Source organism: Ochotona princeps, chromosome 7 (assembly GCF_030435755.1).
Source record: "Ochotona princeps isolate mOchPri1 chromosome 7, mOchPri1.hap1, whole genome shotgun sequence".
NCBI classification, from domain to species: domain Eukaryota; kingdom Metazoa; phylum Chordata; class Mammalia; order Lagomorpha; family Ochotonidae; genus Ochotona; species Ochotona princeps.
Window position 1 is genome coordinate 14,737,110 of NC_080838.1, and position 72,089 is coordinate 14,809,198.

Here is a 72,089-nt window from a genome sequence, read left to right on the forward strand (position 1 = left end):
GGTTAAGGGAAAAAAACTGGTATTAGAATATGATTGTGTTGAACTTATATTCTGCATTAACTCAGCAGATTCCTACAGTAAAGTCTAGGGTATGCTCATGTAGAGAATTTTAGTGGCATGCTAAGAATTGTCTGGGAGGTTTTTCATTGTCACTTTGTTGATCTTATATCAAATGAATGGTAAAGAATGACAGAACAGGTTATTCCGAATGTCCAGAATAAGACAACAGTTCCCATTCTGGAATGACATAACATTTCTGAGAGGGTTATGAGACTGTCAGATAGTAGTATTTTGGTTTATTTTCAGTTTTGGATAGGAAGATTGCCATGTATGAATCTATTGACTGGATTTAGAAAAGTGGCATAATAGTAGAGTGGAGTGGAAGAAACTCTCTCTACAGTGCGAATGGTTTTAAATTTCATTTTAAGCATTTTTAGGAGCTAGATCTCAAACCCATAAGGAGAAGTTATGGCACTGAATTGCCTGGATTGCCCTATGTTATGAGTATAAATTCAGTATTGATCATAATAGGACCTTTCAGTTTTGGCAGCTGAGGGAGAGACAAAAGTCTCCATCTATGACTGGCAAGATATATTTCAGAAGATATTCCTGTAATTATTACAAAAATTGTCAGGGGCCGGCTTGTGGCATGTTAGGCTAAGCTTGCACCTGCAGTGTCAACTTCCAATCTGGGCACTGGTTCAGGTCCTGGTAGCTCCACTTCCAAACCAGTTCCCTGTTTATGGCCTGGGAAAGCTACAGGCAATGGCCCGAGTGCTTGGGCCTCTGCACTGATCTGGGAACTTGGGGAAAAACTCCTGGTGCCTGGCATCAGATCAGATTGGTTAAATTCTGGCCATTGCAGTCATTTGGGGAATGAAGCAGCTGGTACAAGATTCTCTCTCTCTTTCTCTGTCTCTGTCTCTGTCTCTGTCTCTTTCTCTCTCCCACCTCCTCTGTCTCCTTCCTGTAGCTCTGTGTTTCAATTAAAAATTAATATAAAACAATTGTTATACTTTACTCGTAGGAGTACAGCCATCATATATGCAGCTGAATGGTGAAGTGCTATAAATATGGATTCGATTGACTTGACACATCTGTATTGTTAATATTTCACTAAAATTAGGATCTCCAATTCCTTTTTGCCTTATTTTGTTAGAAATAAGTATGTATGTCTCAAGTGAATTCTTACAACTGACTCTGGTTTATCTTCCCTATAGCTTTTTACTGTTTAAACCCTAAAAGCATTACTATTGTTTGCTTCTCAAATTGAACAACACAGACACCCATCTGTTCCCACATGTTAGGCGACAAGACCCGCCAGATTGTAAGGATGGAATTGAAGAGATTTTAATAGAATTTATGGAACATTTACATTTATTAATGTGAAGAATTTTATTTTCTTGCATTAAAGAGGGAAGAAGAAAAACAAAAATAAGAACTTTGATGATCAAGTAGCTGTCTTGACCTAGAGCGCCAGAAGCAAGCATAACATTTCCATGTGAGAACCACAGCTGTGAGAGGAACATGGTTTCTGGGGCAATGTGGGAGAAAACACAACTCTAAAATTGCAAATCCTTTATTCACTGTCAAGTCTAAAAACCCACAGCTGTGTGGCCACATGGATGCTGTTGGGTATGTCGTTTTCTGAAGTCCCTGTTGCTGCTGCTGAAATATAGAATTCAGGATAGATGCGCACATATTAGGGGCTTCAGTGGTCAAGATGGTCTCAGTCATTTTAGGCTGAGAACACGTCAGTGTTCCTCTTTACCTGCATAGAATTCTGATGATTCGTTTGGTTAGTAAGTCTCAATCATTGCTTTGGAGAAATTGGACTACTGTTTAAATTCATTTTTAAAGAAGATCCCTAAAAGGTTTGTTTATGTATTTGTTTGAAAGGCAGAGTTACAGAGAGACAAGGAGGGAGGAAGAGAGACAGAGAGAGAGAGAAAGAAAGAGGAGAGAGATGTTCCATCTATTGGTTTACTCTTCAAACAACCTCATTGGCCAGGGCTAGGCCAGGGTAAAGCCAGGAGCCTGGAGCTGCGTCTGGGTCTCCCACGTTGGTGGCAGAAGCCCAAGTACTTGAGTCATCACCTGCACTCTGGGAGTTGGATCATACATACAGTAACTGGCATTTGAAGCACATGTATGTTTGAGTATATGTTTTTTCAATTATTTAATCATTTGTTGAACAATGTTTTGAGGACTGTTATGTGCTAGTATCATTTTTACAATGGAACTATTGGTAAGCAAGCATAGCTGTAGATAGAACTTCATTTTCATGAAGAGGGGCAGGGGAAACCGATGAGAGTAAAATTAAAAATATTAAAATATTAACTGGTCAACTGAATTAATATATAACTTCATGTATAAATTGATAACCAAGTACTATACATTAAATACATTTTGATCACATTATTCTAATATATATATATATACATTTTGAATTATGGAGTGTTAATAGTATTGATGTGTAGTTTGTGAAGATTGTCTCTAATTAGAATGCCTTTTTTCTGAATTAAACTTTTCAATGGCCTCCTCATTAAGTCTTCCCTGGTCAGCATGTCTGTGAAGTTGGAGGGGGGCTGGTATGTAGCCCTGGAGTCAGATCAGGATATATGTGAGTCAGTAATTCCGTTATGACTCCGAACCATCTCTGCAGCCAGGCCGCCTGCACTGCCCTGCACACGCCCGCCTTACCTGCATCTGTCAGTGGCAACCACTTCTGTAAATCTGCCCCGAGTACTCCTTGGAGTGCTAGGCAGACTGCAGACACATTTACCAGCACTGTACCTAGCCGATTGTCAGCCTCCACTATTAGAGCAGGATCTTGAAATGGCTCCTTGTAAGACCTAAGTGTAGAAATTAATAGTTGGCATAAAAGGAGTTACCACATTTACCTTAACTATCTGTAGAAAAATGTTAGCCTTGCACTTACATTTTTAACTTAAATTGCTAGAAAGTAGCCTTTGTTTTCTGCCCGGACATTTATAATTAGTAATATAAAGAAGAAACTCTGCTAAAACAATTTATCTCTATTGAATGACAGTCTAGTAGCCTTTGTTTTCTGCCTGGACATTTATAGTTAGTAAAATGAAGAAGAAATTCTGTTAAAGCAATGTATTTTTATCGAAGGACGGTCTGTGTCCAAGACCGCTTTGCTTTGGGGCAGGATTATGATTCATATGATACCAGCAGGGTATGATCTTTAAAATTTTTCTTACTACCTGTAGAATTACAATGTGAGGTTTACAACAGCCTCACATATGACTTATACCTATAATATGTACATGGGTCTTTACAAGTTAGTCAGCTGTGGATTGGGATGATCATAAAAGCTTCAGGAATGATCATTTGTGTACCCTGGGATTTCAGTGGATATGGGCTGGACTAATTTTTTTTTTTAATCCGCTGTGCAGTACTGCAAACATGACTGTTTTCAGCTGTGGCCTCGTAACTGAAATGTTCATCTCAGTAGTTTACCACTCACAGTGGTGGCCATAAAATACTTACACTCTAAATAACTGAATTAAGAAATGCTGATGGGTCCAGGTGCAGTTCAGTATTTGTAAAACAACTCATCTCATGGGAACAATGATACATTTTAGGCTGTGGGTGCAGAGTGAACAAACGTGAAGTGTGTTCTCTAAATCATTGATGACAGTATGATACGTGTTTGATGATAAACCCCTTTTGTTAAACAACAAAATTGACAGTTGTAACCGTTTCTGAGTGTGTAGGTAAGTGGTATTAAATACATTTGCATTGCTGTATCAAGTTGTTGATAAATTCTTAATGCCAAGGTTGTGTCGTATCTTGCAGATTTTTATTGCAATCAATATAAGAAAACCAAACCATTTCCTAAGTGACCGACTAATGCTTCACTGTGTCTGCTGATCTGGGGAATAAGTGAAACAGAAGAGGAAATGACGGAAGGGGACATATAGATATTATGTATAACTATCATTTTGAAAGAAGTCCCGGTACACTGCATGTTCCAGGATTTTCATACTCGTGTCAATGTTTTATTCACATTACAAAAATATGTTGTTGACGACTTATGAACAAAAATGGAGTGTCTGGACCCATTCTCAGTACCTTGTGTCCGTTCCTGGAGATTCAGAAGGATGTGCAACCTACTCTTAGGTCAGCTGGAATTTTAGACGAGTTTTATATTTACAAACAGTCAAATTAACATTAGTTGCTAGATAATAAGGCAATAGCAAAGTCAGTTAAAATTTAGCACTGTTCTTTAGTCTTCTTAAATACATTTATTATATTACATAAATGTAAATGTGAAGCAGTGGAATCTGCTTTGGACTCTTACAAATTTTATATATATTGAACTATAATGTTGACCAATTTATATTTTTTAATATTAAAATTCATTTAATATATGCTGAGTTCTAAAGAATTATTCAATTGATAAAAATTATTTAGTGTAAAATTGCATTTTCCTTCCTTAGTTACAAAGTTTTAAACCAAGGATGGAGGGTAAAATCATTTATATGTAAGCATTTGTAAATATAATTAAAATTCCTTGTATGTTCTTCATTCCTTAATCTAAATATTTGAATCTTATTTTTTTTAAGACTTATTTATTTTTATTGCAAAGTCAGAAATATACAGAGAGGAAAGACAGAGAAAAAGATCTTCCATCCGATGATTCATTCCCCAAGTGATTGCAATAGCTGGGGCTGCACCAATCTGAAATCAGGAGCCAGGAGCTCTTCCTGGTCTCCCATGTGGGTGCAGGGTCCCAAGTCTTTGAGCAGTCCTCAGCTGCTTTCCAAGGCCACAAGCAGGGAGCTGGATAGGAAGCGGGGCTGCTGGGATTAGAACTGGCACCCATATGGAATACCAGCAAGTTCAAGGCAAGGACTTTAGCAACTAGGCCATGGATCTTAATTTTTAAATATTGCGTTTAAGTATTAAATCAATGAGCAGTTATGATAAAGATATTAGCTGCATAGGTACTGTCACATAATACTAAAAGATATTGGATTGTTTTTATTCTAAAGGTTTTTGGAATTTCGAAGTTTCGGTACTTTAAATAGTAGATTAAATAAATAGGATGGCAAGAATTAAAAAGGAAATTCTCTTAAATTATTATTTCTCATGTGGAAAATTGTGCTTGTTTGTGATCATAAATTGAATAAACAGGATCACAGGGATTTATGTTTCTTTCCTTCAAAGTATCTAGTTTTGGTATGTTGTGCCTGAGTCTTCATTGGCTTCAAGAAATTTTTCGATTTCTTCTTTAATTGCTTCTCTGACCCTTTGTTCATTTAGAAGCATGTTGTTCATCTTCCAAGAGTTTACAAATTTCTTGGGGTATTTCGATTTACTGATTTCCAGTTTCACTCCATGATGGTTTGAAAAGATGCATGGTATGATTTCTATTTTTTTTTTTTTGAAGTCGGTAAGACTTGTTTTGTGCCCTACCATGTGATCAGTCCTGGAGAAGGTAGCATGTGCAGCTGAAAAAAATGTATGTTCTGTGTCCGTGGCATGGAAGGTTCTATATATATGTATCAGGTCTGTTTGTTTTTATTGTCTGAGTCCTGTTCTTTCTTTGTTGAGTTTCTGTTTTGTTGATCTATCTAGTGGTGTTTTTTTTTAAATATTCATTTATTTATTTTTTTGACAATCTTGACATAATTAGGATAAAAAGGTTCAAGCACTACAGGAAGATGGGCAAGACAATTAGTTCCATATTGTTTCCTTAATATATCTGATGTAAAAGGGGATTTTCAGGGAGAAGCCCCACCCAGTCTCCCACCCACCCACCCCAGGTATCAGATGTGGGGCATGCTCTGAGGGTCTTGCTCAAGTGGTTTTGATAGTTCCCCAGTTATGAATTGCTGCCTCTCTCACCACTCCAAGCATGATGAGGTCGTTGGAGAATCCATTCGTTGACATAGTCCATCAGAGTCTCTGTTTGCCCAGTATTTTCATTGCCAACATATAGCTGAGGTGGTTGATTGATTTGTTCTGTCCTCTGTCTTTTGATGGTTAGGGTTCTGAGTTTGGAAGCTCGATTGGGAGGATGCCCAAAGGAACTTTGTCTGAGGTGTTCCCAGACCAGATTCTTGTATGTACTAGCAAGCACAGGGCCCGCACAGTCCACCGCCCCGATCAGCTGGTGGTTGCAATTGCTGGGTTGGTTCTGTTTCCAGCTCTAACTTCCACTGGAACCAATGGGTGTTTGCAGTCCAGCCTGGTTCTGCTCATCACACACTCGACCCTCACATAAACCTGTGGGAACTGCAGCCTAGTCAGAGCGGCCCACAATAACCCCCACCAGGCGTGCCCCCTACCCTGGTTTGCCAGTATGTGTAACAGACTAGTCCAGTCTGTCCCACATCTCATTCGGCTCTCATAGATGTCAATGAGTATTAAAACCTTGTTCCATCTAACCAGCTCAACTATCCAGCCTGCACTGAGGTTGTTGGGGGTCTCTGTGTCTAGCCACCCCAGCCCCTGTCCTGGTTTTCCTGCCCTTCTGTGGAGGTGGAAACCTAAGAGGGAGGAGCCCACTATTTCCCTCCCACTCCCCGATTATGCACTCTCCAGGTGGTTCTGCGGTTTAACTTGACAGAACTAGCCCCCAGTGCCAGCTTCTGCCAGTTGATGCTGTGGCTAAGCCCAAACAACCCTCACCCACTCTAATTGTAGATTACACCAGTAGGAATAATCAACCCAGCCTGGTTTTTCCCTGATCTGGTCTGCATGAGGCACACAGGTGTGGTAGCCCTGCCTAGTCTGGTCTGCCCCAATTCCAGCTCATGCTCTCCAGTGGGAGTAGCTGTCCAGCAAGGGAACCACCCCTATTCCCCTGTCGGCTCTGCCCCTCCCTTCCTGGTTCTCACGTGTACTGGTTGGGTGCTGCGGTCTCATCTGGCACAGGCAACCTCACTTTGGCATTCTGTGTTGTGTATTGCTTTTCTTGTGACCGAACCTGGCTCGACCCACACTGTTCTGGTGTTCGGATTTGCCAGTGTATGACGTAAACTGATTCAGCCTGGTCTGCCCCCGACCCATGCCAAATGTATGCCAGTGGGACACTTTCTATGACCTCTTCTGGACTGTTTCCTATCATGCTTCTTGTGCTTACCTGCAGGGTCTGTGTCCTGCCAGAGGAGTTGCCCAGGCTCCTCCATTAGAACCCCTCCGAGTACCAGATTTCATGCATGCCAGTGGGTCCATGAGCCAGCCCTACTCAGTTCACTTCCTGTCCTAGCAGGAACAGTGGCTTTTTGTGACTGGCCTTCAGCCCATTCTGGTTCTTGCTGTTGGATGTTTCAGCCCAGCCACGGCTCGTCCACACCCACGTATAGCTCATATATGGCTCAGTTGGAGTTGAGACCTCACCTAGTCCATCCCACCATCTACCCTGGTCCTCCAGAACACCAGAAGGTGTTGCAGTCTGGTCCAGCCTGGTGTGTCTTGTCCCAGTCCACACTTGTGTCAAGGCAGACTACAACTGTATCCTGACCAGAACGCAGCCCCATTCCAGCTCGTGCTCCCCTTGTTGGGAACCTCCACCCAGCTAGGGTGTCCCCTTAGCTCCCCAACCGGGCCTGTTCCCAGCCAGTGTTCAGCATACCAGTGGTTGCTCTGACTCAGCTTGGCACAGCCCGTCACCTGTTGCAACCCCTGCCTTAGACACTTTGGCTCAGCATCTGTGACTCACGCAGACCAGTTGGTGCAAGAACCTAGCTGGGCATGTCCTGTGCGCCATCCTGGTTTCCAGTCTTACTTGTGGGCTAAGGTTTGTTCAGTACTGCCTGGTGCACCTGTTCCATCGCCTTTTCATACATTGACGAGCCGTTGGTGCTACATTGCCCAGCCTGTCCGACCCCAGTTCCTGACCACCTGTTCACCAGTTGGAGCTATGACTCGCCAGGGGAGCTTCCCAAGTTTCTCCCCTGATCCCCTCCCAGACCCAGTTCTCATACATGCCACTGGGCTTTAGGCCAGTGCCCGGGCTGTCCGGGCCTCCCCTTGTCCTTGCATGAGCTGGTGAATGTTCAGTCCGGCCCACCCCACACCCCATTCAGGATGCACTCTCGAGCACCGCTGCCCCGACTAGTCCAGACTGCCGTCGTTTCTCCAATCTGTGATCGATGGCAGGCTCCCGGTCACACCTAGCTTAGTCCACCACCACTCCATCTCTTGAAGTAACCTGTGGGGCTAGAATTTCCATAGGGTTTGGCCCACACCCCCCCCACACACAGAATCTTTCCCCGGATATGGTTATCTAGTGTGTTTGTTAATGTCATGGCCCTGCTTAATGTGACCGGTCTCCGCTGGGTCAGTTCTGTTTCCAGCCCTGTCATCCACTTGGACCAATGGGTATTGTGGTCCAGCTCGATCCTACCCACTTCCTACTAGGTCCTCACGCAAACCAGTGGGAGCTGCAGCCTAGTTGGGGCAACTCCCCATAACCCCCACCAGGCTTGCTCCCTTCCCTAGTATGTACCGCAGGCTTATTCAGTCTGTCCCACCTCCCGTTTAGCTCTGGTATTTGTCAATGGGCATTGAAACCTAGTCGACCCAACCAGCCTAATATCCAGCCCACACGTACTGGCAGGTGCCTTTCTGTTTAGCAACCCCTGCTCCGTCCTGGTTTTCATGCTCTCCAGTGGGAGTGGTTACCCACGAGGGAGGTGCCCACTTCCTCCCTACTAGGCCACTCCAACTTCTAGATTATGCACTCTCCAGGTGGTTCTGGCATTTAACTTAACAGAATTTGCCCCCGGTGCCAGTCTCTGACATCTGATGATGTGGCAAAGCCCTACCAACCCTCACCCACTCTAATTTTGCTTGCATCATTCAGAACAGTCAAGCCAATCAGGCCCTTCCCCAGTCTAGCTCACATGAGGCCCACAGGTGTTCCTCTCACCTGTCTCAGCCTTTGCCATCAATGCTGTGGTGTTGTATCCCTGCCTCCTGTAGACCAGTTGTTCTAAGATCCTGGGTTGGAATGACATGTACTCCATCCTGGTTTCTATTCTTTTTTTTTTCTTTGAGTTGAAATTTGTTTGGCCCTGCCCAGTCTTTTCCATTCCAGTTGCAGCTTGGCCCACTCCACATCCTGTTTTAGGATGTTCCTTCGGATGATGCTGCCTTGACCTGCCCAGAATGCCATTGGTTCTTTTACCCATAAATGATGGCAGGTGCAATGGTCACTCCTGGCTTAGCCCCTCGCCACCCCAGCTTGTGAGCTAACCTGCAGAGCTTGTATTTCCACAGGGTTAGGCTCACACTTCCCCCATAGAGTTTACCCCCGGACCAAATTCTCTCGCATGCTGGTAAGTGTCTTGACCCTGCCGAATGTGACCAGTCTACTGTTCCACCACCCAGTCAAGTTATGGTGCCCAGCTAGACAGGCCCCCATCCATAGCTTTGGTGTGGACCAGTGTATGGCAGTCAGTGAACTCTATGCTAATAGCCATTCTCAGGATTCCTAATTTGGCTGGTGATTCAGTCTGGCTCAAAAAGATCTTATGGACGCTCCCCTTCAAACCTTCAGGTCTCAGTCCCACTCTTGCCCTAGTTTCATGACCCTGTTACTGGGAATCACCAGGAATTCATGTCTCATCTACACTAAAGCTGGCCTTATTCATGGGTGTCCATAAGCAACCATTTCATATCATAAAAACCCCAGAGCTTGCCACTGGGCGGCCCGCAGGCAGAGCCTGGCACCATTTGGTAGACTGCCTGCCCAAAGGCAAGGACTCAGTCACTGCCTTTGGGCAGTGGCTTTGGCCTGAGTCCCCGGTCTTGGATCCCACCTGGCAGGGGCACCTCCCACAGGCCCACAGTGGGAGTGGCAGCCCAAGAGGGAGGTTCCCACTATTTTTCTACTAGGCCTATTCCCACTCCCGGATCATGCACTCTCTAGATGGTTCTGCAGTTTAACTCAACAGAATTAGCCTCCATGCCAGCATCTGGTAGCTAATGCTGCCTCAAAGCTCAGCTAGCCCACACCCACTCTGTGCATGCACCAGTAGGAACAGTCAATCCAGTCTGGCTTTCTCCTGATCCAGCTTTCATGTGACCTATAGGAGTTGTGGCCCTGCCTGGCCTGGTCTACCCCATTGCAACTTACGCTTACTAATGAGAGTGGTAGTCCAGCAGGGGAGCCCCATGCAGGTCTCCTACTGGGTTTGCCCCTTCACACCTCTCCCCCACCCATCCCAAGTTGTATGTGCAGGTTGGGTGCTTTGCCCCAGTCTGGGATAGCCTGCCTCACTTCAGTATTTGCCAGTGGGTGCTCTAGCCTGGCCTGTAGCCAGCCTACCACCAATCCCAGGTCACACAGGTAGGGACTACAACCTAACCAGCACAGCCAGCCCCCAATTCTGGCCTTCATGTGAACTGGGGCTTGTGTTGTGGCTCAACATGGCCTGACCTATACATCATTGTGGTGCTCAGATTTGTCAACTGGTGATTTGAGCTGGCCCAGACTGGTTCACCCCTGACCTGTGGCAAATGTATGCTCATGGGTACCATTACCTGGCTTGGTCTGGGGTGCTCCCTATCATGGTTCTTACACTTACTGCAGGGATTGTGTCCCAACAGAAGAGTTCCCCAAGCTCCTCTATCAGAACTTCTCCCAATGCCAGGTCTCATATCCATCCATAGATCCATGGGTCAGCTCTACTCAGTCCACCTGCTGTTCTAGTAGGAATAGTGGCCTTTCCTGACCAGCCTTCATCCGTTGCAGTTTTTGCTATTGGGTGTTACAACCCAGCCAAGCCTGGTCCACATCCAGACACCAATCACATATGGCTCTACAGGGGCAGAGACTTAGCCTAGCCTGTCTTACATCTTCCCTAATTTTCACAATCACCAGCAATTGTTGGAGTCTAGTTCAGTCTTACGCACTCAAGATCCAGTCCCACACTTGTGCCAAGAGATATCACAGCCATGTCTAGACTAGATATCAGCCCCTACTCTAGCCCTCGCACTCACCAGTGAGAGCCACAATCCAGCTAGGGTATCCCCTTTGTTCCCCAACCAGACCTGTTCTCAGCCATAGGTCTTGAGCGTGCCAGTGGTTGTTCTGGCCCAGCTTTGCATAGCCCCTCCCCTGTCTTGGCCTTTACCTTTGCATTCTGCAGCTTGGCCTGATGTGACCTGCCCCCAGTCCCAACTCTTGCTGGTGGGTGCAGGAACCTGGTCCTGCTCAGTTTACTCCCATTCTTGGCTCATGCAAACCTATAGGTGTGACAGCCTATGCTGGGGTGATCTGCGCACCAGCCTGGTTTCTGCTGTTGCCAGTGAGGTAAGGTTTGTTAGGATCTGCCAAGTCTTCCCCCTTCCAAAACTAACTTACACGTTTTCCAACAGTTGGAGCTGCCTTGCCCAGCTTGCCTCACTCTCAGGCTTGGACCATGTGCTCACCAGTGAGAGCTATGATCCACTATGGGAGTTTCCCCATGTTTCACCACTTGGCCTACTCCAAGACCGAGATTTCATACCTGCCAGTGGGTGCTATGCCCTTGCCTAGCATAGCCTGCCCCTCCATCTTGGCTTAGTAGGAGCTGGTGAATGTTGTGGTATGGCCTGCCTCCCACCCTGTTTTAGAAAGCACATGCAGGTGCTCAGGCTGGACCTGCACAGACTATTCTCGGTCCCTGTACCATTGAGTGATGGCAGGTCCCATGGTCATACATAGCTCACCCCAACTCTTGAGCTAACTCGCGGGACTTGCATTCCAACAGGGTTTGGCCCACAAATCCCCCACAGAATCTACCCCTGGACCTGATTCTTTTGCATGCTAGTTGGTGTCATGGCCCTTCCTAATGTGACCCATCTCCTGTTCCGAGATTCAGTCAGGTGCTGGGATCTAGTCCTGATAGGCCCACAGTCCTAGCTTTTGTGTGAACTGTTGTGTGGTGGTCAGCAATGTTCTTTGCTAACAGGCCCAACTCTCTATTCCCATTAGGGCTGGTGCGTGAGTCTGACCCATACAGATCTTCCAGTCTATTCCCTCCAAACCACCAGGTCTCAGTACCCTTGCTTACCTGAAAGTATCATGGCCCTGTCATTAGGTGTCCCTCAGAATTCATTCCTCATCTACATGTACAGTGGCCTTATGCATGGATGTCTCTGGACAGTAATTCCATAACCCCCAAAACTCAGAGCTCACCACTGGGAGGCTAGTAGGTGAAACCTGGCTCTGTTGTCACCACAGCCATGTGGCTGGCAGATCCAGACACCCGTGCCTCTGAGCAAACTTACCTCTTAAATCAGAATTCTACCTTACTACAGTTTATAATATTATGGAAGAGAGAATATATGAAAGCCAGGATGCATTAACATTTTTGCATGAAGACTGGAAGATGATATCTAAGTGCTATAGAAAATGGAAAAAGACATGATAAGGGAATTCGACAGGGGAAGGTACTTTACATCTTTCAGTTGAAAGATCAGCACAGCCTTGTGTGAGGGTGATAGTAACAGAAGGAGTTGAGGGATATAACCTTGACTTATGGAGCAATTATCTAGACAGTGATTACAGCAGTGCAAAGACCACAAGATTGGAATTTTCTTGGATGGTGTGAGGAATGGCAGAGTGTAAGGTTTGACTTGGATGAATGAATACTATATTGAGGTAGCCGCTGACATCTTCTATGTATCCTTATTGTTAATAGATGATTCTTGACCTTTGTTCTGAATGACTTGGAAAAGCTTTAACGAATTTAGATAGTTGACACAATGTAATGTCAATCTTTTTTGCAAGTATTGATAGCTTTGTTGATAATGATCTTAGAAAAACCATTTATGCTCATCTTCTCAAAGTGTTGATGGATTTAGTTTAAAAGTCCATAGTGAAGTCAATCGAAGTAAAATTCCTTTCTCTGAGTAATTTGTTTTTACTAAAGTTTTACTCTAGTTACTCTTTGAAAGCAGAATTACAGAGAAAGGGAGGGATAGAGATCTTATATCTGCTGCTCATTCCCTAAATGGCCGCAGTGGCCAGAGATGGGGTACTATGAAGCCGGGAACCAGTACTTCCATGTGAGTGCAGGGACCCAAACACATGGACCATCCTCCTCTACTTTCTCAGGCCATTATCAGGGAGTAGTATTGGAAGTGGAGTAACAGGGACAAAAATTAGTACCTAAATGAGATGCTGGCACTGCAGGTGGCAACTTAATGTGTGAAGCCACAGTGCCAGCCTTCGGAATTTTTTCCCCTTTTTTTCTTCCTGTAGCTGGAGAAAGTGGGGAAAGTAGGAGAATGGATTTCTCCCAGCAAGCCAGTCGCATCAGTACCTGGAATGGAGATTGGCCACATGACTGCATCCCAGGGTCTCTGATGTGGAGTATGAGTTCTGACGGTATTGCTTAAGTGAATTTGATGGTTCTGAGATCTCGTGCTTGCTTTGGCAGCACATATGCTAAAAAATTGGAATGATAGTTCTGAGATCCTGTTAATTTCATAGCTTCAAAGTTGAGGAAATTCTTTTAAGGACCATTGAATGATATAATCCATGTTAGAGTCTCCGTTTGCCCAGATACTCATTGTCAAAGCTTGACTGGGAAAGCTGTCCAATTTGTTCTGCCACCCTGGTACTAGACATCCTCCATGTGCATCTGGCCGTGCTGTTTGCTGTACAAGGTTCAGCAACTGAGGAGACCCAGTTCTAATAAATGCACTCCATGGTCAGACCACAGATCCTGTGATTTCCCTGTGATTGGAGTTCTGAATGCAGTAGTTCAGTTGGTGAGGGGTGGGGTGGGGAATCCCCAAAGAAACCTCCCAGAGGTGTCTCCAGACCTGACTCCTGTGTGTTTCAGCCAGTGTGGGGTCTGGTTCAGTCTGTTACCCACATCAGTGTACACTCACAGAGTTCTTTCCCCAGCCCCATTTCATACGCAAAGCAGTGGATGCTGTGGCCGAGCCTGTCCCTGCCCACCACACACTCAGCCCTCACACATGCCAGCAGAAACTTTAGTTTAGTCAAAATAACCCCCAGGCTTTCCCCCAGTTACTGCACATGTCAGTATGTGTAGCAGACTAGTCCTCTCCTGCACTGCATTCTGCTCTTATGCACATCAATAGGTGCTGCAGCTTAGCTCAGCCCAACCCACTCCACTATCCAGCCTACATTCATGCCAATGCGTGATACCACTTGTGTAGCTGGTCCTGCCCCAGTACTGGTTCTCATGCTCACTAGTGGGAGTTGCAGCCCATCAGAGGGACGCCAACAGTTTCCCTACAAGGCTCACTCCTGTTTCTCAGGAGGGTTTCCATTAGCATGGGTACTGATGAGACCTAGGTCCCCACCTGTATTGTAGCCTCACTGGCTGCCCTGAACACCAGATCCACTTGTGTCTCTAACTGTGGTGTGTGTTTCACTCAGTTACTTTATAATTTAAAAGGCTTAACAGATTCACAACTCAATTTGTTTTTCAATTCATCCTGCTCCTCCTTTTGGATTTCTTAGCTTGTAAAATTAGATACTTAGGCATATTGGGGCCATTAGGCTCTTGGCTTAGGCCTACCTCAGCCCTAGCATTGGAAACTTTTGGAAAGTAAACCCTTTGCATTTCAAATACATAACTCTTTCTATTAAAAAAAAAAGATCTTTTATAAAAAAATAAAAATGGCTCATGTCGTCTAAATTACTCAGATGAAAAATGGAGTTGCTGTGCTTTCTGTCTCTCCGTTAACTGCCTTCCAGTCACTGAAGTTTGATTTTTGCCTTCAAATAGCCCTTGCATCCACACTCTTATAACCATGTATCCATGTGTACTAGGTTTTTTCTTTTTGGCTGCAATAATGCCATAGAGTGTGTGGCTGAAATAATAGAAATGTATGTTTTTGTTTTTTCACAATTCTAGAAATGGAAGATCTGGAAGTCATCAGGGTTCCTCCTGCCTGCAGAAGTTCCTCTTGTTGGCTTGTGGTTGACCATCCTCTTGCTGTGTCTTCCTACGGTCTTTACTCAACAACTGCACATCCGTGGTGTGTGTGTCTGTGTGTCCAAAGAGGACGTGTGTTTGCATTAGGAGCCATAGCTGTCTCGCTTTAACTTAATCAGCTCTTTATAGACTGTTTCCAAGTAGAGTCTCACTCATAGGTATTGAGGTTTGGGGATACAAAATTAGAATTTGGGGGACAGGCAGAGTTCATAGCACTTCCCTATCCCCATTTCATGTTCTAACTTCTTAAATTTACCATTTTCATCTTTGCTTAGATTATTTCAAATATTTCTTTTTCCACTGTTGACTTTAGCCCTTTATCTTTTTTTATTCTGCAACTGTAATGTTTTCATGTCACATCATGTGAGTTCATGTTTAAACACCTCAAGTTATCCTTTTGTCTTTCATCCTAGTGTAGCAGGTTATCTGTGCTGTGTCTGGTCAAACTTTATATATTTATTTCTGGACAATTACCGTTCCATAAAACTCACTTTCCAACAACAATGGATTTGTTTTTGGATCCCCTACATACTCTGGACATCAGATACTCTCACTGTTTGAGTATTTCCAGTGTGGAATAGAATGTTCCATTTTTTTTTCCAAGCATCACTAACATAATCACCTTTAATCACTTATTGCAAACTTAGGAAAGTTACAATCATAGTATTCTGGGAGGAATGCAAAAAGGATAGCCAGCATTTAACAATCTTTATTAACACAGAGTCATGAAGTGAAAGTCAGCACCATATTATCAACTTTTCTGTAGTGTTTCTAGGGTTACAATCTGGTTATATATGGCAAGGTTAGTGTGGTGCTTCGACTTTAGAACTTAAGGGATCTGTGGGAATAAGTAGGTTTTTGCCTTTAAGGAATCTGCATATAAACTTCAAAGATAGTCTGATTAATATCTCTGAAAATGATTCTAGAGATTATTTCTAGTAATTCAATTTCCATTTGGTGAGATATACACCATTACCTTCAGTTGATGCTGTGATAGAATTATGAAGTGGATGTATGATTTGCTAAAGCAACACTTTTTTTAGAAAGATTTATTTATTTTTATTACAAAGTCAGATGCTCAGAGAGGAGGAGATACAGAGAGGAAGATCTTCCGTCCGATGATTCACTCCCCAAGTGAGCGCAACAGCTGGTGCTGTGCCAATTTGAAGCCAGGAACAGAAACCTCTTCCAGGTCTCCCACACGGGTGCAGGGTCCCAAGGCTTTGGGCCATCCTCGACTGCTTTCCCAGGCCACAAGCAGGGAGCTGGATGGGAGGTGGAGCTGCCGGGATTAGAACCAGCGCCCATATGGGATCTCGGTGCGTTCAAGGTGAGGACTTCAGCCACTAGGCCATGGCGCTGGGCCCTAAAGTGACACTTTTAACACACATGAAAAAATAAATTCTGAACTTTATATTTGCTTAGAATCTTTACCTGCTATACTTCTTCCAGAGAGAAACATTGGCCATAAAAGAATGAAACTAGCAGTCTTTGTTTTCCTAGTATAAATTATTACTCATTTTTGAGGGAAAGGAGATTGATGTTTCTGAGGTTGCTGTATGTACTTGGAACACTGATTTCAAAGCACTAGAAAAAAACTCCCATTATTTTTACTTTAACTTAAGCAATAACATTTCGTATACATCCTTTTGCTTCAATTATGTTTTCCAGTTGTCATATTCAGTTATCTTTCTGCAATTTAAATTTCATTTTCTGAGAGGATTACCTCACTTTCCATAGTTTTGAAATACTTGTGGAGGATTGAGGGTAAGTTCTTCTTGAAACATTTGGTAGAATTCAGCAATGAAGCCATTAAGTCCTAGGCTATTGTTGATTTAATTACTGATTCAATCTCTATGCTAGTTATAGATCTATGGAGATTTTAGAGTATCTCGTGATTCGTTTTTTTGAATTATATGTGCCGAGAAAGCTACCCATTTATTCGGAGACTTAGAAATTTTTGGCTGTAGTTGCTTGCAGTAGTTCGATTGTTCGTGTCTGAGGCATCCATTGTTATGTTTTCCTTTTTGTCGATGAGCCTATTGATGCATATTTCCTCCATGTTTTTTTTCAGTAAGTTGGCCTAGTGGGATATCTATTTTGTAGATTGTCTCAAAGATCCAGATCTTTCATTCGTTGATCTTATGTATTGCTCTTTTGGTCTGTTTGGTTTATTTTCGCCCTAATTTTGTTTATTGCCTTTTTTCCCCTGTTAATCTTGTGGTTATTTTGCTCTTGTTTTTCTAGTTCCTTCAGCCATATGGTTAGCTCACCTTCCTGTGCCTTTCTAGTTTCTTGACATAGGCACTGATTGCATTTAAATATCCTCTTCACATTACGTTAATATGTCCAATGAGTTTTGCTGTGTTGTGTTGACACTTTCATTTGTTTCAAGGAAGTTTTAATTTCCCCTTTGATTTCTTATATAACCCATTGTTAATTTAGCAGCATGTTTTCTCAGGTTTTATTTGAATATATTCTGGGGTATTTTGACTTGTGGTCTCCAGTTTCACTATATAATGGTCTGAGAAGATGAATGGTATATATTTTTTAAATTTTCTGAGCGTATTTATGACCTATAATGAGATCCATCCTGCAGAAGGTTCTATGTACTGATGAAAAAAAAAAGGGTATTCTGCATTTGTAAGATGAAAGGTTCTGTAGGTATCACTTAAATCCATTTGTTCTGTTGTGTGGGTGAGCTCTATTGTTTGCTTGCTGAGTTTCTGTCTTATCGATCTGTCCATTAAAGTTAATGGGTTGTTAAGATCCCACACTAATACTGTTTCGGAGTCGGTATCTCCCTTTAACTCCATTAATACTTGTTTCACGTAGCTAGATGCTCTGGAATCTGGTGTGTTATTATTGTGATTTCCTCTTACTTACTGGATCCCTTAATCATGGTGTGGTTTCCTTTACATTTTTATATGCTATTAGTGTTAAAGGCTATATTATCTGACATTTTTTCCATTCCATCAGATGGAATATCGTTTTTTCATTCTTTCACTTTCAGTTTCTGTGTATTTTTGCTGGTGAGATGTGTCTCTTTTACTCAGTGGATAGATGGGTCCTGCTTTTTGATCCAGTCTGCTAATCTACATCTTTTGATTGATGAATTTAAGTCACTTACATTCAGAGTTAATATCAGGGTTACATTCAGATTGGTTCTGTCATTGTAGCATCTGCTTTTTCATTGTTTGAATTAAATTTCTTTCATGGCTTTATTGAGATAGTCTTCATGTTTGCCTTTGGATTTTTTTGATATTATTCTTTTTCTCTGTAGCATATCTTGAAGCAGAATTTGTAGGACAGGTCTGATGTAAAGTCAGGTTTTGTTTACAGTGGAAGTATTTTATTTCATTTTCAAATACAATGGAAAGATTTTCTTGGAATGTTATTCTGGGCTGACAATTTTTTTTTTTTGCTTTAGGATCTGGAGTATATCTATTATCTTCTGTCCTGTAGGGTTTTTCTCTAAAGGGCCAGCTGTATGTCTGATTAGGTTTCCTCTATAAGTTAATTTACTTTTCTCCTGTGTATGTTTAAGTATGTGTTCTTTGTTTTCAACCAAAGGGTTTATTTATGATGTGTCGTGGCCTGGATAACATCTATTTGAGTCTATTTGGGGTTTTCTAACATTCCTATATTTGGTATTTTCTTTCTCCATTTTGGGAAAGTTATAAATTATCATTTCATTTAATGCATCTTTTAACTCACCTTCTCTTTGCCTTCAGGAACTCCCATAATCATTTGATGATATTACTTCTTTCTTGTATGATTTTCTTAGCTTTCCCCAGTTCCTGTTTCAGCATTTTCACATGTAGAGTCTTCCAGTTCTGAAATGTTTCTTTTGCCTCACTCATTTATTATTGAAACATTCTGTTGAATTTTTAATTTATTCTTATGGTATTCTTCATTTCTAATAATTCGGTTTGATTTTGTTTCATTGTTGCTATTTCCAGTGTAGCATTCAAATTCCTTGAACTCCTGCATATGCTTCTTGTTATTTTACAGAGTTTATAATGATTTTAAAATTCATTGAATTGTCTTTTGCTTTGCCTGCTGTTCTGCTTTCTCTATTTCTGTCTGAATGGTTAGGAAAAAATTTCATGTTTAATATTTAAACATTATTTAATGTCTATCTGGTAAAATTATTCAAAATTCAAAACAGTATTGAAAGTAGTTGGAAACTAACTAGTTGTTTCTTAATCTCATATGAAACAGTATTCTTTTAAAATGTGCACGTTTTTAGTTCATGCCATGTGAAAAACTCCTGCCTTGATGTCATTGTTTAATGGGACCAACTTGTCAAATTCCTAGCCTTAAATAAATCTCCATACTATAAGAATTTGATCTGATACAACCCAAAAGCCTGAAGGGATTTTGTTTGGAGTTAGTCCTAGTGTTAGCGTGGAAAGAAGGCTTTCCAAAGAAAGAAGCCGTAACACACCAAGGTGATCATCTGTTGGAATTACTTGACTGACCCCTCCTCAGAAACGCCAGTGATGACAAGGAAAACAGAAGAACCCACAAAAAAGGCTCTGATCTGATAAGTAAATGTAAGGCAGAGAGTCAGGATTCCCATCAGCAGACTGGACAGATCTAGTTCTAAGAGTTACCTGATGGGATGATTTCTACAGGAAAAATGAATGTTTGATGTTCGTTTCTGAACTCTATCTTGCAAACATTTGTAAAAAAATTGTCTCCATCCTTTGGTGCTGCCTCATTTGAGCCATCTCTCAGGTCCCAAGGCCTCTGCCCTCCCCCGCCTCCCGCCCCTGCTTTGCCTCAAGGTTTCCCTAGGGACTTAACGGATGATTTTATTTTGTACTGCTTTTGCAGCATGGACCATACACTGGCTTACTATGCTAATCTGTGAAGAAAAAAAAAATTACCTAAAGCAGGTGAAATTTAAGTAACAAATGTATGTTTTCTCTGAGTTTGAGTAGTTCTTCTTAATATGAAGAAAGCAAGTCCAGTTTTCACAAATATTAGTCACATTTTTAACAAAACATTTTTTTTCTTTAAAAGGCACAAATTTATAATTTAGCAAAATAGAGTAGTGGCTAGGACTATGAGAAGATTGTTTGCCAACAGGTTTATTTGTTATTTTTAATCTAGACCTTGGTTTTTCTTTTTTGATAGTGAAAGGAATGGTACAGTACTGGGATAGGTCTGGATTGTGCTGTCAGTTTTTGAGAATTTGGTGTATCTATTCTATTTTCAATAAGATTTCTTAAGTGTTTTGAAAAAAAAATATTTGGCACTTCCTCGATGTCTTCACCAGTTAGTTCTGAGATTAAAGTAGTTTTTTTTCCTTTAAAGGGAGGCATTGGCAACCTTATTCATAGTGCCTGTGCTGCTTCTTTTGCCCTTGGCTTTTGCTACTCATATTAGATTCTTTTCCCTGGGGCTCATTTTTAGGCTTTGTCATCCATAGGCCCACAGGTGAACTTTATTGAGTCCTTTCATGGCCAGGTTCTCTATTTGTGTCACTTGCACCACTCCCTTCAGCAAATTTCAGTCCTGAATTCCTGTGCTATGCTTCTGTTCCTGGGTCACCGCTCTCTGCTACCTGTGATCCATCTATTCTGTTTGCTCCCTGTTCAGGGAAGGTTTCTTGCTATGATCTGCTAGTTTGCCTCTTGAAAACGATGCTTGACATTAACGGAAGTGGCTCCTGTTTTCTGGCAATATAGCAGACGCTTTATGTGTTATAGATGCTTTGTTTCAGAAGGCGGTGTTGCCTAAAGCTACGAGTACAGACTTTCCCCCCATGATCCATCTTTGTTTTTCCTTTATTCCATTTTAACATTTTGTTTCACAATAGTTTTAAATTTTAAAGGCAAAAATAATGAGGTAGTAATGTGAAAGGTTCCCTATGTGCCTATCAAACCATTTCCCCATATTAACATCCTGTTAACACTTGTCAAGTCGGTGAACCACATTCAGTTTCCCAAGGTTTTTATCCAAAAAATGTTATTGTTTTTCATCCCTGCCAACCCCTACTAATCAATATTCTTCTTTCATATTGAGTTTCTTTTTCTGTTTTTAAATTTTAGCTTCCACATATAAGAAAATGCATAGAATTTGTCCTTCTGTGTCTACCCTACTTCGTTTAGTGTCATGTCCTCCAGTTCTGTTCAGTTTACTGTAAATGACAGGATTTCATTCTTTTTTTGAGCTGAATAATATTCTTTATATATAAACATATACACATATATGCATACATGTGTAATTTACTATAGCATGCATATGTATTCACATACATACCACATTTTAAAATTTAATCATCTGATTATGAACACTGTGGTTGATTTTTGTATCTTGGCTATCATCAACAGTGCTGCTAGATACACATGGTGAAGCAGGTATCTGATGCAGTTAGCTCCTGTCTTTTAGGTGTATATCCAGTAGCTGGATTGCTAGATCATGAGGCAGTTACAGTTTAGTTTTTAAGGGAATCTCCATCATGTTATTTGCAGGGGCTTGTCTAGCTTATGTTCCTGGTAACAGTCTATAAGTAATTGTCTCATTCTCCCCAGTATTTTACTGTCTTTTTGATGGTAGCCTTTCTGAGAGGGGTGAGATAGAATCTCATTATGATTTTGATTTTTTTATGTACATGGTAGATAGTGATGAGAATTTTACACTTATTGCTCCCCCTTTTAAAAAACGGGTTTTCTATGTATTCTTTTTATGTCTGTAATATTTATTTTCTTCCATTTGAAAGGCAGAGTCTCACACACAGAATGTGGGCAGGGTAAAAGTGGGCAGGTAGTTATTTTACCTTTCATCTGCATATTCATTGCTCAAATAGCCCAAAGCTAAGGAAGCTGGAAGTCAGTTCAGTGTCCTACCCAGGTGGTAGGTTCCGAGTACTTAGGTCATGCTTCTGTCTAGTGCATGCTGTGAGGGATTCTGACATGTGATACTAGCATACCAAGCGGTTTGTTCACCTGCTACTTCGTAATGCCCAGCTATTGTTTTATTGGTATATTAGGGAGACTAAATTAGATTGTGCATGTGAAACTCTGAGGTTGGGAATTGGCATATGATAGGCTTGTAAATTACCAGTTTTATTTTTGATCCTTAATGTTGCTTTTTCTTCTGAAATTAGTGTAAATTTTTACTTCTAACTTTTTAATGGAATTGTGTCTAATTCTAATTGTTTATATTTACAGTACAGAAGTACATAACCATTTTAAAATCAGTGCAACCTCTTTTTAAAATATATTTATATCAGTTAGTGGATTGATTGATCCTTTTTCCCCCCACAATAGCTTCTGCTAAATATAGAGACTGATGGGAGATTTTCTGTACATGGACGGATCTTATAAATTGTCAGAATAGATTGTAGGGTGAGTGAACAGAAACTTTTGCTTAGACTGAAAACTCAGAAGTGTCACAGTAGGTAGGTGCCAACTTGAACATCGATAATCCAGGTTTTGCAGCAATTATTTAAATATTCAGTATTTAATTTTCTTAAGTTTATGATATGCTTTTTAAAATTTTTTCATTACGGTAAAAAGTTACAAGGGATAAAGGGAATATTGAGGAGAAGCCCCACCCAGTCTCCCACCCCAGGTCCCGTGTGTAGGGCATGCCCTAGGATCCTTGCTCAAGTGGTCCCAGTAGTCCACCAGTTATGAATCGCTGCCAATCTTGCCACTCCAGACACGATGAGACTGTTGAATAATCCATCATAGAGTCCATCATAGAGTCTCCCTTTGTCCAGTGTTTCGCTGCCAACGCATAGCTGTGGTGGTTGACTGTCCTGTTCTGTCTTCCGTCTTTTCTTTGTTAAGGTTCTAAGTCCGCTATTTTGGTTGAGGGGATCCCAAAGAAACTTTGAGGTGTTCCCAGACCAGAATCCTACATGTACTAACAAGTACAGGACTTTGCACAGTCCATCTCCCCGCCCAGCTGGTGGTTGCAATTGTAGGGTTGGTTCCATCTTGAGCCTCAACTTCCACTGGGACCAGTGGTCTCCACAGTTCATCCTGGTTCTGCTCATCACACACTCGGCCATCACACCAACCATTGGGAGCTGCAGCCTAGTGAGAGCGACCCCCAATAACCCCCACCAGGCCCGCCCCGCCCTGATTTGCCAGCATGTGTATTTAGCCTGGTTCAGTCTGCCCCATATCCCACTGGGCTCTCGTAAACGTCGAAGGGTATTGGAGCTTAGTTCTATCCAACTAGCTCAACTGTCCAGCCCTCACAGATATTGTTGAGTACCTCTCTGTCTAGCCATCCCAGTCCCTATCCTAGTTATTATTGTGCCCTCCCATGGGAGTATTAACCCAAGAGCGGGGAGCCCACTATTTCCCTCCCAGGTCACTCTCACTCCCAGATTATGTTCTCTCCAGGTGGCACTGTGGTTGGGCTTGACAGTATTAGCCCCTAGTGCCAGCTTCTGCAACGGCTAAGCCCGGACTGCTCTCACCCCCTCCAGTTTTGTTAACACTAGTAGGGATAGTCCACCCGTCCTGGCTCTTCCCTGATCTGGTAAATATGAGGTGCACAGGTGCCTCAGCTCTGCCTAGTCTGGTCCCAGCTCATGCTTTCCAGTGGGAGTAGCTGTCCAGCAAGGGAACCACCCCTTATTCCGCTGTCAGCTCTGCCCCTCCCTTCCTGATTCTCACATGTACTGGTTGGATGCTGCGGTCTCATCTGGCACAGGCAGCCTCACCTTGGTATTCTGTGTTGTATCCTGCTTTTGCCGCTACTGAACCCGGGTCGACCCACACTCTGCTCTGGAGTTCGGATTTGCCAGTGTATGATGCGAAGTGACTCAGCCTGGTCCATCCCCAGCCCATGCCAAATGTATGCCAGTGGTGCATTTTTTTATCTGGCCTGTTTCCTTCCGTGTTTCTTGCGCTTATTTGTACTGTTGGATGTTTCAGCCCAGCCACGGCTCATCCATACCCACATATACCACATACATGGCTCAGTTGGGGTTGAAACCCAGCCTAGTCTGTCCCACATCTACCCTGGTCCTCCAGAACACCAGAAGGTGTTGCAGTCTGACCCGGCCCGGTGTGCCAAGTCCCAGTCTACACTTGTGCCAAGGGAGGCTACAACTGTGTCCTGACCAGAAAGCAGCTCCATTCCAGCATGTGCGCCCCTTGGTGGGAACCTCCACCCAGCCAGGGTCTCCCCCCTGCTCCCCGGCCAGGCCTGATCATAGCGAGTGTTAAGCGTGCCAGTGGTTGCTCTGGCTCAGTCCAGCACAGCCCATCGCCTGTAGCAATCCCTGCCCTAGACACTGTGGCTAAGCTCCTTGGTTTCACCCAGCTTAGACTATCACCATCCCCACTCCTAAGTCACCCAGTGGGGTTGGAATTTCCAAAGGGTGTGGCCCACACACCCGCCATACAATCCACCCCGAGATATGGTTCTCCAGTGCTAGTTAATGTCATGGCCCTGCCCAGTGTGACCCCTCTGCTGATCCATCATCATGGCAAGTAATGGGGACATCCTGCTGGGCATGCCCTGAGTCTGAGATTTTTTATGGACTAGTATTCGGTGCTTAGCATTATTAAGTAATTACAGGTTCTTCAGAGGAAGATTTACTGTCCTTGGGAATCTTGAGGATTGAGTCACGGCTCCAATGCACTTTGGGTGCAGCATGGAGCTACATAAGCAGCAAATCAAAAAAGCAAAATCCCAGAGCTCCCCTGCCTGGTGGCCAGCAGGTGAAGCCTGGCACCAAATGGCGCACTGGCTGCCCGGGAGCGGCTCACCACATGCACATGGCAGCCGGTGCACGCAAAGCAGGCATGGGACCACCCGTGGAGCCTTGGGGTGCGTCCAAGTCCTCGATATGCTTTTTTAAAAAAAAGATTTATTTATTTTTATTGGAAAGGCAGGTATACAGAGAGGATGAGAGACAGAGAGGAAGATCTTCTGTCCGATGATTCACTCCCCAAGCAGCCGCAATGGCTGGAGCTGAGCCAATCTGAAGCCAGGAGGCAGGAGCTTTTTCAAGGTCTCCCACACAGGTGCAGGGTCCCAAAGCTTTGGGCCATCCTCGACTGCTTTCCCAGGCCACAAGCTGGGAGCTGGATGGGAAGCAGGGCTGCTGGGATTAGAACCGGCGCCCATATGTGATCCAGGGCATGCAAGCCGAAGACCTTAACCACTACCGTATTGTGCCGTGTCCTATGATATGCTTTTTAGCCTGAATGAAAGTGTTAAGGTGATAGTAGCTCTGCTGGTGTGTCGGCAGAGATTAGGAGTCTCCTTGGCCAGCCTTTCTATAGACAGATTTCCACTCTGCCTTCATGTTCAGCACCTGACTTCTCTACAATTAACCATCCTTCCTGACTTAGATACAGAAAAACAACAGGATTTTCCTTTCCTAGTCAGTTTTCTTTCTATTCCATTTTATTCTAATGTGTTGCCCAGTTACTTTGCTGTCTCAGGATTTTAAGTAATTTGCCTACTTGAACTCTTAATTCCTTTCAGAGATTTCTTTCTTTTTGTGGGTTTTTGTCATTTTAATGATGCTGTTGTCTTCGAACAAATAACAGGCAAGCATTTTGTTTTGTCTTTTAGTGTGAAAATCACGGAAGCCTCTTATCTCTTCTTTAATGCTATAATTTTGTAAACATCGTTCATTCAAAGAAATATTTTAAACACACAGATATACTTGTCATATAGGGCAATGAATCTCCTCTTTGAGATGATAACATCAATTGTACCTGAGTATTTGAATAAAATTAGGTGAAGAGGGGCTTTATTTTCACATGAATGGTTGGGAACTGGAATTAAAATAAAACTATTGCACATTTCCCTTAGATAATATTCAGAAGGTTAAAATAATGACCCTGTTCAGGTGAAAAGAACACAGACATGTTGAGTAGAAACAACAGGTATGAAAGCTTTATATATTTATTGATTTAATTATAGAAATAAAATATACACACACGTGCACATATATGTGCAGACACCACACACAATCTTCCATTGACTGGTTCAGTCCCCAGATTATAATGGTTGGGGCTCAGTCAGGTGCTTTATCTTGGATGCCAACATGGGTGCAGTGTCCCAACCACTTTTACTATTTTCTGGTGACTACCCAGGTGCATCAACAGGGAGTTGGATCAGAAGGGGAGTAGCTGGGACTCCACTTACCCATATGGGATATAAGCATTCCAGGCAGTGGCATAACTTGCTATGAAACAATATTGTCTCATCTCTGGAAGTTTTAGAAAGATTTATAGCAGTGAGAACAGCAGTATCTATAGCATTTGAAGTGGTTGATTAAAGGCACAGTTGATCAACTGAATTTTTGTTTTGTTTTGTTTTTGTTTTGGAGAGAGTTACAAAATTGAGTAAGCAAAGAACCTTGGATTGTTTTTGATAACTTTGAGAGTTGCTTTGTAATCATAAATATGACAGTGTTAGCTATAATGATTAATAATAGTTATTATTGATTTTATTAATTTTTATTGGAATGCAGAAGTTTTATATAGAGAAGAAGAGAGAGAAAGATCTTCCATCCACTAGTTCCTTCCCAAAAGGGTTTGCAACAGCCAAAGCTGAGCTGATCCAAAGCCAGGAGCCAGGAGCCAGGAGCTTCCTCCAGGTCTTCGATGTGGGTACAGGGTCCCAAGGCTCTGGGCCATCCTGTTCGTCCCACGTCATAGCAGGGAGCTGGATGAGAAGTGAAACAGCCAGAATACAGATTTGATGTTCATGTGGTATCCAGCATTTGCAACGGAAATATTAGCCAATGGAGCCATCATGCCAGTCCCTAAAATGTAAAATTATTAGCATATACTATTTGGTAATATTCTGTTGTATCAAAGTATAGTAACCCAGTTTGGATTTTAATTTTCACTTTCTTTTATATCGCCTTCTATGAAAGAAAACTTCATTTTGACATAATGTAGTTATCAAATGTTTCATGATTTGACTTCTTATATTTAAGAAATAACTTCCTGAATTAATGTGTTAAATACATTTTATCATAAGTTTACATTTTTGCCCCCCCCCGACTTTTTGTATATGGTATCAGTAGAAATCTAATATGATTCTCCCATCTGTCCTACCATTTGTTCCGTTTCTGCACCTATATATGTATTTTTTGTAGTGAACTTATATTCGGGTATTTTAAACTGAGTTTCTAGATGATTTTGATCTTTGGTCTTCCATGCTATTCCCATACCATTTTCCTGTTTCCAGTCTGTATTTTTATAAACTGCAACTTAATATGTCTTGTATTTTAGAGCTTAAATGTTTTATTTTCAGTATGTTGCGAAAACAGCATCCCCCGACATTGTTTTTATTTTTTTCTCAAGGAGTATCTTGGCTATTCTTGCTCATTTATTCTCCTGATAGATGCAGAAAGCTGGGAGGTGGGGTGCCTCTCGAAAGGGGAGAGGGAGAGAGAGATACCGAAGGTTTAAGGAAGGGTCTAGGGATATTAAGCATTCCCTAACCTACAGGAAAGGTGCTCCATATTGATGGTCTCTTAATTAGTCAGGAATGGGTGGGCAGTGCTGGTGCTGCCCACCTGAAGATGTGGCCAAGACCTCAGCAGGCCTGGACAGTCTCACAGATTGAATGTGATCCTATTGCAAATACCAACAGGATTCTTTTCTTATTCAGAAAAAAATGATGCTAAAATTCATATAGAGACTCCAAATAGTCAAGTCAGTCTTAGAAAACAAAAGGAAAGTTGGAGAAAACTCAGTATCAGATTTCTAGATATTCTACATGGAGATAAAAACAAAATAGCCTTGGGTGCGAAATAGATATGTAGGCCAGTTGAACAGAATCCAAAGAAATCAATTCATGCATCTACAGCCAAATAGTCTCTCACAAATGAGCTAAAAATAAAACCTGGGGAAAGCATGGTCTCATTAACAAATGATGTTGGGAACACTGGAATTTCATATACAGAAAGAAGAATGAAAACCTCTACTTTACAACTCTAATAAGATCAGTTCACAGTGGATCAAGGATATAACCTTTAGACCTGATTCCATTAGATAATTAGAGGAAAATGGCATAAAAAAAAATAGGCAAGGCTTCTTGGAAACAATACCAGAACAGTTAGTAAAAGCAAAAGTGGGCAAATGGGATTATAGCAAGGTAGGAAACTTCTGCACAGCAAAGGAAACACTCAACCAAGTGAGGAGTCAGCTGACAGAATGGGAGAAAGTATTTGAAAAATATACATATGATAAAAGAATTAATATCCTAGTTGTATAAAGAGCTCATGAAACTCAACAACATAGCAAACAACCCAGATAAAAAATGGGTAAAGAACATGGATAGGTAGTTTTCAAAGGATGCAATGAAAGTCAACAGACACATGAAAAAATGCTTAGAATTTCTGGCTAACAGGGAGATACAAACAAAAAACACCATGGTGTTTTGCCTCATCCTGGTTGCAATGGCTATCATCTAAAGCTGATACATATATATGTAATAATTGATGGTGAGAATGTAAAGAAAAAGTTACCCCAATTCACTGTTGATGGGAATTGTTTTAGTATAGCCACTGTGGATGACAAGTAAGGACATACTTTAGAAATACAAAAATAGATCTGTATGACCTAACCATGCAGTCTTGGGAGTTAACCCAAAGGAAATAAAATAAACATATGAAAGAGTTATCTGTAACTTCATGTTTATAGCAACACAATTCATAGTACCCTAAATGTGTAATTAACTCAGATGCCTATCATCTGATGATTGGATAAAAGAAATGTACATAATGGAATAATATTCAGCCATAGAAGAGAGTGAAATCCTGTCTTTTGTAATGAAATGGATGCAACTGGAAACCATTATGCTTTGCAAAAGAAGCCAGTCACCCCAAAAGTCTTAATGTTTTCTTTAATATGTGATAACTGATAGAGAAGACAAAAAATGATTATTTTTAGTCATTGTCTACTCCAGTGGAACATGGTCTTCCTATTTTATACTTGCTGAAAATTGTTGTGCACTAAAGCTGTAGAATTATGCTGTTCTAAAAGTCAAGGAAAGAGTGGGACTGACGGAGGAGGAGCCTATTGTTATTTTAGAATTATATCTACGACATACATGAAATTTGTTCCCTTTATATTAATTTAAACTAAAAATAATAATAAAAACAAGAATATCTGGATGGAAAATCAGTATTTGTGAGGATCATTTGACAGCACCAGGCTTAGATAGCAGTCAGTAGGTGGATAGGCAGTGAGTTGAATGAAGAGTTTAATGAAGAGTTGTGTCTCTCACAACAGTAAATGCTGAAAAGAGAGATGAAATAGGGGCTAGTTTTGATTTCTGAGAATGTAGTACATGGGACAAAGGTATTAAGCAGCTAAAGAGCAGGGGAAGTTTGGGTAGGATACTGAACTAGGCTCTGAATTATAGCTTCATTATCAAGAATAAATTAAAATTCTTGTTACTTGAAAGGGTATGTTTTAAGAATATTGGACAACTCAGTGGGGAGTGACCTAATTGTGGACTTCTTTATTTTATCTCTCCCTTAGTTTTCCTGTTGAGAGTTTATCCTCAAGTCTGGGTGGTGTAGTATGTGAATACTACAGGGAGATTTGTATTTTAATTGCTGCTGTTATAATCTTTGACCCTCCAGTATGAAGCCATTTCCTCCTGGCAGGCTGCTCATGATAGTTGCTGAATTGCTAAAATCAAAAATGAATGAAACAAAAACTTTTATATTGAAGCACTATTTAACAGTCCCTCTTCATACAACAGTAAATTTCTGAAATGAAGTCTTTGACTCTCTGAAACTAAGCTTTGATGATAAATTGAGCAAGTCATGCCCTTTCCTAGGTATCTGATCTTAGGTTGTTTCAGTATCCAAAGTTTCTAATTCCTTATTCTAAAAACCTGTTTTTACCCTAGTTTTGAGGCAAAAAGGGAACAGTGTGAATGTGAAGGCACCTAATAAACAGTAAGTTTTTGTAAAATGTTAGATATTGTCATCACTTTAAAATTATTAAATTGGGTGGTTTCCTAGAATAGTGTGATGAGTTTGTGTTTGGTATTGCAGAGAAGTGTGGGGTCTCCCCCACAGAATCCTCTAGTACCCCCGTTGCAGGAGGGGATGAGCGTGCTGCCTGCCACCAGCCTCCCAACAAACAGAACAGGGGTTCTGTCTAAGCAGTTCTGATTTATTGGGGAAATTCAATTTCTTATATAGGGTAAGGAATAGCCTCAGGCCAGGAATTTCAGGAATTCCAGGAGCTGTGAAACTAGGAGCCAATTACTAAGAGCATGACTGTGGAAACCACTTCCCATAGGCCAGGGATAGGTGAGTGAAATGGCCCTGGCCAGTCAGTCTTTCTTTTTTTTTTTTTTTAATTATTTATTATTTAACTTCATTAATTACATTGTATTATGTGACACAGTTACATAGATACTTGGGTTCTCCCACCCCTCCCCAAACCCTCCCACCATGGTGGATTCCTCCACCTTGTTGCATAACCACAGCTCAAGTTCAGTTGAGATTCCCCCATTGCAAGCGTATACCAAACATGGAGTCCAGCATCTTATTGTCCAGTCAAGTTCAATGGCTTCTTAGGTATACCCTCTCTGGTCTGAAGACAGAGCTAGCAGAGTATCATCCCAGTCAATTGAAAGCTCCAACATACCATCAGCAAAAATTTACATCATTATGGAATTAATTGACATAGTAATGAGTAACCAATATGTTAAAAATAAATGCGAGTTCCCAGCCACCTTCTGTGACCACCTCACCTACACTTCAATTTTAGTTTATACACAACATATAACATTCAAAACATAACATGTTATACATAACATCATATCATCTTAAATTAAGGCAAACATGTGGTATCTAACCTTTTGTGATTGGCTCATTTCCAGTCAGTCTTTCTTTAAAACAACGTGACCCCTGCCCTGGTTCACACCCGGGGCTCTGTCCTTGGCCGCCATCTTGCTCGTCACAGGTAACCCAGTGACCTTGACTATTAGTCGCCATCTTATTGACTTAATGACCTCTTTGGCTCTGAGCTCCACAGAGAATCAATGAAATGAATTCAAGTGTATTAATTAGTGTGCTCATTTAATATGTTGGGCTGATATTTTTTTCATTTTGAGGTTATAAAAGAAGAGTAAGTAATGGAATAGTTTGATTTTTTTTTTGTCTTTAAAGGAAAATGGATCTCAATTTAGATAATATACATTGTAGATAAATAGATGTTAGTGGGTTTTTTATGTAAAATATTAATTTGTTTGACTTTTTGTCATTATTTTCCATGATATAGTTTTATATATATATAAGGATTCCTCCCTTCCCTCTCTGCCTCCTGCCTCCCATCATTTTTTCCCATAGTATTTCAGTAGTACGGACCTTTAGTTAACAATTACAGGTTTAACATTCTGCTATTTAACTGCATCGTAGAATTGTAAGTAGAGGCAAAGGTAGAAAATCTAGTGTCATACTGTCAAAATATAACTGTTTCTTCATGAGTCCTCCTTCAGGAGTAGAGATGTGTAAAGCAAAGTATCTTAACTTCCCAGTATTCTAATATCCATTATACATTTCAGTATGAGAATATGTATACATTTGTTTACTTATGTATCTGTCTTGCATTTTGTATGAAGATTGTCTTATATCAGAGAGAACATATATTTGTCCTTTGGGCATTGACTTATTTCACTGAACATAAAGTCCTCCAGTTGGGACCATCTTATTGCAAATAGTAGAATTTTATTCTTTCTAATGGCTGAGGAATATTCTACGGAGTAGATGTGCTAAAGTTCCTTTATCCATTCATCTGAAATAGATATTTATGTATAAAGTTTTAAAATAATAAGCAAGTTTAATGCTCAAATTGATTACATTTTAAAGTTTGTTTGTGGAGTTGGGGACTGGGACAATTTTTATTTTTCCCTATATAAGCACAGTAGTTTTAAAAATACTGTGGAGCTGGCATTGATGATATAGCAGGCTAATCCTCTGCCCTGTAGTGCTGGCATCCAAAATGAATGCTGAATCCTGGTATGGATGCTCCACTTCCAATTCAGCACCCTATTCATGGTCTGGAAAATAGCAAAGGATGGTTCTAGTCCTTGGACTCTGCAACCATACAGGCAACCTAGAAGAAGCTCCTGACTCCTGTCTTTGGATTGGTTCAACTCTTGTCATTGCAACCATTTGGCGGTGAACAAGAGGTGTGTACCTCACTGTGTGTCTCTCCTTCTCTCTTTAAAATCTGCCTTTTAAATAAAAATAATTTAAAAAATAATTTCAATTACTCAGCTTTTGTAAACTTTTAAGGATCATAAGATACCTCACTTATTATGAGATAAAGCTAAACCAAGAGAAAAACACTCTAAAGAAACCTCTAGGAACCCAAGTTTAATCTCATTTTATCTTACCAAATTCATTTCCTGTTATGAAACATAGACGTATTTTTAGCTCATCCATTATTATTCAAGGACTATGAGAAGTTTAGTGAAATTATTTTTGAGAAATATTTTGAGCTCCTTGAAAAAAGGCCACGATTGAAGTTATTGGTATTTCCTTCATTCTTGGGTGAAATATTATAATTGTGTTTTCTGTCTGTCCCTCGGGATAGCACTTTTAGGACCCCAGATATGGGGATAATTTCTAGGTTTATTAGGCTGGCATGAAGATTGCAATCAGATGTGCTCTAATTGCTTCCATCTGAACCCCAGTAGTTTTACTCACTTTATCCAAACTGTGTTTATTTTTGCACACGTTACATTTTTGTTCTTTTCATTCATCTTCTGAAATCGTTAGAAATGTTAATTTCATTTTTAGCTCAAATAAGATACTTATTTTGTTTGATATTGTTCAATGCAGTGTTAGTAAACTGCTGTTTGATTTTAACTTTTGTTTTATATTCCTTGAAATCTAGTACCATGACATCTCTGATTTGTTTTATTATTTAAGATGATTTTATCTGTTTGGGATCTCCTGTCGATTTCCACATAAAGTTAAGGATCATATTCTCTAGGTCTGAGGAGAATGACCTTTATAGTTGATTGGGATTATGTTGAATTTTTGTTTTTTTTTTAAATAGTATAGACAGTTTGATAGCATTAATATGGAAGGTTTTTTATTCTGATTCTTAATGTCCTACCATTTTTGTTCAGAGATCTTTTACATCCTTGGTTAAATTTGTTTCAAGATGATTATATTTTTGGTACCTCTTGTAAATGCCACTCATCTTATCAGTGCTTTCATAACCAAGGAATCTTGTTTAATTCAAATAATGTTGATTTCTGTGTTTTTATTGTATGAGCTAAAACTTTTGCCATATTCTCTCGTGAGATTCAGTAATCTCATAGTGGAGTCCCTTATTTCCCCTGTATAGTTAGGATCACATTCAAGGATATGATTTGACCTGCTTCTTTTCAAATTTTGTCTCTTTAATGTTGTTATTTTTCCTAATGACTAATTAAAACTTCCATTACTATATAGGATAATAGTGGTGAAAGTGGACATCTTTGGTTCTGGATGTTATTTGAAATGTTTAGATTTCCTTCATTCAGAATGAAGTGTGTTTTATATTTTGCTTTAATTAGGTTGAAATACATTCCTTGTATATGCAGTTTGCTTGAAGTTTTTATTCTATTCACAAAAGATGTTTTATGTGAAAAAATGATTTTTCCTCATGCAAATAGAATAATCATGATTTTTCCTTTAATTTATTAAGCTGGAGACCCCTGACTCTACCCTGCTGCCACCATCTTGTGGCAAGTAGAGTCTGAGCAGTGTTTGGCCAGGCAGCTGGGGCTAAAAGGAGCCCTTGCGGCATGGCAACTGTGGTGGGTGCCTGAGTCAGGCCGGACCCCAATGCTTGGGACTTGTGCCAAGGTCACTGCTGCCTAGGATTCGGTCACCACGTGGCAGCAGTGACCTTGGCCTGAGTCCCAAGGGCTGGTTGAGTTGAACTAGGCTTTAATGCCCAGTAATATGAATAAGAGCTAAATGAGATGTGATACAGACTGAACAAGTCTGCGGTACATACTTAAAAGCATGGGAACTAGGGTAGGGGGCAGGCCTGGTGGGGTTATTGGGAGTTGCACTGACTAGGCCTTAGCTCCCACTGCTTTGCGTGGAGGCTGAGTGTGAAGTGGACAAAACCAGGCTGGACTGCAACACCTATTGGTTCGTGAGGAAGACAGAGCTGGAAACAGAACTGACCCAGCAACTGGAACTACCAGTATATGCATAAGCTGATTGGGATGATGGACTGTGCTGGTACCTGTACATGCAAACACAAGAATCAGGTCTGGGGATCATCCCAGCCGAAGTTTCCTTGGGGATCCCTCTGAACTGCTGATTTCAGAACCCCAACTAAGAAGAGACTATGTCAGCCAGTGGATTCTGAATAGATTTCATTGTGCGTGGAATGGCGAGATTGGCAGCAATTCAGAACTGCTGAACTATCAAAACTGCTTGAACAGGACCCTCAGAGCATGCCTCACATTGGGGACCTGGGATGGGTGGGAGGCTAGTTGGGGCTTCTCCTTTTATCTCTCGCCTTACCCCAGATAAAAAAAGAACAGGTGAAAAAAATAATTTATTAATGTGATATATCAATTTAATTTTTTGCATTCATTGAACAATCTCTGCATTCCTGTGAGAAACTCTCTTTGGTCTAAGTTGATTGTCTTTCTGTTGTGTTGTTGGATTTTATTAGAAGATACTTTGTTGAGGATTGTTGCATCTATATTCATCAGAGATATGGATCTCATGATTCCTATGTGTTTATGGTTTTGGAGTAAACTGATGCTGGCCTCACACAGGATTCAGAGGATTCTCTCTTGCAATTGTTTTCAGATAGTCTAAAGGCATTGGAATTAGTTCCTCTTTAAAAGTGTGTTAAAACTGAAGTTACGGTTGTTTGTAGATTACATGATTTTTATTTGTATGTATGTGTGTGCATATACACATTTGTAACTGTTTCTATGTAAACACACTAGGAGTTTCATAAAGCTGTAGTACATAAAAAGAACACAAAACATCAGTAGCCTTTGTAATACAAAATCAATTTCAAAATCAATTTCATCAATTTCAATTCATCAATTTCTGCAAAATAAATTATAAGATCAATCACATTTATAACTGTAGGAAAAAAAAGGTTTTAAGACCTTACAATAAATTTAATCAAGCAAGTAAAGGATCATTATGATGAGAATGGCAAAATATTGGAGAAAGAATTAGAAGACCACACCAAAAAATCTTCCATGGTCATGAACTGGTAGAGTTAATGTGATGAAAACGTCCACACTATCAAAATGAATTCTTATTTAGTGTGGTCCCAACCAAAGTATCTTTGACATTCCTCTTAGATTTAGGAAAAGCATTGTTAGAATTCATATGGAGACACAAGATAGCTAAAGCAATCTTAAATAGCAAAGATAAAGATGGTGGCATCGCAACACCCAGCTTCAGGATGTACTACAGGGTGGTTGTAATCAAAACAGCTTGTAATGTATGGCATAAAAGTAGATAGCAGTTCACTGGAACAGAATAGGAATCCCATTAATAATGCCACACATACATAGTCAACTGGCTGTTGACAGTGTAATTGTAATCAACAGGGATAAGACAGTCTCTTCAAAAAATGGTGCTGAGATAATTGGATCTATATCTACAGAAGTATGAAGCACTTTTCCTACCTTACACCTTATGCATAAATTAACTTAAATGGGATAAAGAATATGTATATCTACAACCAGATACCATCAGATTACTAGATGAAAGCATTGGGAAAACTCTACTAGGCATTGATGTATGCAAAGACGCCAGCAGCAGAGGCAATGAAAACAAACATGATCAAATATGATTACAGCAAACCGAGAAGCTTCTGGTCTGTAAAGCACACTGTCAAAAAAGTGAAAAGGCAACCAGCAGAATGGGAGAATATATTTGTACAGTAATAGAAGATCAACATCCTGGATCTATACAGTGCTCAAGAAATTCAATGGCAATAAAACAATCCAGCTAATCAGAGAAATGACATGAGCAGCAATTTTCACCAGATCAAATACAAATGGCCAATAGATCTGTGAAAAAATTTCTGAAGTTAACTAGCCTTCAGAAAAATGCAGAGAGAAATCACAATGATTGCTTAGCCAGTTAGAATGGCTATCATTCTCCTGTTCCTCCCTAAAAATAAATGCTGATGAGGAAGTGAGGGTTTTGGTACCCAAATCCACTGCTGGTGAGAATGGCTAATTAGGCAAGACAGTTCTGAGATTCTGCAGAGACCTGAAAACAGATCTGTCATATGACCAAGCCTTCCCACTCCTGGGAATTCATCCCAATGAAATGAAATCACCGTACAATACAGTTATTGGTACCCCCATGTTTATAGCATCTCAATTCACAAGAGCTAATATATAGAATCAACCCAGATGCACATCAATAGAAGACTGTATGAAGAAAACGTGATATTCTCTCTCTCTCTCTCTCTCTCTCTCTCTCTCTCTCTCTCTCTCACACACACACACATACACACACACACACACAGACACACAGAGATCTAGTCAGCCATTAACCCCCCCAATCCTGTGTTTTGCAGCAAGATCAGTACAACTGAAAATGATGCTGTTTAGCTAAATAAGCCAGTCTGAAAAAGATAAATATGTTTTCTCTGATATGTGGCAACTAATAGAGACCACACAAAATGTGTAGCAATGAAGCAGTTATTTGGGATAGAAATATCATTTTAAGCCTAAATTTATACTCCAGTAGAAAAATAATCTTGTGATATTACTTTTTACATGCTAAAGATTATAAATAGCAAATTAGGTTTGTGAATATAGAGTGGATTAAGATTATGATTCTATAAATGCTATTGCATAGAGGAAGAAGAGGGAGATATATGGGAGGGTAGGGAAGCCAGAATAGTGTGACTGTTTTTGTCAAAGTGTTTTTTAATTGTATGTATAGAAAACATAAAATCTTTTCTCTTCACAGTAATAAAAATTAAAAACTGTAAAAATGTTTTTTAGAATTCAGCAGTGAAGCTCTCCTAGTCCTGATCTTTTCTTTGCCGGTAAAGTATTTTTCACTAATTCACTATCTTGGTTTTTTTTTCATTATCTATGCCTTTTTGTCTCAATTTTGTAAATTATATGGATCCACAAAAATGGGAAGCCATTCCCTTTCCATAAAGTGAAGTAAAAATACAGTTAAAATGCCAGTACTACAGCCACTACAATTGTTGTTGAAATATCAAAGCCTTCCTTTTTATGGAAAAATAAGATCTGAAGGTGTTTATAGGTTTGCAAAGATGGCAATAGCCAAATAGCCAAAGTGACAGTGAGGGAAAAAAAAATACCAAGCTGGAGTTCTTACAATTCCTGGTGCTAATGCATGCTATAAAGCTTCACGAAATGATCAATAGAATTAAAAGACATTGAACAGATGGAATAAAAAAAGCGAGCCACAAATTCAATAGAGAATTAGTGTCCAGAAAGTATCAGTAATGTTAAAACTCAACAACAAAACAGCAACCAATTCAGTTCAGAAATGCGCAAAAAATTTCAGTACACAACTCTAAAAACAAGAAATACAAGTGACTGACAAGTATATGAAAAATGCCCAGTATCACTAGCCATCAGGGAATGAAACTTAAAATCACAATGAGATATCGCCTTACATCTGTCTTAACTGGTAAAATCCAGAAGTTAGGGAGTAACATGCTGGCAAGGATGTGGAGAAAGGAAAATACTTATAAACTGTTAATGGGTATGTAAATTGGTGCAGTCACTGTGGAGAATATAGGAATTTCCTTAAAGACTGTAAATGAAATTGCCATACCATCTAGCTGTCCTCTTCTGGGTGTGTACTGAAAAGACGTGAATGTACTGTATAAAAAAGTACCCCACCTTGTTTCATCACAGTCAAGCTATTGTTTAACCACCATGTGCCTCATTACAAAAAGAATATATGATAAATTCTCTCAATGGAATAGTAATGTACATACATATATACAATGGAGTAGCAATTAGGTATAGGAAGAATGAAATACTACCATTTAAATCAGAATGTATGCTTCTGGAGAATATCATGTTGCTTGAAACAAATTAAATCCAGAAAGACAAGTACCACATATTCTACTTTATGAGGAGGAAATATTTTTTTTTAAAGGAGAGAGAAATAAATGCCTACATCAGACTTGCAATTGTCAATCTTTGTTTTATATCTTTGTTAAACTGTTCAATATGGGTGTTATATTACCTACTTGTAGTAATGTGAGCACTTTCAAGTTTACGTGGATGAAATGATAATTTTTCCATCTGATTACTGATTATATCCCTTGTCTAAATTTGAACTAATGTCTTTATGCTTTTACTGTGTAACCTTTTTATTTGATAAAACATTAATCCCTTGACTGTAATGTCAATTAAAAAGTATTTTATCTCAAAAAGTAAGAAGAAAGAATAGAGGAAGAGAGGGAGGGAGGAAGAAAGAGTATACAAGATGGAGAATGCAGGGGAGTGTTGTTACTTTCTTAGATAATGAAAACTAAAATCAGATGAAATAAAAAGCATGTGTTCTGAATTTTATCTGTTTCTTCTGGATTTTCCAATTGTTGGCATATAGCTATTTGTAACGATTCCTGATGATTCTTTTTGTTTTTGTGGCATTAGTTGTATCATCTCTGATTTTATTAATGTGACTGTTTATTGTTCTTGTTAGCTAGTCCAATGGCTTTTCAATTTTGTTTTAAAAATCCAGCTCTTAATTTCACTTGATCTTTTTTTAAAGCTTCTTATTACATTATTTTGTTTTTGTTTTTGTTTTGCCTGTAATTTTTATTGTTATTTCCTCTGGGTAATTTTGAGATTTGTGTATTTCTGTTTTTCTAGGTCCTTGAAGTGTGAATTGTTAGATTTTTTATTTGATACCTTTCCAATTTCTTGAGGTAGGCACTAATTGCTATAATTTTCCACTGAGCCCTGAGCAGGCATAATTTTTGATATGTTATACAGATGTTTTCATTCAATTCTAGATATGTTTGTATTTCCCTTTTGCTTTCTTCTCTGGTCTGCTCTTCACTCAGGAACATGTTTGTCAGTATTCATGGTTTTGCATATTTTCCAAAATTTCTCAGGTTGTTAATTTCCAGCTTCAACCCATTGTGGTAAGAAAAGGTACATTGTATGAATTCATTTTTTTTCTTTTAATATTTTGAGAATTGTTTTATGTGTTATGTTATGTATCCTAGGAAAAGCTCAATGTACTAATCAAAATAATGTATTATGCAGATGTGGGATGAAATGGTCTGTAAATAATTAGATTCTTTTGATCAGTAGTGTAGTTTACTTTGCTGTTTCTTTGTTGTTTTGGTCTAGTTGCTCCATCCACGGATGAAGTAAAGTCTGACCTCCCCCATGATTATTGTGTTGGAGCCTCTCTATTCATTTAGATCTTCCTTTGATTTTCTCTAAATAGCCAGGTGCCCTAGCATTAAATTCATATACATTGAATCTTTTAAAGATTATTTTTAATATTTTCCATGTTAGTTTTTTATAGGCATAGGAATATCCACCTTGCCTTTCCTCTTCTTCCACTTTTAGCCTTCCCATCATTTCTACCTTATTATTACAGTAGTCATAGCTATTTAATATAATTATTTCTTTCTGGTTTAATTGATCCCTTATTCATTACATAATGACTGTCTCTTTTAACTATTTTTGTGTGTTAAAATCAGTTCTTCCTGCTCCTGAGTAACAAACTTGACTCCCAGTGAAACCATTAAATATTTCTACATAAATGGTTGCTGGACTTTCTACCATTGTATATACATAAAATGTCATGATACTCTTAAATAGCAGAATGATAGACTTGTGACTGTTGTTGAACGACTGGACTATTGTGATAATATAGAAGACAACAAAGGGGGGGGGGGAATCCCTGAGCCCATGAAACTATATCATGAAAAATAAAAGTAAAAAATTCTTGATTAATGTAGCAGTTCCTCCTTGTTTGTATCTCCATTTGCTTGAAATTTCTTTTTCAATCCTTTCCATTTGCAGTGTGCGAATCTTTCTTGGTGAGGCATCTTTCTTGGTAGGCAGTATATAGATTTAGTTTTTCAGCTCATTTGGATAGTTTCTGTATCTTAATGGGCATATTTAGTCCATTTATACTCAAAATGACTGTTTGTTTTGAGTCTCTTTTGTAATTTTCTTAGGTTTTCCACTTTTACACTCTTTCCTAATATTTTTCTTTGTTTCTGTGTGGCATATCCTTAGGCATAATTTGTGTATTGGATAAGTGGTGACAAATTCTTACAATTTCTGTTTGCTTTTGAAGATCTTTACCTTACCTTCATAGGTAATAACTGACGTGGGTGTTCAGTATTCTGAGTTGACAGTGTTTTTCTTTTAAGATTTGAATAATGTATCTTTATTCTGTCCTGGTCTGTAGAGTTTCTAATAAAAATTCACTTTCATTTTAACTAGAGGGTCCTTTAAAAGTAATCTGTACTTTCACTTTCACATATTTTAGAAACCTTTTATGTTTTACTTTTCACATTTTGACTATAATGTGTCATGGTGAAGAACCCATTCCTAAAATGACAGGACCAAAGTACCAACCATACATGTTAAACTCTGAATGTAAATGGCTTATGCTCAATCAAACATCATAGATTAGTAGACTGGATTAAAAAACAAAACAACATCTATTTGTTGTCTAAAAGAGACACACTTCACCAACAAAAATCAGCGGAAACTATATTGCATGGATTTTGTTGTTTTCTGTTAGTTTCATCTCTTCAAAACACTTCCTTCTGATTAAATCATTCAGTGCCTCATAGATCATACAGTAGCATCATTTTCTTCAAGAAGTTTATTGATTTTCATCTCTTCAGCTACACGTTAGGCATTTAGTAGCATGTTATTTAACTTCTTGATGTTGTTAATTTCTTTTTTCTCCCTGATGTTGATTTTGTTTTGTGGCTCTTCATTTAAGGGGATGTATAGTAGCTGTGTAATGGAGACTGTCATATCTAGTAACATGTCATTTAACTTCATGGCATTGTAAATTTCTATTTTTTTTCTGTTGTTGATTTTGTATTGTGGCATTTCATTTAAGGGGATGTACAGTAGCTGTGAAATGGAGACTAACATATCCAGATGTGAGGACACAATGTAGTATGCATCTCTATTTCCAGACAAAGATGGACTTACAATGAAACTGTTTACTATATTGTGACAATAGGATGCTGGACTCTCTGCCATTGTCCATGTCCACAATCATGGACATATGACTGTGTATGAAGAACCTCAGGAATTCCAAGCTTCTCCAGTCACACCAGATGATTATCTAAAGGCTCAGCAATATCTCTCTTTCCCAGCTTATTCATATCTTGCATAGTCATAGAATTCCCACAGTCATGTAGATTAAGGAGTCCACTCTTGCCTTGGAACGTCTATCCACAGAATGAGCCATCAAATCATAGAATCAGCTACCTGCTTGCTGAAGGTTAGCTGGTGTTCCACTTCAACAAGCTGAGTCTTATAATTTCATGGAGATTAGGTGGAGACAACATGTCATTCCTTCACACAGATAGTAGTATTCACATTTCAAATTTTTATTGTCGGATGTTTGATCTCTTTGTAATGCCTTAATACTTTTAGTTATTTTTTAAGTCTTTGCATTAAAGAAATGCTATTTGAATTCCTTGTATAGTCTAGACAGTACTAATTGTGTATTTTAAAGAGTTAATTGTTTGAAAGGCACAGTGGCAGAGAGCAAGACAGAGTTTTAAGTCTTAATTTTAAGCATTTTATGCATCCTTAGTTGATTTTTTTGTATGTTGAGAGCTGGGGTCCAATTGCATTCTTCTATCTATCCATGCCCAATTTGTGAACATAATTGAAAAGATTATCCTTTTGCTGATTAGTTTTGGTACATTTGGCAAAAATCAATTTGCAGATTTCAGTGGATTAATTTTTGGACTGTATTGATTTTTACTTAACCATTGATCTCTAAGTGGATTTTTATTCCAGTATCATGCTTTTTGAAGTATAATTGAAAACAGTAGATACTATCTACTCAGCCATAAAAAAGAATAACATCCTGTCATTTGCAAAAGAAAAATTGATGTAACTGGAAACCATTATGCTTAGTGAAATAAACCAATCTCAAAAGACAGATGTCCTACATTTTCTTTTGTGTGTATGTCAGAACATTAGTCAGTCTTTTTCTGGTTCTTTCTTTTTTGTCCTTTGCTATTTTAATAGGGCATCTTACATGATTCCATTTTCTTTCTGTTTCCATATTGATTATATATACTTTATCAGGATTTTTATGTACATTTAAAACTCATCTCACTTTCAAATGACACTATACTGTGTAATTAATAGAACATGTACTTTAAAACAAAATATCCCCAATTCTAGTCATCTCTTTAAACATCATGGGTTTTAATTTCATTTGTATGCAATAATTATTCAATAGATTGTTCATGTTAGTATTTTGAGCAAATGGTTGTTAGTTTAGAATAATGCAAGCTTTTTTCTGGTACTTCTGCTATTTAGGAGGATTTAAGTTTCTAACATGAGTAGTTTTCCTACTCAGTGAAGAATGTATTTTAACATCTCTTGCAAGATAGGCCTACTGGCCATGAATTCCTTCATTTTTTATTGGTATTAGACTTTTTTTAAAAAAGATTTATTTATTTTTATTACTAAGTCAGATATACAAAGAGAGACAGAGAGGAAGATCTTCCATCCGATGTTTCACTCCCCAAGTGAGTGCAACGGCTGGTGCTGCGCAGATCTGAAGCTGGGAACCTGGAACCTCTTCTGGGTCTCCCACGCAGGTGCTGGGTCCCAAAGCTTTGGCCCATCCTCGACTGCTTTCCCAGGCCACAAGCAGGGAGCTGGATGGGAAGTGGAGCTGCTGGGATTAGGACGGGCGCCCACATGGGATCCCGGGGCTTTCAAGGCGAGGACTTTAACCACTAGGCCATGGTGCCGGGCCCCGGTGTAAGACGTTTTTTATTTCTCTTTGTGTTGTGGAGGATAATTTTGATGGATATGTCACTCTAGGTTGGATTTTACAATTAGGTTGATTTTATTATGTCTTTCAAAATTTAAAATATATATATTTCTTCTTAAGTGTTTAGTTTCCTGCTGCCTTATATTTTTCCTGATGAAAAGTTATATGTGGTTCTTTTATTTTTTCCTAAAGAATAAGGTATTATTCTCCAGTTTTTTTCAAGTATTTATGATTTTTGCCTTGCTTCTATTTGATTATGATATGAGTAGGTATAGACTTGGGGGAGGAATTTAGCCACCTTGATATTCTTTTTTCGAAATGTGTAATTTTGTGTCATGAATTTTAGATAATTCTTGGTGTTATGTTTCCTTTATATACATGTAATTTTTAAAAATATGATTATTTAAACTTTCTGATTTGTTAATTCTAATATCTGTCACATCTGAATTTCAGTTTAATTCTGACTTTGTTTTTCTTTCTGGAGTGTTTTTTCTTGTTCTTTATTGTGACTTGTAATTTTATATTGGAAGCTTGAACATGAAATATTGGAGAATAGGTAAATAGGCTTTTACTGTGAAGTTTCAAAATTTTGGTAAAGAAATGGGATATGATTAATTTTTGCTTTAGCTGTAGATACCAGGGGCTTAAGTTTTTTTCACTTGCTTGTTTTTGGTTCATCTGTAGATTTTGGGATCCTTAAGATTCCTCTTTGTAGTAGAACTTTTGTCTCTCTGTTCTTTCACATGCAGTCCACCATGGTTATGTTCCAGGGTTGGGCCAGGGAAAATTTTCTGCAACCTTATGAGAAAATATGCCTTTTTGAGGATCTGTGTCACTGGACTATGAACTCTGCAAGTATTTCTTAGTTCTTTCCTTACTAAGACAGGAAATCTATGTGGGATCAGAATTGGAGAGCTGCCCTTCTAGGTTAGGTAAAGTTCTCTTAAGATCACTTTCAGATGCCTTTAATATGTTTTGAGCAAATATAAAAATGGTTACTCTTCTCCTCCCTTTGCCTGAAACAGATTTTTCCCCAAGTTTTTATAGTGAGGACATAGTGAGTTACTGGCAATAAAGTATGTTAAATTTAAGATATTCAATGTCCAGAAGTTCTCATTCCTCAAACTAGTGTACACTGAACTTCCAGGAATTCATTGAAATTCTCGTGTAAGTGCTTCTAATAGCTGTGGCTCCTAAAGGTTTTTTCTCCAGGTAATCTTTTCTTAGATTTGATTCTCCATGCCTACCTTTCTGGAATATGGAGTAGTGATCTGCCTTGTGATCTCAATTGTTTGAATAGTCTTAAAGCATCTTGGTTTTCAGTTAGTTTAGCCTTTTCTTGTTATAAGCATGAGAGTGATTGCTTCAAAGCCCTGTCCTTCCTGGCGGTGATACCACAAGCCCCAGCTATTTCCTTAGCCTTAGAAGTAGCTATCCATGGTCTAAGTTGTTACTGACTGAGCAAGAGAACCTCAGAACTCAATCCTCATGTCTAACCATAACTGTTCTCACTGGTCAAGTCCTCCCCCATCCCCAGCTTCTGAAAACCACACTTCTACTCGATAATTCTGTGAGTTTGGCTTCCTTAGGTTTAATTTCTCAGATCATTTGATATTTGTCATGTTGTGTTAAAATATTGCATGATAGTTCATAAATATGTGCAACTATTTTATCAATTAAAAATAAAATGAAGGGATTGGGGCGGTAGCTAATCAGGCTAATCCTCTGCCTTGTAGCACTGGCATCCTGTATAGGCACTTGTTTGTTTTCAGGCAATTCCACTTTCAATCCAGCTCCTTCTTGTAATCTGTTAAGGCAGTGGAGGATGGCCACCCTGTACCCATATAGGGGACCCAGAGAAAGCTGCTGGCTTCCATATTCATACTAGCCTAGCTCTGGATATTGTGGCCATTTGGGGAGTGAACCAGCAGATGGAAGACCTCTTTCTGTCTCTCCACTCCTTCTATTTCTCTGTAATTTTGACTTTTAAATAAACTAAAGAAATCTTGAAAAAGAATGAAATTAAGTAATTTTCTTTCAAAGCAATTTGTCATTTAATCTTTATAATCTAGTGACACATCCTTACATATTCTAAACCCACTCTGCCATTCTTCCTATCCTGCCACCCAACACCTAGCAGAATGGATGCTGAGCTCACCTCTATAATCGGTAAGCAAGGGGTGAAGAGAATTGTGAGAAGGCAGACAATATGCTACATGAAGTACTATTATACTCTTTCCTAATACATTACTTTTGTCATTTTAATGTCTTGGAGAGCATGCAGTGGATTCTAAATTTCTGTTTATTATAATCCCAATGTAGCAAAATATGGTATTTAAAAATTAATCTTCCACAAAGATATATAAAATGAGACTGGGAAATAAAAACTAAGAAGGGGGGGGGGAGAAGAAGCCAGGTCAGTAAAAATGGTCTATGCATGGTGCTTTGATACGCATAATAACATAAATAGTGCCAATATGGAAAGTATCCAATTTAATTTAAAATAAAGCTGCTTTAAAAAAGGTTAGGAAGAATAAAAAGGGAATAAATAACTGCAGCTTAATCAGTGACCAGCAAGTAAAGCTCTGGCCTTTCTGTGGGAATCCTTCAAAAGGCAGACATTGAATTCTTGTTGCTTATTTTCTTGTCATGGAAAATCAACTTTCATACTTTTATTTTGCTATTAACTTTGATATTTTAATATTGCAGTGTCCTTAGGGGACACCTGAAATCCTTAAATTTTAATGTTTAAAGATTCATTGCGGCTCACTTGGGGAGTGAATCATCAGATGGAAGATTTTCCTTTCTGTCTCTCCTCCTCTCTCTGTATATCTGACTTTGCAATAAAAAAAAAAAGATTCATTGCTGCTAAATCTGCAGATTCTATTATCCTGTATAAAACCTTCCATCCAATTTTGTTGTTTCATCACTTTTTTTCCCTACATTTCTCCAATGAAATCACAAATGGGAAGTGTTTCTCAAATCTAATCGCAGGTCTCTGCTTCATATTTGTGTCTTTCTTAGGGCAGTGAATTGACTAGATGTTCACAGCAGCTGAAGGAGTACCACTGGAGGGTGAGGGAATTCCATTCCTGGTGTTACAGATTCCTTGTTAGAATGACTGACATCTGTCCTATCCGGTGTATGAGTAGTGAGAGTCTATTCTCATCATCTAAGCCAAGGGGTGTGTGTGTATGTGTTCCTGACCTAGAGGGGAAGGCGGCCTGCCATGGGAACAGGATCTATCCTATGGAGATGAATCCTCGGTGGACACACACTTGTGGAGGGAGGGCAGCACTCAGGTTTCCTGCTTAGAGAAAGAGGTGCTCACCTCATCATCCCATAGGATTAGTGAAACACTTTGTCTTGATCTCACATTCTTGTCAACTACTCTTATGCTGCCACCAATACCACACTCTGTTAGTGAAAGTCTACCAAGTCTTCAGAATATCTCACATGAACCGAAAGAACAAAAGCAATAATGCTGTGTATTCTGATAGTACCGTTTATCATACCAATTCAATAATTTTTAGGAGATTGGTTTGTCTAAAGCTTCTAAAGTTTGGAGACAAATGAGCTCACAGGCCCACTCTCAAATCTCATTAATTTTGTAGTCACAACCCAAAAAGAAACAATCACACAGCTTCTGACACTTTTATGAGAATTTCATTAAGATCAGTTTCAGTCTAGACAGAATTGAATTTTGTTTTAAATTGGAAATTCTTTGCAGTTTATTAATGCTTTACTTTCTTGGTGCTAAATGTGTATTTCCTCAGCATGTATCAGGTCAAACATAATTAGACTTTTCTGCCCTTTTTCCTTTACAATTTTGTATTCTGATTCAGTCCTGTTGATTCTTCTCCTGAAAACTCACATGGCTCTATCTTTTTCATTCAATTTCTTAGGGTATTAAGCTTTTGTTGAAACTTTTATTACTGCTCCTGCGGGATTTTGTTGAAGGGCAGAGATTAGAAATCCTACTTGATTTCATCATGTGAAGATGCAGATACTTAGCTTCATGAAATTGACATTCATAAACTCTGAAAATACTGTTCACATTGAAGAGAGATGTAATTCTCCCTGAAATAAGCCTCAACGTATTTAAGTTGTCAATGAGGTGCTAAAAGTTGTTATAGTGTTTCTTGGCTGTGGTTATAAAAGTAATGATGTTTATTTAAGAAGAATGAATTCATTTCTCTGTGGCATTTGGATACTTCCTTTCAGATCTATTGTATGCTCATTTCCTGGCTTTCATCTCTTATTATTTAGCTTTTGTTCACTTTTACTCCCTTTTTCAGTCTTTGCCAATATGATCTGCACCAATTAACTCCATTCTTTCTTATTCACCCTTCATACCTTTCTTCTTTCAATGATTTTTCTCTCTTTATTCATTTTTATCCATCAAAATAACAAATGTAGTTTTTTGTTCCATAGGAACCAGTTTCTGCCACCTGGGATGTTACATGGACCAGTGCCACATGGTTTCAGTCACTCTGTTTCTTTCTGACAACATTAAAAGAAGGGAAGATGCCATACCTACATTGATCCACATGCATTATAATGGTTAAAAAAGTAGTACTATTGGAAAGTCATGGATTTGCAGAAATAATGGAAAAAACCATTTATGATAGAATTGCAAAGATTACTAACATATCATCGCCTTTTTTAGTTTATATTTAAAAATGATTTATTTATTTGTACTGGAGGGGTATCTGCTGGTTCATTATCCAATTGACAGCAATGACCAGTTCTGGGCCAGGATGAAGCCAAGAAACCTAGATCCCCACCAGGTTCTCGCACATGGGTGGAAGTGGAGCAAACACTTGGGCCATCATCCCATGCGCAATAGCAGGGATCTGGATGGGGAGTAGAATAGATGAGACTTGAAGCAGTGCTCATATGGGATATTAGTGTTGTGGGTGGAGGCTAAATTTGCTGTGCCACAATGGCAGCACCAATATGTAGTGTTCATCGTATTTATTGTGTTAATTAAAAAACTGTGGGAGAGAATGAACTAGGCATCAAGAGGACTCCCATATATTGGTTCAGTCCCCAGATTTCCACAGTAGTTCCTGATTGCTTTAAAACTGGAAGCTGGGAACCCAATCCAGGCCTCTCATGTGCGTGGCAGGAACCTAAACACAGGATTCATCACTGCTAGCTTCCAGTATGCGCATCAGCACGAAGCTGACATCAGAAGTGGAGCCCGGTACTCAGCCACAGGCATTCCCAAACAGTATGTGTAGTCCCAAGAGGCAGCTTAACCACTAAGCCAAGCACGTTCTCCTTTGTGGTTTTAAATGTCGTTGATTCATGTAGACTACAAATTATGTACAGGATGTATTTCAAATATTGTTTATGAATAATTGGATTAGGACCCCAAATAATTAACATTATTACCAATGTTATATAGGGTCTGAGGACAACACATAAAGTAGTCTTCAACCTGTTACTATGAATCTAAGATATGATTTTAATACTTTGAATACTTATAACTATAATTTATAAAATTGTTCCAGGGTGAGAAAAGAAACACACATTCATCTCAGGATGCCAGGAACATATTGCTGTCATCCCATGGTGACTGAAGCAGCGGGTCATATAAAATTCAGGACCATCGCCTTTTTTTAAATTGGAAAGTCAGATTTACAGAGATAAGGAGGTACAGAGAGAAAGATCTTCTGTGACTGTAATGGCCAGAGATGATCTGATCTGAAGGCAGGAGCCAGGAATCTCCCATGTGAGTGCAGGGTCCCAAGGATTTGGGCCATCCTTAACTGCTTTCCTAGGCTACAAGTAGAGAGCTGGGTGGAGAGTGGAGCAGCTGCGATATGAACCAGCACCCATATGGAATCCCAGCGCATGTAAGGCAAGGACTTTAGTCACTAGGCTACCACACATGTAACTTATATAAAAAGTATGCTGGTAAATCAGCTTACTCTCTGAGAACTACATCAGCTCTTATACTCATATATTCTGAACTTAAACCCATGACTGTCTGTCTGTATGTCCCACATCCAATTTTTGGTTGGATGTTGCCTGCATAGAATTTTGCATTGATAGGTCACAGAGCAGCAAGCCATGAAAAACTATTTTTGAAAAGCAAAGATAACCCCATTTATCTCTGAACAGCATATAATATGGAATTCGTTCTATGATAATTATGGTCCACTGAGCAGTGATGGTGAATTGTATGGCTACATGGTGAGAATCACTAGAGTTTTTCAGTCTACCTTCCTAACTTAATTCTTGGCATCTCCCCTTTCAAACTATCAATGCCCACCAGCTGAGAATTGTTTTGATCGATCCCTGGTGCGGATGAGACTGTGCGACCTCATTCAGGATTATTGCGTAGATCTTCTCTGACATTGAGGTTTATCAATGTAGGCAATAGAGTTACAGAGTTCTATATTGAGAAGCTGTAAAATACTTCAGAATCTGTCTGTAAACCTTTATGTTGCTTTTCTATTTTTAAAAATTAATAAAGCAGGACTGAGGTTCTGAAAATAAATAACAAGGAATAAATCTTCTTCCTTTTTGACCGTATCTGTAACCAGTGTGCTTTTGCATAACAACTCACCATATTATCTCTGGAAAAAAACAAAGAATGAGGAGGGATGTCTGTATTTGACTGATGGTTCAAGAGTAAACAAAGCCTAAAAGGAAGAGGTAGGTAGGTTAAAAGAAGTGAGTAGACATTTATTGAGTATCTATGATAGCCAGAAACTTCCAAATGACATCACCTTTAAATTTCTTTGCTTCAAGCTATAGTATATATCATTGTGTACAGATAAGTAAATTCACAGTGTAAATACTTTGCTTAACGTTTTGTTTAATATGGTGGTGAGATCTTGTTTGTGATTATGAGTCCCATATAGTTGCACAGGGCCATGCTCTATATGGACATTGCATTTGGATTTTGATTTGCTGCCACCATCTTGATATTTAAACATTTTGAACTAAGGTCCCACATTTTTGTATCAGGCTATGCTGACAAATTAGTCCTCTTGGTAGTGTATGCCAAAGACTGTCCATAGCTGTCCTCTAAAGAAATACCTTTGAAAACACCTGGCCCCAGCAAGGTAAACTAAGATAAAGAGAAGTGATCCCAGAGCTAGCTGAGTGAGAAGTTCATGTTCTGGCATCAAGATAGTAGTCTTGGGGCTGTACTTTTCTCTAAGGAAATATCTCTGTCTCCTGTGATAGTGTTGTGGTTTCTGAGTGCCACTGCAACTGAATTGCTCCAAATTCACCGTTTGATATTATCACAATGCTTGTGAGTCAGGAACTTGGGTATAGATGATGTGGATTCTTTCCTGAGTTTGATGAAATCAAGATGAGAATCAAGGCATGCATAAGATGCTTTATTCCTGGAAGCTCAGTATCCTCTTCCAAGCTCGTGGGATTGTGAAAAGCACTCAGTTCTTGAGATTGGAGGACCGAGTGTCCCAGTACATGGACGTTCTCTGTAGTTCCTGTTAGGTGACTGGCTCCACACGAAGAGCAGGAAAGTCCTTATCCCGCCCCCTCCCCTCTCTCTATTGCCCCAGTTGGCTGAACTGGGCATTCTATCCTCTTTGGCATGTTCTGTTGTTTAGAAGAAAGTGATAAGGGGAGAGTTTACACTAAGGAGGTTGAAGGTATTTGGCTTACCATAGGGTCTGTCAATCATACAGAAAAATCCACACTTTTAGACAGCTCTACCTAGTGAAACATCTCCCTTCATGTGGACTACCAGGACCACCAAACTGGAACCTGCATCTGCCATATTTAAGGAATGCAGTGGATAAGCTCACTTCCATCTATGCCTGACCTTGGCTTTTTCCATTGATTTTAATTATGTTGTGAGTAACTCAAAAGCCACCTTGAACTAAGTTCCAGTTATGTATTAATAATCATCAAAGCCAGACACAAATCACTTGTCTAGATTGATTAACTAGTAACTGAAATACCTTGATTTCATCCCAGATTTGTGTAACTCTGAATTTCATGCTCTATAGGGATAGATTCAGGTTGTTCAGAGTTTGAAATAGTATAGTTGGAGGGAGGGCACGTTAAGTAAAAGAATACAGAATGGGAATTGCAATATTAGATATAAATTGAATGTTTAGAATGAGAGAAAAGTTCCCAACAAATCACTGAAGCCTTAAATCTCTTCTGAGATTTTTATGCACTTCACCACTTATGTTCCTATGCATAGGCTTATTAAAAACAGACTGACTTCCTTGTACTCACATGCAGTATTCTTAAAAAAAATGATTTAGAGCATGGAATAATTGCTTAATAGTTAAATTCTCGCCTTGTAGGTACCAGGGTCCGACATGGGTACTGGTTTGTGTCCTGGCTGCTTCACTTCCCACCCAGCTCCCTGATTATGGCCTTTGAGAGTAGTAGAGAATGACCCAGAGCCTTGGGACCCTGCACCCTTATGGGAGACCTGGAGGAGACTCATGACTCCTGGCTTCGAATTGGCTCAGCTCTGTAAAATCTGATCAGTTTTTCCAATGAAATATTAAGATGTATTTATGGGAAAGGCAAATTTACAAAGAGGAGACACAGATATTCTATCTCTTGGGTTCACTCCCTAGAGGGCTATAATCTAGAGCTGAACCGATTTGAAGCCAGGAGCTTCCTCGGTGTCTCCAATATGGGTGCAGGGGTCCATAGGTTTGAGCTATCCTCTGGTGCTTTCCTAAGCCATAAGGAGGGAACTGGGTCAGAAATAGAGCAGCTGGAACATGAACCTGGAGAGTGCAAAAGATAATGCATTAAAACTGTTACCTTTCACAGTAATGTGCCTCCGATTCCCACTCTATTCTTACACCTAACAAGACCATAAACCTGCCGCTTTGTAACTGGTAGGAGTAGAGTATCAGGCGCTATCCACACCTGATAAAGCTGACATTCCAGCATGACTCTGGATAAAGTTTGAGAAGCCCCACATTCTACCACATATCGTGCAGTGTTGTGTCTCACAGGCTGTATGTACCCAGCTTGTTTTTCTTGGTCAGAGTGAGTAACAGACCTTAGCCCACAGCTGGTAACAATCTTGACAAGAAACAATAAGAGCACATCAAACCACTTTGAATTAATACTAGGCTCTAGGGTCAGACAAATTACATCCTTGGGATAGAGAAAGAATTTATAGCTGTGATTAGAGAAGCACTGCCAGTAATCTAAAGAATCACAAGGAACTGGAGTGCTGCCATAAAAAAACCAAACCAAAACAAAAAAAACAGAAAGATGAAATCTGGAAATCAACAGGTAGCGAGTTTGACGGCAACTTCCTACACAATTCCAGAAGGAATTGTTAAACAGATAACTTGTCATCTCTTAGAAATAGAATGGTAATCATTATAAATACTTGCAAATTAACCTCATTCATTTTCTTGTAATGAGTGTATAAGACTGATAAGCCCAGGAAAAACTAAAGGTTTCATAGTTTTGGATTTAGATATTTGCAAAATTCCTGTTAACCTTGTAGATTATGTGCGGACATGTGGTACAGTTAACGCTCCAAATGAATTCATGGTTGGTTAAATAATTGTCTCCTTTAAGTTGAATGGCAAATAATTTGAGAAAAGTAGTGTGTTCTTACATATGGGCTCAGTTATAAAGCTCTTAGGAATGATTTGGAATAAGGGATTGATTATAGGGACTTGTACAATTGTGGAAACTGGTTAACGTGTTAGGCTACTGGTTTTGCATTGAATCCTGGGCTTGAGAAAATCATGGCAGGGAAGCAGGGAGAAAATATGGATGTGAAATGGGTAAGGACAAGGTCTAAACTGAAATGGGAGAGGATTCTCTGGATCCTGCTTCACTGTCTAAATTTCCAGTTGAGGTGATGAAGGTGTATGGCAGAAGAGAAGCTGAAGTAACTGTGGCCTTGGTGGCTGCTGCTTGCCCGTGAGGTCAGCCAGTGTTTTCAGGACAGGTCTATAGGAGCTATGACGGTACTTGGCCCTACACCAACCTGCCTTAAAGCTCACTATTGGCCTCCAATTTCTCATAAACTTCTCTTGTGGTCAAGCTTTGCTAAAATCATGAAGGAAATTATATTGGAAATACCATTCCTGCTTAGCTGAAATGATTTGGTTCAAAACTACAACAGCCAACTAATCTCTGTTCTTGGCTCTATCTATGAATTGCATTAATAATGCAAAGCTATGAATGATTGAGATGCTGGATGGCTAGATTCAAAGGAAAATTTCAAGAAACTTATTTTAAATATCATATTAGACATTCTTGATTATGCTAGTATACTAGCATTTTAGGTGCCAATATTCCCATGTATGTTTGGACTCTGCTGTGATTTTTCATAGCGCTTGTTGTGATCTGTTGTGTAAAGCTTTTAGTTCTTCATGTTCCACCAGAATATGAGCTGCATGTGCATGGGGGCATGATCTGTTGGCTTGGTGCTGAGTCTAGAACAGCTGTAATGTAAGAACAAATAGATGCCGTCTAACAAAGTTTGAATTCAAATGAAATGAAACTTGATAAGAATAAATGTGACAACATACATTGAGGTGTAGAAACCCATTGTATAAGTAGAGAATGGAAGTTATTAAGAGTATTTCATGAGAGAAAATAAATGTGGACAGTTTGTTAGTAGACAAAAAGTAGAAATGGTAGTGAAAAATGAATGCATGTTTAACTTAGGTAGTATATACAGGAAAGTAGAATGCATAGCATACTGTGTATAGAAACGTAAAAGCAACATACTCTAAAACCTGAGAGCCACTGAACGAACAAGCAAGAAAAGGTGCTGATTTTGTCAGCTGATTTAAGAAAAGTGTTCCAGTCCAGTATACATTTTTGATAAAAAATAAGCAATAAATATGTAGTTAACATCATACTTCATGATGAAAAATGGAATGTTTTCCTCTTAAATAGGAAAGTTGGTAAATAATTTCTTTCTATAACATGTAAAACACTCAAACAGTGTAATTTTAAAGGATAAAAGATCGAATATATTCATTTCATTAAGGAACATATACACATGGCAACTAGCAGCTTAAATTATGCTCAAACTAATTTGTCCTTATGGAATTTTAACTTAAAATAACGTATGATACCATAGTAAGTGTGTAGAAATGGCTGAAACTCCAGAAACAGCCACAAATTCAGTTGTTGTGAGGTTGTGGGATAATGGTAAATGCCTCCCCCCTCCATTTATTGCTGGTAGAAATGCAAAAACAACAATAACCTTTTAGAAGATATTCTGAAGTTTTCTTATGATGTGAAACACTGTGAGCATATGATCCATCAATTGTATTTCTAGGTAATATTTATGTATTTTTATCAAAAAAAACTTTGGAATTTTTAATAGGTGCTTTATTCATAATAACCAAAATATTGGAAATAATATGTTCTTTAATAGTAGTATGGATAAACTGTGGCATATCCATATAATGGATTATTATTCAGCAACTAAAATTAGCTGTAAGTCATGACTGAATTTTGAATGCATATATCAAACAAAAAGCAGTCAGTCTTGGAATCCCAAAAAAAAAATCATTGGAAGATTGGAGGATTTCCTAGATTTAAACAAAATATGTAATAATTTAACTATTATAAATAAATGATATGATATCACTGAATCGGTATGGATCTAAATACCTTGGAAATTATTTGAATCTGTCATACTAAAGTCAAAAGAAATTGCATATAAGCCCTGCACTGCAGCTAATAAAGTTGTTTGTGACCTGGTTCAAGTTAACAGTCTTGGTATAGTTGTTAAAATATGTTAGAATTGAACAGATAGAAATGGATAGTGCATTGTGTAAGTCAGGTTTCTCAGTAGTAAGGTAGGGATCTGCAGACAAACACAGGTGTTACACTGAACCATGTGCTAATGGATTCATATGGTCTTATGTTTAGCCTAATAAAGGTACAGATGGTTACAGATAGAAATATTTTTAATTATGTGTATATACTTGATATTTTAGATTTCCTGCAGCTATAGCAGAATATCACAACCTATATAATTTATTTTTTAAAAATTTATTTTTCCTATCCTAGAGGCTTAAAACTATAAATCAAAGTGTGACTGTCTGGTGGGGCTATTTTTTTGAGCCATGACATGGCAGAGGTCATCATATTTGGAGAAAACATGTGGCATAACAAGCAAATGGGACAGAAAGGAAGCTGATGAAGCTATGGAACTTGCTTTTGTAACCACTCACTTTTAGGATAACCAAACAACTCCTGTGAAAACAGAATTAATGTATGCATGAGAGTGGTGCCTTCATGACCTAACCCATTCAGTCCCAACTTTTCAGCATTGTCAAAGGCATACTGTTTATTTCAAAGTTAACATAACTGGATTATTGATGTTCAATTTAAATCTTTATAGCTGTCCTAATATAGAACAGTGGAAAATGTTAATTCTCAAGGAACCCGTTTCCCATTTGTCCATAGTGTTATGATAGTAATTAAATTTCAACAAGAGTTTTGCAAGGAATATTTACACCAGAGCAAATGGAAGCGCGTGCACACACACACACACACATTTATTATTTGTTTTTTTAGAACATTTATTTTATTTTTATTGGAAAGCCGCAAATACAGAGAGGAGAGACAGAGAGGAAGATCTTCTGTCCGATGATTCACTCCCCAAGCGGCCGCAACGGCTGGAGCTGAGCCAGTTTAAGCCAGGAGCCTCTTCTGGGTCTCCCACACTGGGGCAGGGTCCCAAAGCTTTGGGCCGTCCTCGACTGCTTTCCCAGGCCATAAGCAGGGAGCTGGATGGGATGCGGGGCTGCCGGGGTTAGAACCAGTGCCCATATGGGATCCCGGGCATGCAAGGCGAGGGCCTTAACCACTACGCCATCGCACCGGGTCCCTGTTTGTTAGTTTTGAGAGAGAAATAGAGAGTGACTTCCATCTACTGGTTCACTCCTTGTGTTAGCTTTTGTTACTTTAAATGAAAGGCTTGAGAGATGCTTTTGGGGAAGGAAGAGTTTACTTTGTGTTTGAAGGATCACAGCTCAGGATCAAGCAGCCATATCATGTGGAGGCTGGCAATGGCAGCACCTGTGCACAGGAACCATGATATGGCGAGCCAGAATGTGGGAAAAGACACCAGAATTGTATCTGGTTAGGCAACAACTCCATTCTCAGAGAAAGCTCCTGGTGACCCAAAGACTTCCCGTCAGGCCCAACTTCCAAAGATCATAATTCAATTAAATATCTATACTTTCTTTTAACAGACTTATTTACTTTTATTGGAAAGGCAAATTTACAGAGAGGCAGAAAGAAAGATTTTCTTTCTGCTAGTTCACTCCCCAAAAAGGCTGCACTGGTTGGTGCTGTGCCCATCCAAAGCCAAGAGCCAGGAACTTCTTTTTGGTTTCCTATGCAGGTGCAAGGTCCCAAAACTTTGGGCCATTCTCTTCTGTTTTCCCATAATCAGAAAACTGTATGAAAAGTGGAGCATCTGGGACATGAACTGATACATATATGGGTTGCTGGTGGGGGTGGGGGAGGATTAGCCAGCTGAGCTCTTGTGCCACCCCCTAAATCTCCATCCTTAATCCATCAGCCCTAAACATGTGACTGCTGGGGTTGAATGTTTCCATGAAATTTGGGGACCCAGGTGTAACCCAAATGGCCATAATGGACAAGACAGGACTAGATCAAAACCATGGATTAAAAACTCAACCCAGATCTCCTACTCAAATGATAGGGGTCCAAATGCTTGAGTCTGCTCCTGCCTTCTAGGGTATGCATCAGTGGGAAGATAAAAGTGGACTCAAACCTTGAAACCAAGTACTCCAGTTTTGACTTCGGACATCCTAACCACCAGGCCAGGTGTCCATGCCTTACATATAGATGTTTTTGGTCTGTTAGCTGAGAAAGCCTAGAAGGAATTGTAATGCAGTATCAATTAGCACATTTAGTTCTCAATTCTTGGTTTCTGCCATTCCTTACTCAATAAACAAAATCCAAAATGGGGGATGAATGGTTGATTTTTTAATCTGGGACAAGAAATGTGTAAAATTAGCCAGAGCATCCTGTAATACCTGAAAGTAGGGAGTATTTTGAGTAAACAATTTTTTTTCCAATAGCCTGCAATGGGACCCTTTAAGCAATAAAGTAAATGAAGTATTGCTAGATTATAATCCAATGCATGAAATGAATATTCTTTGATCACTATTGATATAACACAAAATTCTGTAACTAAAATGGGTATGTGTGTGTGGCAATGACAAATACTTAATGCAAGAAACTTCTAAATAAGATCTGCTGATAATGCATCGTCAGTTTGACCTTAACTACCCTCCCTTTAAAGATGGGCTCCGCATTCTCGTGTTACTTCTGAGAGTGCAGCTAGGGGAAAGGCTAGTGGGAAGAGTACCACCACAGTGAAGAAGCCTGTTAAAAATACTCTGTCTCCAAGTCATCAAAGTCAGCATCAACAATCATGTTAAGAGTGTGTACTTCTGTTATACAATGAAAATGTCACCTTGTCTTCATGGTTTTCATCTTAAATCATGAGAAAAATGTTACACTGATTACAACTGAAGGACATTCTGTTTAGAATAGGATTTAATATATATATGAAGCCATTATGTAAATAATGTATAATGTGTGATATTGTAACATAATGTATAATATATATAGTGTATATATAATTATATGTATAATATATATATGAAGCCATTAGATAAAAATTAAGGATCTGTGAATAAAGTATGGGCTTTATTTAATAATGATGCTTTAATCTAGGTTCAGTAGCAGTGACCTGCACTGTATTAAGGTGCTGGAGGTAAGGAAGAATGCATGTTCAAGGTATATGGGAATTTTGTCTGGTCTGAGATGGTTCTTAAGTTTAAAGTAGCTTAGCTTTGAAAAAGAAAAGATGAAATGTACAGAGGACAAAAGCAATGAATAACTCCGATAACCAGATTGTCAATGGAATTTGTTAATTAAAAACGATAAAGACATCTAACCTGTAAGCTATCTGCATCCCACATGGATTTGATTCCCCGAACCAGCTCCTGACTCTTACTTTCTGGTAGTTCAGACAATGGGTGTCATTGTTGATTCCAGTAATTCGGCTCCTGTAACCCATGTGGAAAATCTGGATTGTGTTCCCAAGGTTTATCTTCTGCCAGTCCATCCCAGCCCTCACCTGTGGGCAGTTGGGGAGTGAACTACAGCATGAGAATTCTCTTCAATGGTCTACCTGCCTTCCAAATAAATAGATGCATTTGAAAAAAACAAAGACTGCTTATGAAGTATTTATACTGAGATAAATCCTCATGAAATGCTTGTAACTGAAGAACTTTATAATAGCTGCCTCTAAATACTCTAGATGTTGAGTATAACAGGATTGTGCTCCGGATTGTTTGAAGTGGCCAAACAAGAACAATCTGATCAAAGTTATGTGGAAGTAGGGTGTAACTCAGATGGAAAGAAATATATGATTTAGAGTTGTCTGCATGTGACAAATTTGCCTTTGGAGAGTGGTGGAAATCTTACTGATCATAAAGTGGAGGCTAAAAGAAACTTACAGTGAAGAGCAGTCAGGCGAGAATCAGCCTGAAGGTGTCTCCTGCTCAGATGCTATGATTATGAGTGTATTCACCAACTCGACTGTGATTGTGTTGGTCCAGGTGGCTCCAGGCAGACCTTAAAAACTAGTTATTTCCTTATGACATCCAGATGGCAAGTTTTGCTGTGATCATCTTGCAATTACATACTCTGGATAGAAAGGCAGAAATAATTATTGAGCACTGTAAGGAACAGATTTAAGAAAAGCTTCTGAGATGAAATTTATGCAGTGCACTCTTATGTTAAAAATACAAAAAAAGTTAAAAAAAATTAAAACATAAAACTCCATAGTGTCTTTATATTGGGAACTACCATCCTGGTTTTAAATACGATGTAGCAAAATGATGCTTGAAACGAATCCAGCAAACAAAAATAACTTTTAGAAGATAGGACCAGGTGGCTCTTATCCGCTGGAAATCCGGATCAATTTCATTCTCTTCTAGGGGAACAACAGCCAAAATTTCCACTGTTATGCTTTTGGTATTGCTGGGGGAATAGTGTTTCCTTGCTTTTGTGTTTCTATGCTTATGGATTCCTTTTTGACAGACCTCTACCCTCAACTTTGTGACTCTTACTCTAAAAGTGATGGGTGGACATGCCTTTGAAACAGTGATTAAAGAGGCTCCTTAGCCCGTAGTGGAGTGTCTGAGTTTGACCTATAGCTGCACTTCTGACTCCACTTTCTCACTAATGCACATTCTGGGATGCAGTGAGTGATGGCTGGAGCAGTTAGTTCCCAATTAGTAGACCTTCCAGTTAGGATAGCAGAATGGAGTTCTGGCTCTGGTATGACAGGCCTGGCTCACCTCTGGATGCTCTCCTCTCCTCCCATCCCTTCTCCTCCCCTCCCCTCTCATCTCCTTCCCTTTTCCCTCCCTCTCTCTTTCACCCCTCCTTCTCCTTCTGTCTCTCCCCTTCTCTCCCTCCTCACCAAAGAAGTAAAATCAGCAAAGGCAAATTGAAAAACTAAAATATTACAGAATTTCAGAAATACGGAAGTGTATGAAATTGCAGTGACTTCTTATTATATCTGTTCTCCAATATTTATGTAACATTGAAGCTCATGGTATTTTCCAGTTTTAGCCCTTCCAGTAAAAGCTGTTAACAGTTCCCACATAAATAAATATTTTAGTATATCTAATACAAAAAATGAATGTGGTTTTACATGTGCATGTGTGAATCATGTTTTTTATACAAATATATTAAATAGGCTAAGCTGAAAATCTGTCATTTCTAGGCTTTGTAGTTCATGGAAGTGGTTTGTACACAGCAGTAAATGTAAATAAATTATTTGGTAGAGTACTAACCTTTGGGTTTTTGGGGAATTATTTTTATTAGAAAGCCAGATACGTATAGAGGAGGAGAGACAGAGAGGAAGATTTCTATCTGATGATTCTCTCCTCAAGTGACCGCAATGGCCAGAGCTGCACCAATCTGAAGCAGGAGGCCCAGAGCCACTACCAGGTCTCCCATGTGCAGGTTCAGGGTCCCAAGGCTTCAGGCTGTTCTTGACTGTTTTCCCAGGCCACAATTAAGGAGGTGGATGGGAAGTAGGGCCGCCACTGTTAGAACTGGTGCCCATGTGGGATCCCGGTGCACTCAAGGAGAGGATTTTAGCTGCTAGGTTACCGAGCCAGGCCCAACCTTGGGATTTTTTTAACCTACTTTTATGCCCTGCTGGAATTCTAATTTCTTTTTTGATATTAAATATAATCAATTAATGCTCTGGAATATGATAAAATCAAGATGTGATGAAGACCTGATTTTTGTTGAGAATTCATAGGCATAACAGTCCACTCTCAAATCTGTCTCTTTTTCATCTCTACTCTTTGTAGAGGCTCCTGATTTAACTTGCCAACATCAGTTTCTAGAGCATTCACTTCCTGAGTTCAGACCTAACTATAATGTTACTGCTGAGATTGTCCTTAAAGCATTAACTTTCAGAGTATCAGTTGCTTCTAAATGTCATCCCACCAGCCTTTCTGACCTCTTCAGATAACTCTTTTCATTATCTGTGTACATGTGGGTCTTAGACTTCAGCTTCCTTTGATGTTCGGATTTGTGAAGAATTTCAGACATTCCAGGAGGGTGTTTTGTGTTCCCTTTTGCACTTTCCTGCTATTACCCACACTAGACCTCTAGTTCTTCTTTATTGACTTCCTGATTTGGGGGTCACAAGAAATGACATAGGCTGTGAGAAATAAAATTTCCAATTAGAATCAATCTCATTTTCAGTTTATTTCCTTCTGCCGTGTTTTATCATTATTCATGCTTCACTCATGCCTGGATATGTGCACATCAATTTCATTGTTATAAGCACCTTCAGAACAGGCATCCTGCTTAGCAAAGGACTAGCATGTGCTTCAAATGATGCGGGTATCTTTTAAGTGTGAGTTGAACAGCACATGTTGGGATCTTATTAAGATAGTTTATGTACCATGTGTTTCCTGATGATGCACAAGTTTTGTTGCCCACTTGGACCACCAAATCCAACTCTTGTATCATAACATCTAACTAACCCAGATGGCTTTAGGATGAGAATCTCAGATATAACATGTCAAAACCTTGGCCCTCATTAAGCCCTCCTTTTCTCATTAAAAATTAGTATCTATAGCATGCTCAGGTCAAATCTGAATGTAAGCACTGATTTCTCTTTCTCACATTCCAAACTAAATTCATTAATAGCTCTCACATTTTATTATTATTATTATTGGAAAGCCGGATATACAGAGAGGAGGAGACACAGAGAGGAAGATCTTCCATCCGATGTTTCACTCCCCAAGTGAGAGCAACGGCCGGTGCTGCCCCGATCCGAAGCCGGGAACCAGGAACCTCTTCCGGGTCTCCCACGCGGGTGCAGTGTCCCAAAGCTTTGGGCCGTCCTCGACTGCTTTCCCAGGCCACAAGCAGGGAGCTGGATGGGAAGTGGAGCTTCCGGGATTAGAACCGACGCCCATATGGGCTCCCGGGGCTTTCAAGGCGAGGACCTTAGCCACTAGGCCACGCCACTGGGTCCAATAGCTCTCACATTTTATGTAGCTCACCATAACCTTATCCAAAGCAAGCTGCCATCATTTCTTACCTGGCTGAGGGTCAGCACATGTTACAAGAACAACATCCATCTGCCTCCATCATCACTCCTCTCACATTGGTTTTCCACACAATTGCCAAAGAAAGCTCTACAGTGTATATCAGATGCAGTAATCCAATTTTCTATCTTCACTGATGGTTTCTATTTAGAAATAAATGTTAATGTAACCACTTCTTTTAAAGCCCAAATAGTTTGTCTGATTGGTAGTTGCAGACTTTGTCTCTCCTCTTTCTTATTGTGCTGTAGTGATACTGACCTTTGTGTTTCTTTGCTTTGCATTGGTGATATGTTTTTCTCTCAGTACTTCATGTGACCATCTCTGACAACTACTCAGAGGAATCTTCTCCAACTAGCCTGGCTAATGAGCAGCCTACATTTTTATCTTTTCTATAATTCATATTTGACTCACAGTGCTGTTGTTTCCACATTTCTCCCAACTATAGGGTGATTTTTTTTTGCCTCTAAAAGGGTATCTAGATTCTTTGTGTTCACTGATGATTGATACACTAGAAGCATTTCCTTGAAGGTCTGCTTTGTTTCTCTGAGCAGGTGATTCCTGTGCACAACACGATTTTTCCCCTGTTGGCTAGCTCTCTGGGCATATCACGGATGTTTCTTAATGCTGTGTTATAAGTCCCTGTAAGGAAGAGGCCACAGTTATCTTACCATAGCTTTTCTTAAAATTTGGTGCAGAATGGTAGATGAAGCTATGTCTTTTCCCTTTAATTCTGCAATTGCTCTTTCCTCCCTGATTCTTTCTCCTAATGAAATTTCTGGTTGGTTGTAAGGAAGTTAAATTCCTGTTAAAGCCATTTAAAGCTGAGATTGGGGGATTGATGAGGCCTATAATTGATAAAAGAAAGTCTGACCTAAGGTGCTTGTCTGATGAAAGAATGTAGTAGGAGGGCAGTGGGAATTGTCTCAATTAATGCAGGAGATGAAGATTTGATGCTTGTGGTATCAGTTTATTAGGCAGGAAAGCCAGTGCTATTAAATCACTAAAAAAAAAAATGATCTGTTGGAAAACTTCATCCTCTACATAAGCTGAGAGACTGGCCGAAGGCTTCTCACAAATTACAGCCCTTTTACTTACATTAATATGATTAAATACTTACCTTTATTGTAGCATTTTGGATTATATAATTTAATATTATAAATGGAACGTTGATATTGAATTACTGTTGTTGGCATTACTCCCCGTGAGCGGAATGTTTTGGGTTATTTGGAAAATCCTGTGATGAAGTTATGATCTGATTTTATAAAGACAAAGACTCAAGCAAATATTATTGGTGAAGATGATTCAGTCTGTGTGCAATATAGCATTATTAAGCCATGCACCATAGCAGATTTTGAGAGCCAACGCTGCAGAGCTGAACTAATTAAATTGATTTTTAACAATTTCACATTTTGTATGAATCCCTCTACCACTGCATTTTACCTTCTCCTGACACTGGATGCACTGATGATGACGTGAGATTGAAAAGAAGTAACAGTCACTGTGCATCTTCTCCTCCTCTGTATTTCATATGACCCTTTCTGCCCTACAACAATGCTCTGATTTTCTCAGTACATGTCTTCCAACTAGATAAATCAAGAAAAAGATGGGCTTGTCATTGAATAATAACATGTCAGTATTGGATCCAATGACATTTGCAATCTTGGAATTAAAATTCTTGGGGATAACAATATGTTTGAGCAGTCAATCATCAGTGGGAGAATTTCAGACATAATATTAATCCACATCATATTATAAGACACTATAGTGCTATGGCCCTAATGTCTGTTGTATTGATGAGATAATAAGTTAGTGGAGTTAGAAAATGCTTATATCTAGCTTAACCATTGTTGAATAAAACAGCACATAGTAAGAGCTGAGTCAGAGCTGGTTTCCATTTACATCTGAGAAAAGCCCAGCGAAGACATTGAAATCAACACAAGAAGCCCTCTGTGCCATTCAAGAACAACAGGAGAAGCCCTTCGTGCCTCTCTTTCACATAACCCGCTGAGTTTACAATGGATATCCATGACATGCCCTTACTAGATTCCTGGAAGTCCAGAGATACAAAAGGAACCCACTGTTCTCTTTCTTCAATGTATAAAATGTGTATTTCTTCTCTGTTCCCTGGCTTGTTTGGAAATATTACTAAACAACCAATCACGTGAATTCAAAAGCCTGGTGATCGTCTTAGAATCATTGTTCTGCAAATTTCATGTGTATCCGGTCATCACAAATTATAAACTGTTTTTAAAATTTTTGATTTCATAAAGAAGTTTGCTTGTAGAGAGTGGAAGAAAGAGAGGGTACAAAAGAATATATCAGGTTTCCTCTCATGGCTTACTCTCCAGATGCCTTCAACATCTGAGGGTGGGCCAGGAACAAAGAATTCATCACTCAGTCCGGGTCTCCCACATGGGTGGCGGGGTCCCATGTACTGGCAGTATTACCTGCTGCTTCCTGGGGTGCACATTGCTGAGAAATTAGAATGGAGAGCAAAGCCAGGGCTGAAACCATGGAATTCTTACATAGGATGTGGGTTTCTTGAGCAGTGTATTAGTTACCATAATTAATTCCTACACGTAAGTTATTTGAAATTTATCTGAGAGACGGGCCCGGCGGTGTGGCCTAGTGGCTAAAGTCCTTGCCTTGAAAGCCCCGGGAGCCCATATGGGCGCCGGTTCTAATCCCGGAAGCTCCACTTCCCATCCAGCTCCCTGCTTGTGGCCTGGGAAAGCAGTTGAGGATGGCCCAAAGCTTTGGGACCCTGCACCTGCGTGGGAGACCTGGAAGAGGTTCCAGGTTCCTGGCTTCGGGTTGGCGCGCACCGACCATTGCAGCTCACTTGGGGAGTGAAACATCGGATGGAAGATCTTCCTCTCTCTGTCTCCTCCTCTCTGTATATCCGGCTTTCCAATAATAATAAATCTTTAAAAAAAAAAAGAAATTTATCTGAGAGAATGGAGGAAGAGAAAGAGACATGATTAACCAGAACTCTTGTGTGCCTGAATAGGAAGTTAGGGTCAGGATCCAAAGTAGGGAATTGAAAGCAGGCTCTCTTATCTGGAACATGGGCATACTAACCCATTGTTATAACACCTCTCCCAGATGATTGTGCTGATGTTTACCTATTAGTTAAGGTCTGTATTACATTTATCTTTTGGTGTTGTAATAGCCTCCCTAATGATTATGCATCTAGTATGGTTCCCTTACAATCCACATTCCACACGTCCAGCAGGTCCCTAAAACACAAATCCTAACATTAAGGCAAATGTTACTCTTAATTCTTCAAGACAGTGTCTTTGCTGTTGCTTGTCACAGCTTTATTTCCTGGTAGTCTCCCATGAAATAAAATCTCCCAGTCCCCCGTGCCCCTTGTTGCACTCCAGAGCTCCGTGTTCTTTCATGCCCCTGTGGCTTGTCTCTATATGTGTGCTCTCATTAGTTAAAATGCTTCCACTACCTAAGGCTGTTGCTATGTATCTGTCAGGATTCTGTGCAGACACCACATCCTCTGGGAAGCCTTTCTAGTTGCTGTAATCTCTGAGTAACACGTGCAGCTTCCTACTTTGACTAATAATTAGACTCAATGTACACCTTTAACATAATGTTACTACTTGATAAATGATTCTTTACTGCCTCTAGTAGGGTAAAAAGATTTGGAGCAGAATGTTTAATATCCATTAATGTATTTCTTCTGTATCACATGAGATAGCACTTGGCATCTGAAAAAACAATAAATGTTGAAATAATCACAGTCAACACAAATTGATCTCTTATTTTTTGTTTTGATCAGCTTATATGCATTATTACATGAAATTTATTAGCGTGGTTTGAATTAGACAATACAGCCAGTTCTTCCTATGCGTGCCCTCTGTCACTGCTTCTTGGTTTATCTCTGATGTTAGTCCTCATTGCGGTAGATGCTGTTGTTTGAGTTCAGACTCAGGCTGAGAGTGTCATTTCAGGGATACTCTGTGCCATTCTACTTTCTGTCTTGGTTCTTCTCCTAAGCTACAGGTTGTCACTAGATCTGTGAACCCAGGGCAATAGTAAACAGGATTTAACATTCTCATAGGAGTTCTCAAGCATGAGTGCAGGAGAGCTAGTTAGTGGCTTCTGAAACTACTCACCTTTGGATGGACAGTTTCAAAAAATGTGCTGCATGTAATCAAGAGTTGATAGGCTCAGAGTATGTGTCTCCCATCAGCTGGCTTACCCTCCAGATGCCCTTCATGACTGGAGATTGAGCTGTGGTTGAAGCTGGGAGCCAAGAACTCAATCCCAGTGTCTCACATGAGGGGGCAGGGATTCAATCCCTTGAGTTAGTTTTGCTGCCTCCACAAGGGTTCATTAGTAGGTAGCTGACATCTGGATATGGAAGAAGGAAGTGGACCCAGGTATTTTAGTCTTAAGAGGCATTCTGTGTGCTCTCATATATCCCCACTGCTTTAAATGCTTGCACTTTGACAAGCCATTCTTCGTAACTCTGTTTTATTTGTCTTTACTCTTTTCAGAGGTGTGTTCCAGGCATATGTCCCCCAAAGCCCCTCATAAGATCTTGTCAGCTTCTATTTGGGAAACTCAAATTAAGGCTACTGCTAGTGTTATCTCTGTTGTTTTGGAAACAAAGGCTCAGAGAGGCTACACGTGCCCAACATGTATGCCTGGAAAGTGAAGGTGCCTATCTTTGAACTCACTTTGGATGTAAAACTGATTTCTTGCCCATCCCTCATTCCGAGTAAAGATTTTAACTGATGTATGAGTTTCAGATGTAAGTCACCTGCCCTTTAAAAATTGTCTCAATTGAAGTGTGTGGTATTTTAGGTTTAGATTACATGGTGTATTGCCTGTTTTGGTATGTTTCTCTCCAAATAAATGTCCATTTTAAGTTTCAAAGTGTCCCCTTTGCCATAAGACTGGCAAAGAAAACAATGGCATGTTGTAAATTTCCATTTTTAAGAGCTCCTTTTTAAGCTTTTGAAATGGAAGCCTGTTAATTGAGGGTGTATAAAAAGTAGAATGGACTTTTAGATCATAGTTGATGAGACCAGAATCTTCTGAGTGACAAAATGGGATTATTACGTTGAATGAATCTGTTCCCAAGTCTGGATCTAAGTTTGTTGATGCATAAAATAAAGAGTTTGAGTTGAATGAATACTGCTAAACTCCATGTAAGATCCCTAATATCTCCCATTACACAAAATGGACATGCACAATCATGTATGCCATTTCTCATGTTAATTCTTAGACCAGGATCTTCTGCAGATCCTCTGGGTTTGAAAACACATGGTCATGACCTCATCATAATGCCATCCTTCCACGTTCTCAGGTAGAGAAGCACTCCTTGAATTCATCTTGCTTATGATTTTTCTGAGAAAACACTTTCTTTTTTGCTGTAAGACTTTCCAAGAGTTATTGACTTACTGAGAGTCCATTTAATTTCTTTAAAGATTTCTTTTAAAAAAATTAATATAGGGACAAGCATGATAGCCTAGTGACTATATCATCACCCTGCATCTGCCAGGATCCCGTATGGGTGCCAGTTCATATCCTGGCTTTTCTACTTCCCATCAGGTTCCCTGCTTGTGGCCTGAAAAGCAATAGAGGATGGCCCAAAGCCCTGGGACTGTGTACTTATGTGCAAGACCTGGAAGAAACTCCTGGCTCCTGCCTGTGGACCGACTCAGCTATGTTTGTTGCAGCTACGTGGGGGGTGAACCAGCAAATGGAAGTTCTTTCTCTGTGTCTCCTTCTCTCTGTACATTTGCCTTTCCAATAGAAAAATAAAAAATAAATCTAAAAAAGTTGTTATAAATAGACTTTATGTATTTCACAGATATAATTTTTAGAAGATAACAATACTTCTGTGTATCCCTTTCCAATTTTTACCTTTAAGCTTTGCAACTTTTAACTCCCTTTCTTTTGTTCTTTTAATTTCTGCCATAATGTAATTTCCATTTGTTTTATAACCACAGGCTTAACATAACATTAAGCACAATGTTCAGCAAGTAAAAAGTAGAAAGAACACTCCTGTTCCATAGCAGTATAGACAAAGGCTACAATAAATGATGTATTCACAAGATGTAAGTTTCATTCTTATACAATTTTTTTGTATCCTACATTAACCACCACATATCACAGAAAACATGTTTATGTTTTGGGGGCTGGCTTATTTCACTGAACATAGTAAGCTTCAGTGTATCCGTTTTGTTACAAAGATAGAATTTAATCTTTTAAGGCTGAATAGCATTCCTTCATTTATATATAGCACATTTTATTTACCTGGTCATCAGCTGATCAGCATCTATATTGATTCTAAATCTTAGTTATTACAAATTGGAATGCTATAAACATGAGAGTACAAGTAACCCATTCAAATGCTGGTTTAGTTTTCTTTGAATAAATTCCAAGGAGTGGGATGGCTGAGTCAGATGTTAGGTCTATTTTCAGATTTCTTAATAGATTTTTTTGGGGGCCACTGTTGTAGTTTACCTATGTGGGCATCCTATGTAAAATGGACATCCTATGAATAAATCAGTTTGAGTCCCAGCTGCTCCACTTCTAGTCTGGATCTCTGTAGGTGGCCTCAAAAACAAGCAGAAGATGGCCCAAGGTCTTGGGTCTCTGACACTCATGTGGGTAACCACCCCCTCTCAGATTTTTTTTTCCAACTCCTGGCTTCAGCCATGTACAGCTAGCTAGTGACTGTGCAAGTGGTTCCATCCACTGTTCACTCTTCAAATGGCTGTAACAGCCAGGGCTGGGCTGGGCCGAAGCCAGGAGCCTGACATTGTATCCAATCCCAATTCCTTACAATTTCTTATGCCATGTGGGTGTAAGGGGCTCAAGCACTCATGTTATTTTATGTTTTCCCAGACATTAGCAGGGACCTGGATCATAAGTGAAATAATTGGGGATTGATCTGGTACTCATAGCGATGTCTATATTACAGGTTGCAGCATCACCTGATATACTACAATATTCTGAAATTTGAGGTGATATTAAAATACGCATTAGTGAGAATAAAGAAAAATATTTGCATCTTATTCTGTCATTATTCTGTTTGCATATTTTATTAAAACAATGGCAGTAAGATATGTAATAATTGTCTGATTAGCTTTACATTACAAGTAATATTATATAATATAAATGAAATGAATAATAATAACATAATGGATTAAGTGATTAGGTGTCCCCATATGGTTCTGTCATTGAATCCAGTGTCTGTGATTAGGAAATTTATGCATCTATTATATTGTTCTTGACTTTTCCAGAGAAGGCTATATTGATTCAATATCTCTATTTTCCTCAGAAAGAAGAGGAAAAAAATCTCATTAAATGAGAATCTAATGGAGTGGAAAAACCCAACAGACAAACCACTGATGAACTAATATGTTTAGTGGCAAAAAAAAAACAAACCAGTATCTCATTAACTGGAAAAGAACAGTACCTTTGATTTACATTTTACTGTATTTTGATAAAAACCATTAGGTTTTCGCTGCAAATTTCCTGCAGAACTTTCGTGAGTTGAAATCCTGGCCTGCAAAAGGAAGAGAATTATGATCAGAAAACTAATTCTCAATTTAAATCCAGGTCACATAAATAAAATATGCTGGCATATAATGCTTTTTTGTATTCGTTTTGCTGATACATCTCTTAGGAAAGAGAGGAATTATGATTAAATTAATACTGAACAGTTGTTTGGGTGTAACCAAAGTCAATTCTGCTTTATAATGTTATTTGCAAATAAATTTGCTCTCAGGTGATTGATGGTCAAAGAGTAAAAAAATCCATTTATTCTAATCACGAACTTTGCCTTCCATTTGCCTACTGATCCTTCACTGTAACTGTCTCTCTCTCTCTTTCTCTTTTTTAAAGATTTATTTATTTTATTGCAAAGTCAGATATACAGAGAGGAGGAGAGACAGAGAGGAAAAATCTTCCATCCGATGATTCACTCTCCAAGTGGTCACAACAGCCAGAGCTGAGCTGAGCCAAAGCCAGGAGACAGGAGCCGCTTCCAGGTCTCCCACATGTGGGTGCAGGGTCCCAAGGCTTTGGGCTGTCCTTGACTGCTTTCCTAGGCCACATGTAAGGAGCTGGATGGGAAGCGGGACTGCTGCTATTAGAACTGGTGCCCATATGGGACCCCGGTGTGCTCAAGGAGAGTACTTCAGCTGCTAGGCCATGGCGCTGGGTCCCTGTAACTGTCTCTTCTAACAGAGTGGTCAGTCCAATCTGTCTCTTTGTGCTATAGTTGGATACAGTGTTCTGGTGTAGTGCACCACTGAGGGTGGCTGAGGACTCAGAACATCTTCAGGTGGCTATAGTGACAATGTTTCACCACTCTGCAGAAACAAAACTTCAGACTTATGGTTAATTCCAGCTCCACCCATAAGCTCCTGGAAGACATTGCATGTCTTGGTTGTCTTTATGCAGCCATGGTTGGCCATTGTAAGATTTCCATGAGCTTGCTGACCTCTGTATTTGGTTATTTCATTATCACCTCTTGCCACTAATAGATAATTAAGCTTTTCTGTGGGAAGTTTTGAAGTGTTTTGGACAGAAGTCTCTGCAGTTTCCCATTCTGTTTCTTCAACTATGCCCTCACTGTAGCTTGATCTGTTTAGTTTATCTCTTCATGGATTTCTAGACTATTTCTGGAAACAGTCCAGAAACAGTCCGTGTACTTAGTTATTTCACTTAACCCACAGAGTCGATGTCTATGTTCAAGAGTATAAATTTTATACACCCCTCACTTAAGTGAGTTTCATAGTTGCCCCTAGACCTTCTAACCAAATCTAGCTTCTTGGGTGTCTGTTCCTACCACGTTCAATTCCCAGCTTCCATGCTGGCCTGTGCATCTAAGTTTTATACTGGATTTAATTTTTATTTTGCACAGTTTCTTACCTTTGCTGAAGTAGATTCTTTTAGCAGGCTAAGTCCCTGTTGCCAATGTTAGCAGCAAGTAGGAAGCAATTAGAAAAGACAGGAATTATGATTAAATTAATACTGAACAGTTGTTTGGGTGTATCCAAAGTCAATTCTGTTGTATAATGTTATTTGCAAATAAATTTGGTCTCGGGTGATTGATTGTCAAATAGTAAAGAAATCCATTTATTCTAATCATGAACTTCGCCTTTCACATGTCTACTGGTCCTTCACTGTAACTGTAACAGAAGATGGGTCCTGGCTTTCCCAGTGTTTTGTAATGAAGAGCCTTCTGAGATCTAGTAGGTTGTCTCATCTTTTGAGGAATATTTGCTTCTCTGAACACAGATGTATTCCTTCCAGAAGCACGGAAGGTTCCTCTTTGTTTTCATCAGAACAGGACGGTTGTGTTCACAAGGTAGATACTTATTTTCCATCAGAGCCCCAACTAAATTCCATAGGCCCTGGGATGTCTTCAGTAATATGCATTGAGCCTTTTTCTCTGCTTTTGCCCTTGGTTATTGTACTTCTGGTTATCAGATTCTTCTCCTTAAGGCAGGTTTCTAAGCTGTATCACCCACAAGTCTGCAGTTGATTTTTTCACATGCACATTTAAATATTTTTTCCTATGTTTGATTGAAGAGAGCTTGATTAGCATGTGTCATGGTGAAGATCGCTTTTGGTCAACGCTGTTAGTTCTGTGCTCCTCATGGATGTTGTTTCTCAAATTTTCTCTAGGGAAATTTTTTTATTTCATTAATTACATTTTTAAACCCAGCTTCTCTTTCTGCACCTTCTGGAATGCCTGTAACTTTTTTATTTGGTCTATTAACAGTGTCTTTTAATTCTTGAATACTTTTTTTTTTTTAGTTTGATCCTGCTCTGCTTCCAGATTTTGATTGTTTTCTCCATTGTGACAAGAAATATCTTCTAATTCTGACATTCTTTCTTCTGCCTCCTTCATTTTATTATTTAGACTTTTCACTAAATTTTTAATTTGCTCTGTTGCATTCTTCGTTTCTAATAATTCTGCTTGATTTTGTTTCAATGTTGCTGTTTCTTGATTCACATATTCCTTAAATTGCTGCATGTGCTTCTGGTTGTTGATAAGAAGCTTTATAGCAAGTATTTTGAATTCTGTGTCCCGCATTTATGAATTCCTCAGTTAACTCTAAGGTTGGCAAAGGGTTTTGTTGCTTTGCAGGGGAGTCTTCAGTAATATTCGTTGTGCCTTTGTCTCTTCTTTTGCTTTTGGTCTGCTAACTTCTGGTTAGCAGATGTCTTCTCCTTAAGGCAGGTTTCTAATCTGTGTCACTCGCAAGTCTGCAAGTTGATTTTACTTATTGTGGTTGATACAGGATTCTTTGTTTGCAGTTACTTGTGCCACTCCCTCCAGTGGGTTTCAGCTCAGGCTCTTATGTTAGACTTCCACCATGGTCTCTGTAGCCCCGGCTCCTGGCTCAGCACTCCACCTTCTGTGCTATTGTTACATTGCTCTCTTTTCTGAAGGTAACCGTGACACCAACAACTTCTTTGACGTCATCCCAGTATGGTGCTGTACCA